This window comes from Monodelphis domestica, chromosome 5 (genome assembly GCF_027887165.1).
Source record: "Monodelphis domestica isolate mMonDom1 chromosome 5, mMonDom1.pri, whole genome shotgun sequence".
NCBI classification, from domain to species: domain Eukaryota; kingdom Metazoa; phylum Chordata; class Mammalia; order Didelphimorphia; family Didelphidae; genus Monodelphis; species Monodelphis domestica.
This window is the reverse complement of record NC_077231.1, coordinates 278,089,231-278,161,319: the sequence shown is the minus strand read 5'-3', so window position 1 is coordinate 278,161,319 and position 72,089 is coordinate 278,089,231. Positions and strand designations below refer to the sequence as shown.

Here is a 72,089-nt window from a genome sequence, read left to right as displayed (position 1 = left end):
TGAGTGTTAAAAGACTGACTGACTGATCCCTTTCTCTTAAGACTCAGGTCTAGGCCATGCTGGCTTAAGGACCTTCATACTTATTTCCTTTTCTCTCTTTCTCTCTTTTTCTTTAATTCCACATTTATATTAATTAAAATCTCTATAAAACCCAGTTGACTTGGGTATTTGAATAATTGGAAATATTCCCCTGGCGACCACCTTATATTTGATTTAAAAACCAAGACACTGTAGTGAAACATATTTTCTGTGGTCAAATTTACTCACCCTCTCTTATATCTATCACAATTTATATCTTCCACCATTTTAATCACTACAGTTTAAGACCTCAACCATTTTAAATCTAACACCATCAAAGCTGACTATATACTTCCAGGGGAAAGTATGGGCATTCAACAAAATGAAAGATTTCCAAGTATTTGTAAAGACCAGAGCTCAGTGGAAAGTTTGATATCCAAACACAAAGAGCAAGAGAAACATGAAAAGGTAAATATGAAAGAAAGGGAAAAGGAGAAAAATGATTTTTTTATTCAAACTCTCTTCTATAAGGACTACAATTAGATCAAATTTTATATATATATATATGTATATATATAGATATATATTAATATGTGGTGGAAACGTTATGTGTAACTCTCAAAAATTGTATGCATTATTAGAATAATTAGAAGAATCACTCATAGGGAAAGATTGGGGCATTAAGATGATATGGAGAAAGGGGGGGAAAGAAAGAAAAAGGGAGGGGGGAATCAATGATGGTACCAAGATATACTTGAAGAAATAGAAATAAATTAAATAGAATAATCTTTGTCACACAAAGATACACATGGGAAGGGAAGAGGAAGAATTCTCTTATAAGAAGGAGAGGAAGAGAGTGCTAATTGGTATTACTTAAACCTTACTCTCAGTGAAATCAACTCTGAGAGGGAAGAGCATCCAGATCCATTGGGATCTTGAATTCTATCTTATCTAAAAGGGTAAGGGAAAAGGGGAAATTAAGGAGAGGTAGGAGGGAGGGAGTACAAAAAAGGAGGGAAGGAGAGAGGGGAGGGAAATTAACAGACCCTAAAAAAACAAGAAGGGAACAAAAATGGAAGGGCTAGAAATGGAAGCATATCAAGGGAGAGGACTAGGGGGACTGATTTAAAGCAAACCACTGGTTTAAAAGGCTATAGCAAAAGAAGAAAGGTCAGAATTAGGGGAGGAGATCAAAATGCCAGGGAATTCACAAGTGACAATCATAATTTTGAACATGAATGAGGTGAACTCAACCATAAAACATAGACAAATAGCAGAGTGGATTAGAATCCAAAACCCTACCATATGTTGTCTTCAAGAAATACACATGAGGTGGGTAGATCAGAGGTCAGAGTTAGAGGTTGGAGTAAGACCTATTGGGCCTCAACAGATAGAAAGAAGGCAGGAGTTGCAATCATGATATCTGACAAAGCCAAAGCAAAAATAGACTTGATTAAAAGGGATAGGGAAGGTAAATACATCCTGATAAAAGGGAGTTTAGACAATGAGGAAATATCACTTATCAACATGTAGGCATCAAATAGTGTAGCACCCAAATTTCTAATGGAGAACCTAGGAGAATTGAAGAAGGAAATAGATAGTAAAACTATATTAGTGGGAGACCTGAACCTACCACTATCAAATTTAGATAAATCAAATTAAAAAAAAATAGGAAAGAGGTAAAAGATGTGAATGAAATCTTAGAAAAATTAGAGTTAATAGCTATATGGAGAAAAATAAATGTGACAAAAAGGAATACACCTTCTTTTCAGAAGCACATGGCACATTCACAAAGATTGACCATACACTAGGTCATAAAAACATGGCATACAAATGCAGAAAAGCAGAAATAATAAATGCAACCTTTTTGGGTCATAAGGCAATAAAAATAGTGATCAGTAAGAGTACATGGAGAGCCAAATTAAAAATCAATTGGAAATCAAATAATATGATACTACAAAATTGGTTAGTTAGAGAACAAATCATAGAAACAATAATTTCATTGAAGAAAATGACAATGGTGAGACATCCTTTCCAACCTTATGGGATGCAGCCAAAGCAACACTCAGAGGAAAATTCATATCCTTGCATGCATACATTAACAAATTAGGGAGGGCAGAGATCAATGAATTGGACATGCAAATCAAAAAACTTGAAAGAGAACAAATTAAACCTCCCCAGAAGAAAACCAAAGTAGAGATCCTAGAAATTAAGGGAGAAATTAATAAAATAGAAAGTGATAGAACCATTGAACTAATAAATAAGAGTAGAAGCTGGTACTTTGAAAAAACAAACAAAATAGACAAAGTACTGGTCAATCTAATTAAAAAAAAGGAAAGAAGAAAAGCAAATTAACATCATCATAGATGAAAAGGGGGACCTTACCTCCAATAAAGAGGAAATTAAGGTAATCATTAAAAACTACTTTGCCCAATTATATGGCAATAAATATGGCAATCTAGGTGATATGGACGAATATTTACAAAAATATGAATTGCCTAGACTAACAAAAGAAGAAATAGATTTCTTAAATAATCCCATATCTGAAAAAGAAGTCCAACAGGCCATCAAAGAACTCCCTAAGAAAAAATCCCCAGGGCCTGATGGAATCACAAGTGAATTCTATCAAACATTCAAAGAACAACTAATCCCAATACTATACAAACTATTTGACATAAAGCAAAGAGGGAGTTCTACCACATTCCTTTTATGACACAAATATGGTACTGATTCCAAAGCCAGGCAGGTCAAAAATGGAGAAAGAAAACTACAGACTAATCTCCCTAATGAACATAGATGCAAAAATCTTAAACAGGATACTAGCAAAAAGACTCCAGAAAGTGATCAGGAGGGTCATTCACTATGTTCAAGTAGGATTTATACCAGGAATGTAAGGATGGTCCAATATTAGGAAAACCATCCACATAATTGACCACATCAACAAGCAAACCAACAAAAATCACATGATTATCTCAATAGATGCAGAAAAAGCCTTTGATAAAATACAACACCCATTCCTATTAAAAACACAAGAAAGCATAGGAATAGAAGGGTCTTTCCTAAAAATAATAAACAATATATATCTAAAACAATCAGCAAACATCTGCAATGGGTATAAACTAGATGCATTCCCAATAAGATCAGGAGTCAAACAAGGATGCCCATTATCACCTCTATTATTTAACATTGTACTAGAAACACTAGCAGTAACAATTAGAGAAGAAAATGAAATTGAAGGTATTAAAATAGGCAATGAGGAGAACAAGCTGTCACTCTTTGTGGATGATATGATGGTCTACTTAAAGAATCCTAGAGAATCAACAAAAAAGCTAGTGGAAATAATCAACAACTTTAGCAAAGTTGCAGGATACAAAATAAACCCACATAAGTCATCAGCATTTCTATATATCTCCAATACATCTCAGCAGCAAGAATTAGAAAGAGAAATTCCATTCAAAATCACCTTAGACAATATAAAATACTTAGGAATGTATCTGCTGAAACAAACACAGGAACTATATGAACACAAAACTACACAACACTCTCCACACAACTAAAACTAGACTTGAGCAATTGGAAAAACATTAACTGCTCATAGGTAGGACAAGCTAATATAATAAAAATGACCATCCTACCCAAACTTATCTATCTATTTAGTGCCATACCCATTGAACTCCCAAAAAACTTTTTTACTGAATTAGAAAAAACTGTAACAAAGTTCATTTGGAAGAACAAAGGATCAAGGATATCCAGGGAAATAATGAAAAAAAAAATATAAAGGAAGGTGGCCTTGCAGTCCCAGATCTCAAACTATATTATAAAGCAGCAGACATCAAAACAATTTGGTACTGGCTAAGAGACAGAAAGGAGGATCAGTGGAGTAGACTTAGGGTGAGTGACCTCAGCAAGACAGTATATGACAAACCCAAAGACCCCAACTTTTTGGACAAAAATCCACTATTTGATAAAAACTGCTGGGAAAATTGGAAGACAGTGTGGGAGAGATTAGGTTTGGATCAATGGGTGAATGACTTGAACATAAAGAAAGAAATTATAAGTAAATAAGGTGAACAAAGAATAATATACATGTCATACCTTTGGGAAGAGAAAGATTTTAAAACCAAGCAAGACTTAAGAAAGAGTCACAAAATGTAAAATAAATAATTTTGATTACATCAAATTAAAAAATTTTTGTAAAAACAAAACCAATGTAACTAAAATCAAAGGGAAGCAACAAATTGGTAAACAATCTTCATAACAAAACCTCTGATAAAGGTTTAATTACTCAAATTTACAAAGAGCTAAATCAATTGTACAAAAAATTAAGCCATTCTCCAATTGATAAATGGGCAAGGGACATGAATAGGCAGTTTTCAGTTAAAGATATCAAAACTATTAATAAGCACATGAAAAAGTATTCTAAATCTCTTATAATCAGAGATATGCAAATCAAAACAACTCTGAGGTATCACCTCACAGATTGGCTAACATGACAGCTATGGAAAGTAATGAATTCTGGATGGGATGTGGCAAAGTTGGGACATTGATTCATTGCTGGTGGAGTTGTGAATTGATCCAATCATTCTGGAGGGCAATTTGGAACTATGCCCAAAGGGCAATAAAAGACTCTCTGCCCTTTGAACCAGCCACATCACTGCTGGGTTTATACCCCAAAGAGATAATAAGGAAAAAGACGTATAAGACTATTCATAGCTGCACTCTTTTTGGTGGCAAAAAATTGGAAAATGAGGGGATGCCCTTCAATTGGGGAATGATTGAACAAATTGTGGTATGGAATACTATTGTGCTCAAAGGAATAATAAAGGGGAGGAATTCCATGGAGACTGAAACAACCTCCAGGAAGTGATGCAGAGCGAAAGGAGCAAAACCAGGAGAACATTGTACACAGAGACTGATACACTGTGGCACAATTGAACATAATGGACTTCTCCATTAGTGTCAATACAATGTCCCTGAACAATCTGCAGGGATCTATGAGAAAAAACTCTATCCACAAAGAGAGGACAAACTGTGGGAGTAAAAACACGGAGGAAAGGCAACTGCTTGACTACAGGGGTTGAGGGCATATGATTGAGGAGAGACTCTAAATGAACACCCTAATGCAAATACCAACAACACGGAAATGGATCAAGGACACACGTGATACCCAGTGGAATTGCATGTCGGCTATGGGAGGGGTGGCAGGAGGGAGTGGGGGAGGAAAAGAAAATGATCCTTTTTTTCCAATGAATACTGTTTGAAAATGACCAAATAAAATAATGTTTAAATGGGGGAAAAGAAGAGCAACATTAAAACAGGTTTTAAAAAACTTCATTTTTACTTGTGTAGTAGAAGCCCTTTCAGTTTTTGAAGTTTATTTTTTATATGCTTTATTGAAATTTCATATTGCTGACAGTTCCATAAAACTTTCCCTTCCACTCCCAACAGAACTCTCTCTTATAACAAAGATATACAGTTGGGTAAAATGAATGGACACATTGACCATGTCTGGTAGTTTACATCGCAATCCTACACCTAGTAGTCTATCACTGCTATAACAACATGATTCATCATCTGTCCACTAGAATCATAATTGGTCATTGGGTAGACCTAAGTCCCTTGGTATTATTTTAATTTACATGATTGTGGTCATTGAATACATTCTTTTCTTGGTTCTGCTTACTTCACTTTTCATGAATTCATACAAGTTACCCCAAATTTCCCAGAAGGCAATTGTATTTCATTCTATTCATATAACACAATTTGTTCATTCATTTTTCAATCTATGAATGCAAACTCTGTAGATTTTTTTTTTGGTTAAAAAATGCTGATGTAAATTTTTGTGGTTCATTTGTTTCAGTTGTGTTTGACTCTTCATGACTCCAACATAAATATTTATATATGTGTATATATATATATATATATATATATGTATGTATCAGATCTTTCCCTCTGTCTTTGACTGTATTCAGCTATATGTCTAGTAGTAGGATAAATGGGTCAAAGAATATCAATAATCCTTTAATTTAGAGTTCCAAAATTATTTTCTGACATGACTGTATACATTCATAGTTTCACTCATGACACATATTAGTGCAGATGTCTTCCCACAAACATTGACTATTGCCATATTTAACAACTTTGCCGATTTTTGGAGCATGAAGTAAAACTTCAGAGTGATTTCTATTTGAATTCCTGTTGGTGATTTAAACATTTTAATGCATGGATTGGTTACCTTTTTGCATTTTCTCTCCTGAAAACTATTCATATTTTTAAAAAATAAATTCTTATTCAAAGGAAGATCCATATTCTCCGGTTCCAATCCTCCCCTACATTGAGAGAAACAAGAAAAAGAAAATCCCTATTGCAAACATGTGGGGCTTAATTTGGGCACTGATCTTCAGTGCTTCAAATCTGTTTCTTTTGAGGGGCATCAAAGAGACAAAACAGACATACACACACATATGCGCGCGCACTACACACACACACACACACAGAGGGAGGAACTTGAGAAAGGATAAGGAACTGCTCCCTTGGTTCATCCTATCAATCTAAAGTACATTTGAAAATCAGGAAATAAGCAAATACTTCTGAGCAACCACAAACTCTTTATATTAAAGTTATGCACTTTACTAACAAAGAAGCACTTGAGGCCTTTCTCTGGAGGACTGATTTACTCTTTACACACAAGTCTAGCAAGCTTAATTATATGGTCTCTGAGCACCATGACAGTTAAGAAACTATAAAGGATGGGGCTAATACAGGTTAGGCACATTCACTTAAACAAACACTAAATATTGCAAGGAACTGTGTGTAATAAGAATACAAAAGATACAAAGAAATAATGATTCACTGATACAAAGCCGAAAGTGAAACAATCCGCACCCAGTAGGATGTTGTGTTTTGCTGAGTAGCACTTTAACAGTGACAAGTGACAGCTGACACACCAAAATGAAAGAAGGAAAAAAAAAATTGAACAGTCTGGGACCATTTGATGAAGGATCAATAGCTTTCACTTCCTGGATCACTATTCCAAATGACAGAGGGGCTTGCATAGCTCAAGAAGAAACCAATATCAAAAAATATCTTGACCCTACCATGTTATATTCCTATCATTGTTGGCAATCAGTGTTGGAAGGAGGTATCAATCTGTATTTCCATATTCCCTGAGATTTGGCACATAGGCAAATCAAAAGTCTGACCTGTGCAAAGTGTCTCATACTTGGGGAAGAAATGAGCTGCCAGGGTCCACCTATTGCTGATAGGAACTAATTAAAATTGGCCTAACTAATGATAAAAGTTTTGTTATAAAAAGTTGAAATACAGGATGATCTCCAGTGATCGGCCCATCAATGTGTTACTACCTTGATATATTTTTAATTTTTTATCCTGAGATTTGTCTTATAGATCAGGGGAGAGAGAGAGTGAGAGAGAGAGAGAAAGAGAGAGAGAAGAGAGAGAGAGAGAGAGAGAGAGAGAGAGAGAGAGAGAGAGAGAGAGAGAGAGGAGAGAGAGAGAGAGAGAGGAGAGAGAGAGTGATGAGAGAGAGAGAGAGAGAGAGAGGAGAGAGAGAGATGAGAGAGAGAGAGAGAGAGATAGAGAGATGAGAGAGAGAGAGAGAGAGGAGAGGAGAGAGAGAGAGAGAGAGAGAGAGAGAGAGAGAGAGAGAATGTTTTCTTTCAACAATTGGCTGAGAAAAGTTAGGAGATTTTATTATATTTTTGATAGGCTTTCACTGGCTATCCAATGAGCTATGTTGTTCAGGGTTACCCAAGTCTGACAAGTGCCAGTGGAGAGTTCTGACAAAAAGTGATCCACTGGAGAAGGAAATGGAAAACTATTAATTAGCATCTTTGCCAAGAAAACCCCATGGACAGTAGTGGAGGAAGAGCTTGGTGTGCTGTTGTCCTCCAGGTGATGAAAGATTGGTCACAACTGAGTAACTGAAGAACAAACAGCTTTACCCACTAAGTGGCCACTCTCCTCCCTAATCACCCATGAAAATAGAGTGCAATGACTGATGTTCATTGTGATGCATCATTCCTCACAGTAGGGAGTGTCTGCCAAGGAAGCACACAAGTCTGTTTACCTGTGCTTGTTCACTAAACCTTTTAGCTTTGTTTCTAGTTATTTACTAATCCTCTTTTTCTACTCTGGGCTGTGTCAGGTTCTGCCTTCCTGAAGCTTTCTGACATCCACACCCCTGGAGGGGAAAAACAAAACCAAACCAGTCATCTGGCTTGTTGTTCACATTTCATTACCGTATTTGAGGTTTTCTTGGCAAAGATACTAGAGGTGTTTGTCATTTCCTTCTCCAGTTCATTTCAAGGATGAAGAACTGAGGCAAACAGGGTTGGGCAACTTGCCCAGGTCACACAGCTAGTAAGTGTCTGATGCCAGATTTGAACTCAGGGACATGAGTCTTCCCAATTCCAGGTTTCATGCTCAATCCACTGCACCACCTAGGCTCCCACCCAAGCTCTTAGTAGGAATAAATAATCATTTATTAAGCACCTAATCATTCCAGGCACTATACTACATATTGGGGATGCAAAGAAAAAGAAATGAAATGATCTTATTTTCAAGAATGCTTCATCTGAGAAGCTTCTGTTTGTCTCTGGGATAAGTTACAAACACTCCTGTGTTTAACTATCATTCTTCACTCTGGACTGCTCTTTTTAGGCTAATTGCATATTGCTTCCCCTCCCATACACTGATGTTCTGGCCAAACTGGGCCATTGGCTCTTCATCATTTCATATCATTCCATCTCCTCCTTAATGTGCCAGTGGCCTAGGTTGTTCCTTAGGATTTGGCATTCTGCCCATCTTCCTTTCCCCTAGCTATTTGGAACTCTATAACTCTCCTCAAGGCTCAGTTCAAGAACCCATCTTATTATAGGCCTTTCTTAATTCCCCCAATAGTTAGTGTCTCCCTCTTGCTCTATTTATCTTGTGCTTATTTGTCCAAAGCTGGATCTATAATCCACTACTCTTGGGTCTTTAGGAGGGCAATAAGGATCTTGCTTTAGTACTTCTGTGCTCCAGTAGGTACTCAAAAAAAGTTTGTTTGGTTGGTAATGATTCTCAGTTTCACTAAGGAAACAGATTAGCCAGGGCACTGAAAGGAGCACCTCCTTTAGGCAGTGGCTAAGAAATGCTCCTCAATTTATTTACATTGAGATTTAGAGTTTAATCCTCTCCTCGATTTATTTACATTTTCTCTTCTTTGGCTCTGTAGGGACCCTAGCTATCCATTTCTTTGTCTCTACATTCCCTCCTCTAAAACTTCTGCAGTCTGGCTTCTGAATCCATCCCTCAAATGAAACTACTATATCCAAGTTTACCAATCATCTCTTAATTACCAAATCTAATGACCTCCTCTTAGTCCTGATCCTTCTTGGCCTCTCTACATCCTATCATGTTGTTGGTCACTTTCTTCTTCTCTGGGTTTTTGTGACATTGTTCTCTTAGTTCTCCTTCTACCTAAAGGACCACTCTTGTTTGTCTTCTTTGCTGGTTAATCATCTATTAGCATGCTCATAACCAAGGTATATTGTAATACCCTGTCCCAAGCCCTTTTTCCTTTTCCCTCTAATCTCTTTTGGTGACTTCATCAGCTCCCATGGGTTGAAATATCCTCTCTGCAGAGGACTCTCAGAGCTATTTCTTTCTCTCTTTTAAGTTTTATTTCCACATCATCAAATGACTATTGGCTATTTCGAAATGGACATCCCTCAGGCATAATAAAATAAATGAAATCCAAAATAGAACATGCTACCTTTTCCTTTAAATTCCATCCTGGGGAAGACCTTCCATCTTATTGAAGGTGCCACCATCCTTACAATTACCCAGGTTCACAACTTCACTGCCCATTCTTGACTTACTGCATGTACCCCATCAATTGCCCAATCTTGTCCTTTCAATCCTTCACAAATGTCCCTTTCTCTTCACTCACACAAACACCACCTCTTTTAGACCTTTTTCACCTATACATCTTGGTCTCCCTGAGGCAATCCTGTCTTCTGTGCAATCCATCCTGCCAAAGTAATTTTCCTAAAATGTATCTCTGATCATGTCTTCAATACTACATAATAAATTCCCATGGTTCCCTATTATGTCTGGGATCAAATGTAAACTCCATCTTTCTTCCTTACTGCCTTCCTTCCATTTCTCTCTTCTATCTACCTTTCAAGCAGATAATTCTCCATGCTATTCCTCATGTACAATATTCTATTGTTTTGCACTGATTGCACACACACTTCTCTGTGTCTTCTGTTCTCCATCTTTATCTCCAATTCTTGTAACATCTGATTTCCCTCAAGACTCAACTCAAGCATCTCTTACACAAGGCTTGTTCTTACAAGAGGAGCTGGTAACCATACCATATATGGTGTGAGTTTAGCTGCTTTGGGAATGAGTCAGAGAAGTGAGAGATCTTCCAAAGCTCTTTTATCTCATGAGAGTTTCTGACAATTATATAATCAAGTGTCTCTTGAGTGCTTATTATCAATTAGAAACCGCACTGGGCAATTGATATGAATTACTTTAAGTAAGTCAATCTAACCTTTCTGGGACTCAGCTTAATCACCAATATAATGAAGAGGATGGACAATATATAGCTTCTACTAAGGTCCAAAAGAGCTCAAGTTCTATGATCTTATCACCCAATGATTATCCCCTGTAAGGATGGGGGCAGAGAGATTTGGAATTCTGAGGTGAGAACTGAGAGAAGCTGAATGGCAGTTGAGGAGCAGAGACTTCTGGGAAGACAAACGTTTCTGAGGGGATGCTGAGGAACCTTTGTGTCTTCTGACCTGGGATCTGAATCTGTCAGGACCAGTTTTGTGGGGCTGAGGTATTACAGAAGCCACCTGATTAGATCCTGCTTCTTCCTCCAAGCTGATAGCTGACCTGCCTCCAGTCATAGATCTACCGCTTCCCTCAACCTGAAGAAAGGCATCTCAGACCCCTAAGGGAGACTGTTGGACTCTCAAAAGAGAGCAGAGCTCCCCTTATCCTTCTCTGCCTCCCTGAACTTATTTCTACATATTTCTCTTAGGACAAACTAATAATTAAATAATAGAAAGGGTTATTTAACTGGGAAGGGACAGGGACATCTGTTGGGCATTATTACAGACCATTATTACATTATTACAGACCATTATTACAGATCACAGACCATGTAGGATCTCAACAAGGCTTCCTAATCCCTCTCCTCTCAACCAGTTCACCCAAGCCCCAATAATAAACCCCTCTTTAACAGTCAGATATTCGTATTGGCCTCTCAGTAATAGTAGGAAGGGTTACTTCAAGAAACTAGGGTCAGGTCTCTCAGAGAGCACCTGAGACCATTCCCTCTTTGGTAGGGCCCCTGACTAAAGCCTGCCACTAAACCCTCTGAGGAAGAGGCATTGGAACCATCCACAAGTAAGGCTGACTGGGGAGAGTGACATCAAATCCTCTCAGCCATTTCCTCCAAGGTGCATTGTGTGATAGCTGACAGCCTGTTATCACAAGGAAAAGGGAAGGAGACAGTTGCATCACTTACTAGCCTGCTCTCTCTCCATCACACTGGTTTCCTGTAACCCTCTTAATACTTCACTGCTATATCACCATATTCAGTGTACAAATCCCCTTTATTATAGCAACAAGAAGATCCATTTTTACACCCCACTTAAAGTATTGGAAGCAAGTAAATGACTTGGCAAGGGCTACCTAGCAAGTTTAGTGGCCAAAACTAGGCAGCTTGGAAGTTGTGACTTTTTTTTTTTTAATATTTTATTTGATCATTTCCAAGCATTATTCATTAAAGACATAGATCATTTTCTTTTCCTCCCCCCCCCCCCACTCCCCATAGCCGACGCGTAAATTCACTGGGCATTACATGTTTTCTTGATTTGAACCCATTGTTATGTTGATAATATTTGCATTAGTGTGTTCATTTAGAGTCTATCCTCTGTCATGTCCCCTCAACCGCTGTATTCAGGCAGTTGCCTTTCCTCGGTGTTTCTACTCCCACAGTTTGTCCTCTGCTTATGAATGGTGTTTTTTTCTCCTAGATCCCTGCAAGTTGTTCAGGGACATTACACCGCCACTAATGAAGAAGTCCATTATGTTCGATTATACCACAGTGTATCAGTCTCTGTGTACAATGTTCTCCTGGTTCTGCTCCTCTCGCTCTGCATCACTTCCTGGAGGTTGTTCCAGTCTCCATGGAACTCCTCCACTTTGTTATTCCTTTGAGCACAATAGTATTCCATCACCAACATATACCACAATTTGCTCAGCCATTCCCCAATTGATGGGCATCCCCTCGTTTTCCAGTTTTTGGCCACCACAAAGAGTGCAGCTATGAATATTTTTGTACAAGTCTTTTTGTCCATTATCTCTTTGGGGTACAGACCCAGCAGTGCTATGGCTGGGTCAAAGGGTAGATATTCTTTTGTCGCCCTTTGGGCATAGCTCCAAATTGCCCTCCAGAATGGTTGGATCAATTCACAACTCCACCAGCAATGAATTAATGTTCCTACTTTGCCACATCCCCTCCAGCATTCATTACTTTCCTTTGCTGTTATGTTAGCCAATCTGCTAGGTGTGAGGTGATACCTCAGAGTTGTTTTGATTTGCATCTCTCTGATTATAAGAGATTTAGAAAATGAAGTTGTGACTTTTTAAAAAATTTCTTAACTCAATTTATAGCTCTGTGAAATATGTACTTGGAGAGTCAAAAACTGGAAGCACTATATACAACCACCACTCAAAGAAATTGGGTCCCATGGATGGGGATCTTTGTGGAATACTGACCCAAAAGACCAGTCCTGAGCATGTGTAATAAACACACTTGGCTGATGTAATGCTCAGATGGAGTGTGGGGCATGTACAGGCATTTTGTAACTGTTTCCTATCTGCTGGCCATGTGATAAAGAGAAGCTTTTTGGTTGACAGTGGAGGTAAGGCTCCAACTGGCTGAAGTAAGCATCTTACTCTGGCTATTGGTCTTTTTCTCTTTGCTGCCATTAAGGAAAGGAATTAATGAATGAATCTTGAGATTCCCCTTTGGACAGGACAGGTCACTTTGATCAGGGCGCTTCCTGATATTTCTTACATTCAATTTTCTCCGTATTGCCAACTTTGAGAGTGTGAACTTCTCAGAGCAACTTTGTGGTTTCAAGAGCTCAGTACTGCTGGTGTTGCTGAAAAAGGGGAAGTCCCCCTTTTGTAGCCAGCTCTCAGAAAGGAGAATTAAAACCTGTGAGTCTAGTTTAATCTAATACCTATTCTTATTCCCTGCAAAGATATATTTCTTACATTAACTTATCTGCTACGAAATGATTAGCTTATCAGTATTCCTAAACATTAAAGTAGATTCAGGGCAACCAGATGGCTCAGTGGTCAGAAAGCCAGGCCTGGAGATAAAAGGTTCTCAATTCAAATTTGGCCTCAAACAGTTCCTAGCTATGTGATCCTGGGCAAGTCATTTAACCCCGTTTGCCTAGCCCTTACTGCTCTTCTGCCTTGGAACCAATTTCAAAGCAGAAGGTTAAAGGGTTTAATAAAATAAATAAAGAAAGTAACATTGATTTGACTCAGCTATTAAACCTATTAAGAGCTGGGACTATCTGTTACTACAAAATTGGCTCAGTAGTTTCAGCTTAATCATTATACATATCAATAATAATTCCTAATTAATAATTAAACTTATTAGTCCCTTGATTTTAGGAATAGACTTTCTCCAACAGGATATGGAAGGAAAAGGTGGTCAGGATTGGTGGTAATCCTTGGCTGACACATTCTGCCTCCTCTCTCTCTTCAGAATGCCATAATAATTGCTTCAGCTAGGCTGGTATGCTACCTGGCCCCCCCAGTATTGTAAGTCTCTGAATGGGAGAAGTCTTAGACCTTGGGGAAAATGGACTCAGACTTAAAGTAATTGTAGATTAATTAAAGTGATTGGATTTAAGTGAGGTAGAGTTGCACTATGTTGTCAGCCTCTCTCTCTCAGAGTCATTGAAGTCCAGTGGCAAGATAAAAGTCAGGATGACTGGTGAAGACCTGGGATGCAATGGATGAGTTTGGTATCTTCAACATCTAACCAAGGTCTAATCACTGCACAGTACCTGATTCAGCCACCTTCAAGATCATTCAAACAAATTGTTCTCATCTGCCAGCTCCATTGGGGGAAGTTTTCACATTCTTGGGGTAGACATCTCCCTAACTCACCAGTGGGTTTGAGGCATGTTGATGGAACAAATCATTGGTTATCAACACCCACAAATATTCCCTAGGAAATGCAAATTCCTTTTAGCTACAGATTCAAGGGCCAGCTTAAATGTTATATTTATAGTGGACTAATTCTCCTCATCCCAATTGTACCAATAACATATTTTTAAAAACTGAGAGGAAGAGTTCTAGTTCAGTAATTCGATCAATAAACATGGGTTAAGCATCTACCATGTGCCAGGCACTATGATAAAAACTGAGGATACAAAAAGAGGCAAAAGACACTCCCTACCCTCAAAGAGCTCACAAAATAAAATTAGATCATTAGATCATTAGATAGATTCTCTTTAACAGAGATTCTTAACCTCCTTTATGTCCTCTAGGAGCCTAGACATGATGTTTTTAAAGACACAACATATATAAGATTGCAAAGGAAATCAATTCTATTAAAATATAGTTTAAAAAATTTTTATTAAAGAAAAGTCACAGACATCAAGTTAAGGATCCCTGATCTGTGGATGATTTATGAGAAGATATGAGAGTAATCATAGGAAGAGAAAACCTGAGTTTCTACTAGTGAGGAGAAAGTCTACCTTGATGAGGTCATAGATTCAGCAAAAGGGGAGAAAGAAGGAAGGAAGGAAGGAAGGAAGGAAGGAAGGAAGGAAGGAAGGAAGGAAGGAAGGAAGGAAGGAAGGAAGGAAGGAAGGAAGGAAGGAAGGAAGGAAGGAAGGAAGGAAGGAAGAAGAGAAAGAAAGGAAGGAAGGAACAAAGGAACAAAGGAACAAAGGAAGAGAAGAGAAGGAAGTTCCCTCCATGTTTACCCACTAATAGTGTGCTACCTCAATCTTTAGAAAGATTTTTTTTCAAGAACAAACATCTCATTCTTAGTTTCCTTTTGAAGAATATTGCAAATTACTACAAATCTGAAATTTTAAAATTTTACCTTTTTAAAGTGAAGCTATGTCTAGATCCTTAGCCTAGCAGCTCAGGAAATAATGGTATGTTCAGACCTGAGCTGATGCCATCAATGAAAAGATAACATACAATTTCAGAAAATTACACATTAAGTCCCAGATCCTATGCTAGCTCAACCCATTGTATTAATAAGTTTACAAATATTGAGTTAAATTTTAGTTTTCTAGTCTCTCCAGAAGAATTATATTCCTTATTAATTCCTCAATAGGAATTACCATTTGTTTCACTGAAAGTTCAGTCAAGCCATTTAGTAAACAACCATCCTCCCACAAAAATATTAGATTCTGATGTAGAGTGAAATAAACAGAATCTGGAAAACATTATACACAGTGACTGAAACCTTGTGGGACAATCAAATGTGATAGACTTTGCTACTAACAGCAATGCAATGATCCAGGGCAGTTCTGAGGGACTGATGAAAAAGAATGCTACCCACATTTGGAAAAAAGAATTGTTGGAGAGGATATGCAGATGAAAATATGATTTATCACTTGTTTATTTGGGTATAGGATTTGGGGTTTTGGTTCTATACAAAAATGAATAATATGTTAATGTGTTTTGTGTGAAAATCCATGTATAATATAGTTGATTTGCTTGTCAACTGGGTAGGGGAAGGGGAGGGAGACTACATGAATCATGTAACTTAAGAAAACTTATGTGTAAATTTGTTATTGGAATAAAATAAAGATAAATTTTAATTGTAAAAATATTAGATTCTCAGATGAAAGTGAAACCTATTCTCTCCTTCCTGAACTTGGGAGGTTACTTCCTGAACAATTAAAAATAACCCAGAACCTTCCCAGATTCAACCTATTCTTCTAGAACCTCAGGAGAAAAAACTACAATTTGCAGATTATTTTATACGGAGATTATCAAATTTCCTTCATCAAAAGGCAATGCTTTTTTTACAAGAGAGAATAAAACATCATTATACCACCCAAGATTCTACTTTCTAAGAAGGAACTCCCAAGACAGCTTCGGTAAGTTCCTGAACCAATCCATGGCTTCATTTACTTTATTAGACTTGATAACAATGATAAGATCTAGGTTTTTGCTTTCCTCCTGGTTTTTAAACAAATATTAGACATACGTATGCATATATGTATGTATATACACACACAGATATATATACATACACGTATCCCAATATGGGCTGTACCAAAGGTCTTGATGCAGTTTTAAATTTATCCAGCCTTAAAGCTGCACCAAGACTTTTGGAATCACCTGTGTTTTTAATATAAGATGTATGATGAGAAGTATCAGTGTCTAAACATAGAAGCAGATATATAGCTGTCAGTCTTGTAGCTCATAGAAGATCCTTAGCCAAAGAAGCTTCCCATGGGGCATGGTGGGGGGAACTCTGTGCATTTATAGGGGGAGGGGTTGTGAGGAGTCGTTGTAGGGGAGGGGCTCACAAGGGATCTCCTCTGAGAACTTCAGATCAGAGATCTGAAATTAGACACTCTACAAAGGGCTGTCAGACCGGTGTAGACTTTCTCTCATCTTTGGGGGAGAAACAACAACAACAACAACAACAACAACAACAACAACAACAACAACAACAACAACAACAACAACTCTATTTGGTAACCGAGGCAGTAAAATGAATGGACTGGTAGGTAGAAATGGAAGACTGGTGACATAAAAATGAAAGAAATCGGCCCTCATATTGCTCGGGAGGGGGGGGGGGGGGGAGGAAGGTTGGGGAGAAGAATGAGGCGGGAGGGGAGGGAGCAAACCAATCAACAGTCAACAGCGTTATAGCACTCTTCCTATAACATGTCAGAATGCAGCCTAGGAAAACGAAACTAAATTATCTAAATCATTCCTCCTACCCCACCCTCACTTTAAGGAAATCTCCCACACTCTGGCTAAGTCTTCAAAAGAACGAGAATGAATGGACTGAGACGGAGGAGATGCTAAAGAAAGGATCAAAGCTGCAGAGAGGCCAGGATACTGACAAGATGTGGAGAGCCAGAGAAAGGTAGGGATGGGAGGAGCTGGCTGGCTTTCTTTTTCCTGCTTTTTTATCCTAGGGTTTTTTGTATTATTAGAAAAAAAATTTTTAATTAGGTTGTGAACTTGTAGAGCAATGTTTAAAACAAAACGTTCATTGCTTTGTTGCAGGCTTAGCTCTCCAAAAGGATTTCTAAACGCTATGTAATAAGAAATTTGAAAATGTATACTATAGATAGTGGGTAGATAGGTAAACACCCCGATGGTAGACAGACAGACAGATAGATAGATAGATAGATAGATAGATAGATAGATAGATAGATAGATAGATAGATAGAGATAGATAGACAGACATACAGACAGACAGACAGATACATAGAAACATAGAAATACAGACAGACAGGCAGACAGATACATATATTCATACATAGATACATAGATAAGACAGATAGAAGATAGATAGATAGATGATAGAAAAGATGGATAGATAGATAGGTGATAGAAGGATGGATGTATAGATTTATGTAGATATATTTATACATAAATATATAAATCTAGTTATAGATTATTAAAATATGTTTTATATATATGCACTACAAGATAATTATAATTCTATTAAAGAACTTAGCAAGGTAGTCCTAAATCCAAGAGATCATTTAAAAGAGATTCTTTAAATCTAATCTAAGACAACATCTCCATCTCCAAGTAGCACTGTCATTTTCATATAGGATTAAAATAGAAACTGTTCAGAAAATTACTAATTCAGCAAATTATTTGAGTCTAAAGTCATATTCAATCAGTGTGGGAATTTCTTTTCTTTTTAAGTTAATTTAATTTCCATTTTAGCTCTTTTTCTAAAAATAAATACTTTTGATATCTACCTAACAGCATAAATAGGAGTCAGAACCCAAAGATTTCAGGACAAAGGTTTGAATTCTGTTCTCTGTGACCTTGGATGAATAATTTTTATCTCCCTTCACCTTAATTTCCTAACTCTTGTGTGTAAATAGGACAATCAGACAGGCTGGGTTTTCAGTTATCCCCTGAGCCAAAGATCCTATTAAATATACTTCCTTCTCCTACCTTCATGTGGGAGGAAATTCCAGAAGTTTACTTCCTTTCAAGAGCATAGCTTTCTCATTTGGAGCAACTCATTCTCCTTTTCACAGTCATGGACTGCTTTCCAAAGGTTAGTGAGGCAAATAGCCAGGAAAATAGAAAAGATACTTCACTTGATCCTAGGCAAAAGGCTGAGAAGCAATGGAAATGAAAGAGAAAGTGAAAAAAGTATTGTACCAACTCCTTCCCTAGCCTATTGTCCTAGGAACTCAGTGAGTTCTCTGGGGGTCATTGATTTCAAATCTATTGCCAGTCTTCTAAGAGTCCAAAATCCATTTTCCACTTTGTCCAACTGTTCAGAAGTGGCTCTATATGCTAGATTAAATTTGAACCAAACATTTTGTCTGTCTAAAATAAGAAAAATGTCCTTTATTCCTCTCACTCTTTATTCTATAAATATTTACTAAGATACAACATGTGGCTTGAATTTTGTGAGGCAGCAACTTTATTACATTTGCTGACTTATGAAACAAGGTAAATATATTTATTTAGTATGATGTAGGTATATAATAGAGTGCAGAGTACTTATTATTTTTAACCCTTACCTTCCATCTTAGAACTAACACTGTTTATTGGCTCCATGGCAGAAGAGCAGTAAGAACTAGGCAATTGGAGTTAAGTGACTTGCCCAGGGTCACATAGCTAGATGTGTCTGAGGCCAAATTAAAACCTAAAACCTCCTGTCTCCAGAACTGGCTCTCAATCCACTGAGCCATCTCATTGCCCCTGTGCAGAGTACTTATAATGAATGTAGAGAGGTGATGAGCCAGCATCTGGGAGAATCCAGTGACATAGAATGGGTTACATGTATAAATGTTCTGTAAATAGGAGTGTGGGTGGGGTTGGAAAGGAAAGAGAAGCGAATAATCATTTATTTAATAATATAATATATTATTAATAACAATAATACTATATTCCCTGCATTATGCTGCTATGCACTTTACAGGTATTATCTAATTTGATTCAATCTTGTCAGGTAAGTGCTATTATTATCCCCATTTTACAATTGAATAAACAGAGGTTAAGGGACTTGCCCAAAGTCCCACAGATAATAAGTGTCTGAGGCAGAATTTGAACTCGTGTATTCCTGATTCTAGGCCTAGGGCTCTATCCACTGTGCCACCTAGATGCCTAGGTATAACCTAATTGATTATAATGCTCTATCCATGTGATTAAGAGAAATCTTTTTTCTCCTCTTCCCTCTATCTGTATAGCTGGAAATGGAGGTCAACTCAAAAAGACCATCATTTGCTCCTTCTTTTGCTCTGGTCTCTTGTCTCTTGTTCTCAGTATGCCCTGAGATATGGGGAAGGAAAGGGAAGATTTATTCTTTTGTTCTTGATCATGTAGCCTTACTTTCCAAGATTCAAGGCTACATCTAGTCTCTCTGAGATTTATGAGATTTTTCTTTTCTAATACTCTTGACTTGAGCCTTCAGGCTAGGAGGGAAAGACACCAATATCATCTAACCATTTAACATCAGCTAGTTTGTACCAAGGGATATTTACTCCAAAGATATAAGTAAGAACAAAGCACAACCATTTCCCTCCAATACTTTGGGGGGACACTTCCCCTTATACCACCTTGGTCTCTAGAGAAATTGTGTTCACTCTCCATATAGCATTGGACCTACCAAGTTCACAGCCAAATGAGTATATTTATCAATAGAATCCATATAGGTGCTAAAGGTCACTCCCAAAGCCTCCTTCTTGCTCCTCTGAGCACTAGGGCTAAACTGGATGAGAAACTGGGTAGCCTGAAAGCTTCTTCATGATCTTCTGTAACTCAAAATTGGAGACTCCAATCCCTTCCCTTCATCAAAAAGAACAAATGTTCAGGCTAACTACTAAGGCCCATTTCTTGGGGCCAAATGGCTTCAGCAGAGTCCTATGGGCTTACAGAATCTCCAGGAGCTAGCAGGAGAAGAGATGCTCTTTAAAACATAACTATGTTTTAAAGTAATTATTCAGTTTAATTCAACTTGACAAGGATTTTTTTTAATTTTTATAAATTGTAATTGATATCTTTTTGTTTCTGTTTCTTTCCATTCACCTCCAGAGAAAGAACTAATAAAGAGAAATAAGCAAGACATAGTTTTATTTTTTCAAATGATGTCATCTCTAGTTCTGGGAAGGAGAAAGGTAGAAAATACCTGGGAATTTCAATGTAATAAACAAATTAATTAAGAAGGAGAAAAAAACCACCAAAGCACACCCAAAGAGAATGAAATAAAAAGACTGGACCAAGTCTAACTTTTAGACGATGTCCTCAATTCTGGCTGTACAGGCATTCCAAAAAGAAAAAAAAAAAGACTTCTAACCTTGGGTACAGCAGATCAGAAACAGTTAAACTCACTAATCTTCCTCTCTCTATGTCAGTCAACAGTACTTTGAGTAGTTTGCCCTTCGGTCAAGTCTGAAATCCTCTTGGAACTTGAACAACTGTGGGAAGTGAACTGTCTACCAGTAGCCAGCCTCATCCCTCTACCTTTGCTTCCTGCCCCAGACTTCCAGTGGTTTCCTACATTTAAAAATAAGGAGGTAAGATTAGAGAATCTTTAAGGTCCCTTCCTTCCAACTCTTAACACCTAGTGCTTTCAGGTCCTTGGTTTCCAAACATTCTGTACTTGGATAGAAATATGAAGTTTCTTCATATTTCCTTGCTGCTCAGAAGTTGTTAAAACTGTTATAAATGCTTTGCTTTGTCTAAGAGCTTCAATCTGTCAACTTTTGGGGGAAGATTTTTAATTGTGTTTTTTCCCAATTGCATACAGAAACAGTTTTTGATATTCATTTTTTAATATTTTGTGATCCAAATTCTCTCTTTCACTCCCTCCCCAAACCCCTTTTCAAGCTCATAAGCAATATCATATGTTATACAGGTGCTGTCATGCAGCATATATTTCCATATTCTTCATGTTGTGAAAGAAGACACGTATTGCTCATTGAAAAAACTCACGAAGGAAATAAAGTGAAAGGTGCTTTAATCTTCACTCAGATTCTATCAGCTCTCTCTATGGCAATGTTTAGCTTTATTCCCTGTGAGTTTTTCAGAGTTGTCTTGGATTTTTGCATTGTTAATAATTAAGTCACTAATAATGCAAGAATGTCATCAGACCAGCAAGAGTCGATGGCAGATTGCAGGATTGTTAAGATATCCTTGATGCGGAGCAGGAATGAAGTAATAGAGGCCCTGCCAGGTAAAAGCAAATTATTCCTGGTCTCCCTCATGGAGGGGAATTGGCATTGGCTAAGTCAATGACCACAGACTAGTTCATTAACCTTCAGTTTAAGGAGACCATATCAGGAACCCCTGGGGCTATAACGCTGCCTTGTTAGATTCTCTGTAATCCACTGCCAGTCTCTGTGTATTGCTGGCCTTTTTAATTAGCCACATAAGACATTAAGCATCCTATAGTCAAAGGTTATATAATGGGGAAGGCATTCCCATACCCACTTCTGTTTTGTATTTGATATTAATTTTTTCCCCAAAAGTTGATATTAACTTATGTTTTCAAAAGTTCTAAAACAAAAGTTTTTAAGGGCTAGAAATTGAGATTGAGTGACTTGCCCAGGATTACATAACTAGGAAGTGTCTGAGGTCAAATTTGAACTCAAAACCTGGCTCTCTATCCACAGAGCCACCTACCTGCCTTGATCCCCAGGGTTCTTATTCAGCCAGAGGAAGATTGAATATCTCTAAAGTACCCTAACTGCCTCCTTTATTGTCCACCATCTCACAGATGGGAGGCAGGGGATTCCCCCTTGTGAAGTGTGTAGCTCTCACACATTTTCATAATAGGCACTTATTAAATATTTATTGATCTTCTGGCCATCCCAGGCTATGTCTGACCAGTCTTCTCCATTCAAGTGATAACCAGTTGCTTTAGAAAGGAAGAAGTCAATAACCCTCCTGAAAAGGACATAAACTCCTTTGTCATTCCCTCTCCTCCACCCCCTCTACTGACTACCCAGATCATCCTTATGCATATGTCTCTGGTTTATGTTATCCAGGTCCCTTCACTCTCTCTTCCTGCCTGCTATGTGACCTTAACAGTCTTGTTTGAGGAGGTCAGAAGCAGACACTGGAGCAAGTGCTTTGCATCTTTGGGGGTGGCTTTATTTCCTACCTTAACTAGTGAGCAAAATCACAAGGGGTCCCAAGGATCCCTGGGAGACCAACCCCAGGAGCCCTGCCACTTCTTCCCCAGGGAAACCCTGGGGAAGCCAGAGGGGTTGTGAAAGAAATTACTTTAAAACTGCAGAATAATAAGATATTTATTAGGAGTGTTCCACAGGAGGGGAGTGGGCTTACATCCAGAAGGAGAACATTGCATGTTGAGTGGGGGAGAGATTTATATGAGGTTCCAGTTACTAAGGAAAATACGTAGGTTCATCAGCAAGTCTAATAATAAGGTAGCAAGAGGAACAAAAAACATATTCAAGGAACAAGGAATGGGGACGTGGTTTTGGAAAAAGCAAGTATGAGGAAGAGGAGATTTGCAAAAGTGCATGCCATATGCTAAGTCTTTTATATTTTGCAAATGTTGCCTTAGTACACTCAGGGGTTAGCAATAAAGGATCAGGGTTGCTCAGGCAAAATAGCATAGTCTCCAAGTCTGCAAAACTAGACAGTTAGACTAGATGATCATATCTCTCAAGTCTTTCCAGCTCTAAGGCTATGACCTCATCGTCCTGAATGCCATTCCAGGAGTAGTAAACAAAAAAGTCAGAATGGAGGAAATCTAGGAAGGGCCTAACATGAAATGAAAGACCTATTCCTGGGAAGCACCTTAAGAAGCTAAGGTATAAATGACAAAGGGGGAAATATAGACCAAGCCAGGATGGGAGAATAAAGGAATATGGGGTGATAGACTTGAGTTTATCTATCTATCTATCTATCTATCTATCTATCTATCTATCTATCTATCTATCTATCTATCTATCTTTCTATCTGTCTGTCTCTCTGTCTCTATCTATCTGTCTATCAATCTAACTGTCTATTTTCTAGCTACTTATTTATGTCTGTGTCTTTCTCTAACTCTTTCTGTCTGTTTGTTCCTCTCCCTCCCTCCTCCCTATCTATCTACTCATTTATATTTGTTAATTTGTTCATTACTGTTCATTTTAAATGTTATTTTCCCCAATTAAGTGTAAAAAGCACATTTTAACCTTTTAAAACATTTTTGAGTCCCCAATTCCCTTACTCCCTCATTCTCCTCCCCTTCTCTAAAAGGGTAAGAAATCTGATATAGACTTTACATGTGCAATTATGTAAACATTTTTTTCATTATTAGTTTATTATTGCTTATTTTTAAAGGCTAGGTCTCCCTATTTTGTCCAGGTTAGAAGTGCCCAGTTTCTCAACTGATTGGTACAGGAACTTTGACTTGTTCTATTTCCAATCTAGTGGGTCCCCCTCTCAGAGGCTTACCAAATCAATTTAATAACAAGCATTAAAAATTTTTAAAATAAGTTCTTATCTGTAATTTTTTTACTATCAAGATTTCTCCCAGTATTCCTCTTCCTTCTCCTTTAACAGAAAGCCAACCCATTTAATAATGTTTTTAAATTTAAAAATGAGCAGATTAATACATTGTGAAAATCTGAACATCAGTGTTATGTACCACAACATGGATCTCTGACCTCCTTAAAGAAGTCATGTTAGTGACCCTGGGAAAGTCACTTAACCTCCATTGCCTTATTCTTACCACTCTTCTGACTTGAAACTAATATTTAATATTGATTCTAAGACAGAATGTAAGTGTTTAGAAAAAGTCATGCCAGGCTGTCTTCTTTTGTTCCTTTTTCTTTGCAGCCATAGTTCTTCATATTTTTTTAACATTCACTTTTGATTGATCGATGAATGTTTATTCCATTTACATTGTTGTAGTCATTGTGAATAGCTTAACCCTGCTTACTTCATTCTGTAACAGATCATCTAAGTTGCTTGATGCTTCTCTATATGGAATATAATAATCATTTCTTATAGTACAATAAGATTTCATTACATCCACATATCATGATTTGTTTTGATATTCACCAATCGATGAGTTTAAAAGGGCTACTAAAAATATTTTGAGAGACTTGGATTTTCTTGTTGTCAGTGACCTCATTTGGGGTCAAAACCTCATGAGTCAAGGGGTCTGGACTTTTTTGTCACTTTATTTGCATAATACCAAAATGCAGCAAGCACTTATTATTAAAGGAACAACAATGTTAGAAAGATATTGGATTCTATGGGTATATGTTCAAAAATGAAGTAGTCCCTGAACTCAAGAAGCTTACAACCTATTTGGAGAAGAAAGTATGCATAAAGATGTAAATAAGAAGCACTTTCTGGGGGATAAAGAGAAATGTCAAAGATATGGAGTATTAAGAAAAGCTTTCCGTGGAAAAGTCAGTGGAGCAAAGCCTTGCAGATAAGGAGCAAAGTGATTTATTGTAAAATGTTTTCAATTTAATTTTAGAGATATATTTGAAAATGGAATGAAGGTTTTTTTATTTTTTTCTAACCAAAGCCAAGTGATTAGAGCTGAAATGATTGGAAAATGTACCTTTTCCATTTCAATATTAAATATTCCCAGAACACCTTTCTTTCATGGCCTATAGCTATGGTAGGCTTAATTGCATTCAACCAGAATCTTCAAACTACACCTCAAATTTATGGATTACCAGAGAACTCACTGTCTAACACAGATTTTCAAAATATACATGTTAGAAATAAAGGATATCCACCACCATAGAAAGAATAGAAGGAATCTGAATGCAAATTGAAATGTTTTCTTTATTTTATTCCCTCCACAAATTTTTCTCTAATCAAAGAAATATGTCCTCTTTCACAACACAACCAACATGGAAATATACATTATATGATAATATATGTCTAACTTAGGTTACCTGCCCTCTTATGTAAGGGGAAGAAGGAGAGAGAGTAAGAATATGGATTGCAAAATATCAGAAAACAAATATTGAAAAATTATATTGACATATAATCTGAAAAATATTATAATAAAAATACATGGAGAAGCATGAACAGAGAATGGAGTAGGAATATAAGAGAATGGCAGGATCCTAAAAGAATAGTATCAGGAACTCTAACTATCAGAATGAGCTACATTTGATGATGAGTACTACAAATACAACATTTTCTTTTTGCCCCTAGCTGCAAGGCTAAACAAGGACAAATTGGATGAAAGTGATGGAAAGGCAGATTTTGTAGGGAAAATTTCATAAAAGTTAACAAAAGTATTGAAAAATGAGTTTCTGGTCACTGGAGACCTTCAAAGGAAGACAAGTTGATGACTATAATCAAGGATATTCCAAAAGGAATGTTTGTTTAGCTTTAGCATGGACTAGATGCTCTCCGAGGTTCCTTCGAACTGTGATTTTGTGATTCAATGAACAATTAAGTACATTGTACACTATGCCAAATATATGCTACAAAATTAATTTTATTGTTCCTTTAAAGGAAGGAGTGAAACATCTTTGAAGATACATCTTTGAAATGGCTGATCCAATCCCAAAGGTTGATGACTGGACCAAAGAATATGTGAAACAATGGGTAACAGAAGAACTTCGGATTGATGAAAGATATGGAGAAATCCTACTTTCTCAAGAAGTGACAGGCTTAGTATTAAACATTTTAACTGAGAAGGATCTTATAGATATGGGCATACCAAATGGTCCAGCTCTTTTGATAATGCGCACTTATAAAAAGTTGAGGAACATTTCACCAGAAAAACCCGTTCAGGCATCTGGAACACAAGAGAGATTGAAAACCCCTGGAAAGGGAAAGGGAACAAAAGTAAAACTTGAAACAGAAAATACAGATGAGGTTATTTCAATCATTAATTCTCAAGAATCAAAGCTCAGTAGAAAAAATATGTTAGATGATGCAGAAGGCACAAAGAAAAAAACAAACCCCAAGGTAGAACCAAAAAGATTGTTTTGCATGCCATATCCTTTTGACAGCTTTCATGACAGCTGTCGTTATATACAGCATTATATTTTACAGCCAGAAACAGGACCACTAAATCTCATTGATCCAGTCCATGAGTTCAAGGCATTGATTAATACTGAGACAGCAACTGAGGAAGACATCAAAATGAAATTTAGCAATGAAGTCTTTAGATTTGCTTCAGCCTGCATGAATTCCCGTACCAATGGCACTATCCATTTTGGTGTCAAAGACAAACCACATGGAGAAATTATTGGTATGAGAATTACCAACAAAGATGCTTTTGTTGACCATTTTAATAAGATGCTCAGACACTATTTTGATGATAATCACGTCAATAAAGCACGCAAATGTATTAGAGAACCCAGGTTTGTAGAAGTCTTATTGCAGGACAATACTTCATCTGATAGATGTGTTATTGAAGTTGATGTCATCCCTCTGTATTCCATATGTAAAGAATTTTATTTCTCCATCAAGCAGCAAGTGTTGAAAGATGGAAAGTGGAAACTAAATGATGAGTATGGACTTTTTGTGAGGGAAGGAGCCAGCACTAAAGATATCCTTGCTAACGTCAGGCAAAATGATGCAAAATATAAAATGTTTTTACTTGAATTGCAAACACTGGCAAGTTCCAGAAAATCTGCTGAAGAAGAACATGTAACAAAAAGGAAGATGAAGGAAATTGAAGGACCAAAGCTGGTGAAATTGCTCACAGGAGACCAAGACTTGTTGGACAATTCCTACTATGGCTGGTACATTCTGGTGGCCAGCAAGTGCCATCCAAATCAAACAAAGCACCTGGACTTTCTAAAAGAAATTAAATGGTTTGCTGTGTTGGATTTTGATCCTGAGTCTGCAGACAATGGATTGGCAAAGTCTTACCGGGAGACCCGAGCTGCAAACCTTCACTTTCCACACCAGTATGATGACAAAACTATCCAAACTCCTGATAAGTTGAATCTTTATCAACAGCCCAGCTGGATCTTTTGCAATGGTAGAACAGACCTGGAAAGTCCGGAAGACAAACCTTTAGAATCATGTTTATGGCAAAGAGAAAGAGCTTCTGGAGTCAGAAAACTCATTTCGTTTCTTACACATGAAAATGTAATGCCGAAAGGGAAGTTCTTGGTGATATTTCTGTTACTCTCTCCAGTGGAAGATCCAAGAGATCCCCTCATTGAAACTTTCTGTGCCTTCTACCAAGATCTGAAGGGAATGGAAAACATATTATGTATTTGCATCAGTTCACAGATATGCCAGCGATGGAAAAGTCTTCTACAAGCCAGACTGACAGTGGGCGATGAACTCTCAAACCAATGTATTTCTACCTTAAGCCTTGAAAAAATAAATGGTACAATTCTTAAATTAAAATCAAGGATTCGTTCTTCACAAAGGTTTTTGCCATCAACTGGTTCATCTACTGTTCTTCTGAAAAGGGAAGAAGATTTCATGAGTGCTCTAGAAATCCTCTGTGAAAATGAATGTAAAGACACAGAATTAGAAAAGAATAAAGACAAGTTCTGTGAATTCATGAAGTCTCAAGAGAAAGATTTTTATCGAGGTGGTAAAGTTTCTTGGTGGAACTTCTACTTTTCCTCTGAAAATTATTCTTCGGCTTTTATCAAAAGGGATTGTTATGGGAAACTTAAAGAGATGATTCTGCACTGGGCAGATGCCCCTAAACAAATATGTGCCAAAATTATTAATCTTTATCACCATCCAGGCTGTGGGGGGACTACACTGGCCATGCATGTTCTCTGGGAACTAAAGAAAACATTCCGGTGTGCTGTGTTGAAAAATAAAGCAGCTGAATTTCCAGAAATTGGAGAACAGGTAACCAGCTTAATCACATATGGTTCAAATGGCCATCAGGATTATTTACCTGTCCTGCTTCTTGTGGATGATTTTGAGGAACAAGAAAATGTCTATGTGCTACAGAATTCTATACAGGCAGCTGTAGCAGAAAAGGGTATTCAATATGAAAAACCTCTAGTGATCATCCTAAACTGTATGAGGTCTCAGAATCCCCAAAAAAGTGCAAAACACCCAGACAGTATTTCTCTGATACATCAACTTTCTCTCAAAGAGCAAAGAGCTTTTGAGATCAAGCTGAAAGAAATTGAAAAGCAATACCAGAACTTCGAAGACTTTTATTCTTTCATGATCATGAAAAGTAATTTTGATGAAAAATACATAGAAAATGTTGTCAGGAACATCCTGAAAGGGCTTAAAATACCTAGCAGGGAAGCACAACTCATTTCCTTTCTGGCTTTACTGAACTCTTATGTTACTAATTCCATCATCTCAGTATCCCAATGTGAGGAATTCTTGGGAATTTCAAGCAAAAGGGCTTACTGGGGAACTGAATGTCTCGAAGACAAGATGCAAACCTGTTCCATGATTCTGATTCAAACAGAAGTGGAGGACAGAGGGAGATACAAAGGCGTAAGGATTATCCATCCTCTGATCGCCAATCACTGTTTAGTAGAATTGAAAACCACTTATCGTTTGACTAAAAGTCACATCACAATGCAACTGTTACAAACGAGTTTGTTTTATGATGTTGGACTAGGAAGAGATAAACTTTCCCAAGATGTGGAAACCTTGTTGCTTACCAGGCAGCGCAGGGAGCATGGGGATGAGACAGATACTTTGTTTTCCCCATTGATTGAAGCAATACAACAGGAAGAGGGGAACCGGGAAGTTGAAACTGTCTTGAAGGAAGGAACTATCCGGTTCCCCCAGAATGCATTCATTTGTCAAGCCCTAGCAAGACATTTCTACATTAAGGAGAAGAACTTTCCTAATGCTCTGAAGTGGGCAGAGAAGGCAAAAACATTTGCACCCGACAATTCCTATATCTCAGATACAATAGGCCAAGTCTACAAAAGTAAGATAAAATGGTGGTTGGAAGAAAATGAAAGAAAGAAAATCATTACTGCTCCTGATCTAAGAAGTCTCTTGGAAACTGCTAAAGGAGCCTCCGAAGCCTTCAAATTGTCTCAGGAGCAAACTAAAGCAAAAGACAATTATAGAGAGGATTTGGAAAGTCAAAGAACGAAAAGGAGATATGATTCATACAATACAGCAGGCTATCGAGGAGAGATTGAAGTATGTCTTTACACAATCCAGATTTTACAGCTCATTTCTTTTTTCAGCAAAGAAGATAAAATGTGTAGCAAATATATGGCACAATTTTTATCTGGGAGCAGTGGTATTCCTGGGGATCCAAATGATGAATATCACTCAGTCCTCAAGGAGTTCATTCCTTATCTGAGTAACTTGCAATTAGCGTTGAAACAAGCCTTTGACTTTTTTGATGACTACTTTGTCCTTCTGAAATCCAAGACCATCATTAAAGAAAAGGAAGAGCTAAAACTTTGGAGAAAGATGGCTCAATATTTCAATAAGTATGCAGAAGTATTTGGTCCCGTAGATCTGCAGCAATCTCAGGACAAAAAATCCAAATCAAAATTTGTTTTGCCAATTCAGATAGAGAACTGTAGGAGAAGCCTGGAGATTTTAAAAGCAGACAAGTTCTCTGGATTACTAGAATATCTTCTAACCAATCATGAAAGTGCTGCCAACAAAATGGAAGAAATCATAAATAAATATACTTATCTCCTTGAACAGTTGACCAGCAAAGTCTATTTGAGAGAAAAACAGAATTTCATTCTGGCCAACATTGTTCTCAGTTGTATAAAACCAGCTTGTAGACTGGTGCAGCCCCTTCCCAAATTGAAGGAACAGCTCCGAGAAGTCCTGCAGCAAGTAGGTTTGGATCACAAATTCTTAGAACCTTACTTCCTTGCCTCACTTTTGTTCTGGCCAGAAAACCAACAACTTGATTCAGATTCAAGACAAATGGAAAAGTATGTCTTATCTCTAAACAGATGCTTCAGGTACCAGTACAAATACATGTGTCAGTTCAAGCAGCCAATTGCACATTTTTACCTTGGAAAAAGGAATGGCCTCAACAGACTGGTGCGCAAAGTCACAATCGAGCAGTGTTTTGGAAAGGGGGTGTCGGACATGAATGTTCTGTGGCAGAGTGGAGATGTATGGAAGGAAGAAAAAGTAGAGAAACTTTTACAACGATTAAAGGGTCGAACTGATGGTGAACTCATCTATGTAGACTATGGAAAAGATGAAAAGATCAAGATCCCAGTGAGACCTGTTTTCTTAGGTCAGCTACGGAGTGGCAGAAGTATAGAAAGAGTATCTTTCTACCTGGGATTTTCCATTAGAGGTCCACTTGCATATGACATAGAGATCATTTAAGATCTTAAAGGATTCCCATTGATTGGGGAATGGCTGAACAAATTGTGGTATATGTTGGTGATGGAATGCTATTGTGCTAAAAGGAATAATGATCTCAAGGATTTCTATGTGAACTGTAATGACCTCCAGGAATTGAAGCAGAGTGAAAGGAGCAGAACCAGGAGACATTGTACACAGAGACTGATACACTATGGTACAATCAAATGTAATGGATTCCTCTCCTAGCAACAAAACAATGACCCAGGACAATTCTGAGGGACTTATAAGAAAGAATGCTATCCACATCCAGAGAAAGAACTGTGGGACCCAAAATGCAAAAGAAAAATATATGATTGATCACATGGTTCGATGGGGATAGGATTGGGGTTTTGGCATTAAAAGATCACTCTATTGCAAATATGAATGACAGGGAATTAGGTTTTGAACAATGATACATGTATAACCCAGTGGAATTGTTTGTCAGCTCCAGGAGTGGGGAGGAAATGAACATGAATCGTGTAATCATGGGAAAATATTTTAAATAAATAAATTTTAAAAAATTAAAAAATCTTAAAACTATTCTCTTCTTGTTTTCTGAGGCTTCTCCTCTCAGTTTTCAGTCTGAAATCAGAATTGTATAATGCTTGCTTTTCCTCATACTTTATTACATAAGACACTATTGAAAATTTACTTTACTTCTTTGCTACCATTAAGACCTGAATTATTTCCAAATGTCTCTTATTTCTAAAATCTGGTGGACTATTAAAGAAAAAGGAAGCTTTGTTACTGTTATTCTCTTCATTCCCCACCCCTACACACACACACACACACACACACACACACACACACACACCTATAAAGGATCCTTTCCATCTTAGGGTCTACTTCACACAGTGTTATGAAATGGATTAATCAATGATTTTTTTTTAAGTCCTGATTCTGACAGATTCTAGACTCCTGATCATCCATTGGCCAATTCTGGGAGCAATGACAAGTCACTGAGCCTGCTTGTGCTTTAGATTCCTCTAATATAAAATGAGAGTCATAATAATTATCCTTCCTATCTCACAGGGTTGGTGTGAGGGTAAATATTTGCCGCTGGCCTATCCACAGAGAGAGCCGAAAGCACCCGGCTTGGAGGAAGTAGAGAGGTAGCTTTCCTTTGTAGCTCCCGAGTAACATCATTATGACAAGAATACTAAGTATGTACCGGTGGATGAAAGGGTTGTGAGAGAACAAGTTGAGCTTTGCAAGCATTCACTCTGTGCCTCCAATTAAAGTTAGCACACTTGCAGAACATAAGATTTAATGTGAGCTGGAGGGGCAGCTAGATGGTTCAGTGCATGGAGTAACCAGGTCTGGAGTCTGGAAGACCTGGGTTCAAATTTGGCCTCACATATTGCCTTAGCTGTGTGACCCTGGGCAATTCACTTAATCCTGAAAGCCTAGCCCTTGCTGCTCTTCTATTTTAGGACTGATACTAAGACTGAAGGTTTTTTTAAAAATAGATCAGAGTCTGTGACTTCTTCTCAGTGAAACTATGGGATGAGGACACGTTCAGAGGAGGGAGGATTAAGACCAGAAACGATTCGCAGAATATCTGAGGACCAGACCTAATTTATAAGTAAACAGGCGATTGGATTCTTAATGCCAAGACCAGAAAAGGGGTGCTAGAAGGACATTCCAGATGAAAGAACTTTCCAGTAACCTCTGCACAGGACTGTCAAAAAGCTTACTTGGATATTTAGCTGCGGAATTTAAACTCTTTCCATCCCACCCTCACCTTCGTGCCGCTACTGACCCACCTCCATCCCTCCCCTCCCCCAACCCCTCATCCCCGTGTCGGACTAGGGATCTGGGGACCGGAAAGCAAAATGTCTCTTCAAGGTTATTTTCCCTACAAGCCAACAGTAAACAGACACTTGAGCTACATTCCAAATTAAAGTTACAAAAAAGGAGGAGGGAGGAGGGGGGAGGAGTAAAAGACTTTAGTTTAGTGAGCAACTATCGCCATCTTCCGGTGATTATTTGAATTGCAATTTCATTGCCCTACCCTCCCACCTCCTTGGTTTGTTTTTCACATTCACTTCAAGGTATACAAATCACAGATATTTTGAAAAAAAAAAAAATTCAAACATCGCTCCCCTCTCCACCACCTAATTTTCAGTTTCTCTTTTAAAACAAAAGGTCTGAATAAGATCATATGTTAAAGTTTTGGTGTGGCATTCTTCTAATTTAAGGGAGCCACTGGTTAATTTTCAAATTTGGGCTTCCAAAGTCCCCCATTAAAAGAATCTATTGCTCTTCTCATAGCCTGCCCTGGATTTTATTCCCATATTCCAGGTTGGCAGGTGTACCTTTTGGCCTTTTCTCCTTCTGCCTTTTTCACCAACCACACTCCTATTCTGGGAGAGGGGGAAGGTGTTGTGGGGGTGGGGAAATAGCATGATATTTTTGGCTTCGGTGTCTGAGATTCCTTTCGCCTGCACCCCTCAAACTACTTGCCTCTATTTGTATTTCCTATAGAAAATCTTCTCTTATTTTTTTTAAAACCCCTACCTTCTGTCTTGGAATCAATACTGGGTATTGGTTCCAAGGCAGAAGAGTGGTAGGGACTAGGCAATGGGGGTTAAGTGACTTGCCCAGGATCACACAGCTGGGAAGTGTCTGATGCCAGATTTGAACCCAGGACCTCCCATCTCTGGGTCTGACTCTCAATCCACTGAGCCACCTAGCTGGCCCCTTTCCCTTATTTTAGTGAGATAGTAACTTATAAAAAAAAAATTCCCTCTAAGCCCTACCCTGAATGGTCTGTTATTGTCTGCCTTAAACTCTTCCCTTAACCTAATCCTCTTCCCAAGTGACAGTGGGACTAAGATACCAAAAGTTCATGCTGCAAAATCTTTCCTCACTCCCAAACACAAAATACCATTTACAGAGAGAGGTGTATTTTTTTGTTATAGAATATAAATAAGCTTCTCGAGGGCAGGGATAATGTTTTTCTGTATGTTCTATTGTACCCAGTACACTGTAAATACTCAATAAGTATTGATGATGGGGGGAAAAGTTATGGAACTTAAGTTTCTATGGGTGATAATCTCATCCTGTTGATACCTGACTGTCTTCAGCTCTCTGACTTCTCTCTCTCCCCACCTCTTTACCTCCCAACCTTTACCCCCCCTTCTCCCCACCAGGCTATAGTACTTTCCCATCCTCACTGACTTCCTTCTAGACTCAGCTCAGATCCTACCTTCTTCAAAAGACCTTTATTCATGGCCACCCCATCCTTTACCTTTGAAATTACCTTCCTTTTACATTGTACATATCTCACATGTACATAATTTATCTATATTGTTAAATTGTCTCCTCCATTACAATATATTTTTTTTTGCCTTTTTTTGTAACCAGAGAGCTTGGCACAATGCCTGGCACAGAGCCAGTGCTTTAATAAAAGTTTATTGATTGACTAACAGTACCTGATCTCATGGACTTTTCATTCGATCAGAGAAGACACTATATCCATATATGTCTGTGCAAAATATGTGGGGGGAAAAGATATATCCAGGAAGGGTTGGACACTTGCATGTGGGAGATCAGGAAAGAACCTCAAGATTTGAACTAAATGAATCTTTTTTTTTTTCATTTACAATTTGGGGAAGTCATTCACCTACTTCAGGTGGCATCTAAGTATTTTTTAAAATCCTCTATTAATGAAAACTTGTGAATTGGACATTGGAACCAGAGTTAAATCTAAAATCCTACTGGTGTGTCATTGAATAAAGTCATAATCTTTTGGGATCTAGGTTTCTTCTTCTGCAAAATAAAAGAGTTGGGCTAAGGTCCCTTTAAGTTCTAAATCTTTTTTAATATTTAAGAACAGAGATGCTTATTACAGAGAATGAAGGCTTTGTCACATTCTCGATTTCCATTTTCTCCCAATCTTTGAACTCTGGTTGGTTTGGCTGGGACACTTTTAATTTCCATCTCACTAAGCTTTGACAAGATCTAAGAAATGGAGGGGGAAAAACACTCAACAGTTTCTAGATTCCTGCCTCTGCCTCTGCCTTCCTCTGTAATTTCTGACAAGTTGTTTAGCCTGGGTTATGCTTCAGCTGTAAAATGAACATCATAATTGTATCATAGGATCACTGAATTCATAGCCAATAGTGAACTAAGAAACCACCTTTTTATGGGGCAGCAGTGAACAAAGAGTCAGACCTGGAATCAGGAGAACTTGGGTGCAAATTTGACCTCAGATGCTATATGACCCTGGGCAAGTCACTTAACTCCAATTGCTTTGTCCTTACTGCTCTTCTGCCTTGGAACCAATACTTACTAATACTTACTAATATGGATTCTAAGACAGAAGATAAGGGTTAAAAATGAAAATGAAAAGAGAAATAAAGAAGAAAGCTAGTTCAATGTTCTCATTACACAGATAAGGGAACTGAAATCCAGAGAGTTCACAGAACTTATCGGAGGTAACTAATGTCCAGAGCCTAACACAGTGTGTGACATATAGTAGATGCTTACTTAATGTTTGTTGAATTTCCATTTCTCAACAATCACACTGCTCTTTAGCTTCTTTGTACTTCTACATCATGACTCTGAGCTTGGTACTGTTCCCCCCATCATTCCCACTCTGTACACCCCCACTTTTTAGCTTCCTTTTATGTGCTGTCTTCCCCCATTAGAATGTAAGCTCCTTGGGGACAAAGGTTTTTTTTTTTAACTTTTATTTGTGTCCCCAGCACTTAGCACAGTGTCCAGCACATAGTAGGCACTTAATACCTATTTTATTGACTGACTGACTATCAGAGACTCTTACATGTCCAAATATTTCTTCCTTTTCTGGTTCATTGTCCCCACCCAGAGTCTTGGGATGTAAACTTTCTGACACCACTCAGGGTGTTGTTGCTAAATATCCTTGTGTAACATGATTCCCAACCTAATAATGAACCAATTTATTATTTACAGGTAAATAAGTAGGATTCAAAGAGAAATTATTCATTACCCCCTTAGGAGCACTCACACACAGAGAGACACTTTTCTTCATGACTTGGAAGTACTTTTAGCAATTATGACTTTAATGTAGAATTTCAAAGGCTTTAAACTTTTTTATATATTTATTATATGAATATACTCAGTTGACTCCCTCCCTCTCTCTCCTCTTTCCCATTAGAGATAGCATCATTTGACAAAAAAGATATATGTATATATAAAATTGTGTCCTACTCATTTCTGTTTATCAGTTCTTTTTCTGCACATGGATATGCCCAATTCATTTTCCAAATACTATTTCTATTGCTATATACACACATATATACACATATATATATTGGTTCTGCTTATTTCATTCTTCATAAGCCTTTTAAACAAACATTATCTTCCATCTTAGAATTGATACAAATATTGGTTCCAAGGCAGAAGAATGGTAAGGGCTAGGCAATGGGGATAAAGTGATAGTATCTGAGGTTACATTTGAACCCAGGTCTTCCAGACTCCAAGCCTGGCACTCTATCCACTAACCTATCTAGCTACCCCTTCATAAGCTTTTTTTTTTTAAACCTTTACCTCTGTTTTAGAATCAATACTGTGCACTGGTTCCAAGGCAGAAGAGTGGTAAGGGCTAGATAATAGGACTTACATGACTTGCTCATGGTCACACAGCTAGGAAGTGTCTGAGGTCAGATTTGAATCCAGGACCTCCCTCCCATCTCTGGGCCTGGTTCTCAATCCATTGAACCACCCAGCTGCCCCACTCCTTTCATAAACTTTTAATGTGTCATAGATCCTTTGGGCAATATAGTGAAGTCTATGGACCACTTCTCAGAGTATTGTTTTAAAATGCATACAATATACATAATTATTAAAAGAAAACAATTGTATTGAGATGCAATTAACAAATCTATTTTTAAAAATCAAATTCACAGATCTCAAGTTAAGAACTCCTGCTCTAGTGTGTCTTCTTAATATTTTCTTCTTTCAAGACAATTGTGGTTGCATTTGAACTTATTCCCCTCCATGGCTCATTTGGTTGTCCATATGGCATCACTCCTCACTCAGCCTGAAGGTCCCTGCTTCATAGCAGATGGCCAAGGTCATTGCTTTCCAACATCCTACTTATTAGATTCCTCCAAGGTGCTAGGCAGGTTTGTTCCACTTATACTTCTCCAATAAACGGTATAAATTCTCCTGTAGTTCTCTGTTGATGGTGTCCCAGGGAAAGTCCAATCCTGTAGCTTTGGAGGGTATTCCAGAGCTCCATGCCTTGACCATGACCTGAATTCAAATCTTGCTCTGGCTTTCTTTTAGTTCCACCTAAGTAAGATCCTGTCTTTTACTGGAAGGGTTCCCCAACCTCCTTAATTCTAGTGCCTTCCCTCAGTCGATTATTTTCTCCTTGTCCTCATTTGGCATGCTTTGGGTATATTTGTTGACATCTTAGATTGCAAACTCATTAAGGGTAATGACTTTCTTTTGTCTTTTTGTATTCCCAGCACTTAGCCTGGTACCTGGAACCTAGTAGACATTTAATAAATGTTTCTCGAATTATTGCGTTTCTCCCTTGTCCCACACTTCTACCACATATGTCCAATGTTCGGGAACATAACCTGCCCCTCACACTTCTAAGCAGGTCTAAGTCCCCAGTAGAAGAATGAATCGGTTGATTCCAGAGACTGCTACCTCAGTGGCTGGGCAGCATGGATTCCACCTGTGCCGGCTTTTTTCAGAAGTCCAAAGGTCCTGTTTTCCTCCCACACACAATGATTCTTTGGGGTCTCTGAGCCTAAATGGTTGGGATTTAAACTTCCTGGGTATACAGAGAGGTGTAGAGAATCATAGGTAAGAGAAATGCAAAGAGGAGAGCATTGATTGGAGGATCTGTGGATCCATGAGTTCGTTCCAGAGAACCACAGCCCCAGAGAGGGCTGGGACAGTCATCAGCAGAACAGAATGATGGAGTTGGTAGAGAAAAGGAGGAATTCCTAAACCCAGAGGAGTTGCTTCTGGGCCAGGTAAGAGCAAGCACTGAGAAAAAACAAGGGGCAGTGAAAGTCATGGCATGGGAAGGTGAACCTACAGGTGGTCTGATGAGGGTGGAGGATGCTAGAGATCTCTAGAAAATGGAACAAGAGTTGTTTTGCCCATTTTAAGGGCTCAGGTATAAGGTCTCCCCCCCCCTTTTTTTAAACAGTCGACAAGTATTTATAAGTGTTTGCTGTGTCCTAAACACTGTGCCAAGTCCTGAGGGCACAAAGAAAGACAAACCATTCCCTACCCTCAAGGAATTTACAGTCTAATAGAGGAGACCCTATGACAATAACTACATTCATACAAGATATATGCAGTGAAAACATTTCAGAGGGAAGGCAATGGCAAGGGGAGGGACAAGGGGAAGCAAAGGCTTCTTTTAGAAGATAAGATTTGAGCTGAATCTTGAAGGAAGCTGGAAAAGCCAGGAAGCAGAGCCTTTTAAGCATGGAGGCAGAGTTTGGTGTAGAAGGAGGAGGGAAGGAGTGTAGAGGAAGAAGGGAGAAGGGGAGGGAGGGAGGAGAAGAGAAGAGGGAATGAAAAGATGGAGGAGAGAGAGGAAAGAGAAACAGAGAGCTCTAGACAAAGGCAGAGGAAAGACAGACAGAGAAGGAAGAGAAAAAGAATGACGAAAGGAGAAATAAAGACAAAATTTTTGAGCTGTGCCTTTAAAGAATGCAAAAACATTCCAGAAGTGGGATGGACTTGAATTCATCAGTGCACTAGTTTGAGAAACGAAACTGAAACATTTCAGCAAAAAACAAGGAAGTGTTTTCTCCCCTCTAAGACAGTTCCTTACTCTAAAGTCCAATCATTTATTGGGTTTAGCCAGAGAGCAATTCATTTTTAAGACGGGAAACATGACATCTTTTCCTTTAAGACCCCAGGAGAGAAGCCAACACACCCGTTCTGAGCTCTCTGGAACCAAACAAAATGACTTTTTTACATTTTCATTTTTTTTAGGTTTGTGAGGCAGATGATAACAGAAGTCCAGGTAAGTCTGTTCCTTCTTGCCTGTTATTCCCGGGGAAAAGTCTTACTAATGTTTCTGAAAAATCAAATATATTTTTATATCTTTATGTATCCACCCCTTCCCTATAACCCTGTTAACAATCATCTTGTAAACTTGAATCATCTTGGAATGCTATTTTTAATTCTCGGAGTTCCGTATTATGTAGCTGAGAAAGGTATTTTCTTTTAAAGTAGCCTTCCATAAAAACCCAAGGACGAAGGAGTTAATGTGTGTGTGCACGGGTGTGTGCCAAGCATCCACTGGACTTCTGGGCAGATTCTAGGCTAACCCATCTCCATGGTTGCCTCAAGGATCACCCTGAAGAATCACTGGTGGGGACTATCAAGTCTGCACAGCTCTTCCTGGTTCTCTACATTCAAGAGCCCCTATTTGAGCCTGGGAGAATGGGTCTGGGAACCCCATTCCTCAGGACGAGGAAGGGGAAGGGAAAGTGCTTTTCTCTTCTCTGCTACCAAGGGCGTCACCCTCTCTCACCCCAGAAAGCCAATGGAGGAACTGAGATGGGTATGGGTGAAGGTGAACCCTCTCTAAGGTGGAGGGAAGGCTGGTGCTCTCAGCAACCATCAGGGGCTGGGCAAGGGAGCAGGGTTGCTGGTGACTTCAAAGTTGCAGGATCAGGGGCAGAGCAAAGCAGGTTGAAGTTTGGGTGAGTGGGCAGGAGCAGCAAGATTGGCAGAGCTGTGGCCTTTGGTGGGCAGAGAACGCAAGAGATTCCCATTGGTTCAGGGATCCCCCCCCCTTATTGCTATGGGATGGAAAGGCATTAGAGTAGGGGGGAGGTAGCTATTTCATGCTTGGGTGTCTCCCTGCCCCTGCCATCTCATCCACTAAAATTCTATCTTTCCAGACTTTTTCATTAGGAATTTGAAACCTTTTCCCTCTTATTTTTCTCTACTTGAGCCAGAGTCCAGGGATTGATATAAAAGACAGTCAGAAAGGATAAAGAATGCGAGGAATGTGAGGTTGGTTGGGGGAAGTGACTGGCAGAAATAAGGGTCCCTTACTTGTCTGGAAGAAGTCCTTGAGAAGATGAAAAAGAGTAGGAGACTTCTTTAAAGCTCCTCTTCTTCCATCAGAAAAGACTTACTAGTTGTGTGACATTGGACAAGTTGCTTGCCCTTATTTGCTTCATTTTCCCCATCTGAAAAAAAAAAAAAAGAGCTGGAGAGGGGCCAGTTAGGTGGCTCAGTAGATTGAGAGCCAGACCTAGAGATGAGAGGTCTTAGGTTCAAATCTAGCCTCAGACACTTTCCAAACTGTGTGATCCTGCGCAAATCCTAGCCCTTACCTTTCTTCTCCTTGGAACCAGTAAAAAGTATAAATTCTAAAATGAAAGTTAAGGGTTTATAAACAAACAGAAAACATTGGGGTCTTTTTGTTGTTTTTTAAATTCATTTTAAAGTTTTTTTCAATGGTTACATGATTCATGTTCTTTCCCTCCCCTCCTCCCACCCCCCTCTCTGAACCGATAAGCAATTCCACTGGGTTATATATACATTATCTTTTGTTTGTTGGTTGTCTCTCGAACCGAGGATGACGATTGTCTTTGTGCGTTTTTGTGCACAAAGACACCTGTGCATGAAGATTTAAGTGGAAAAGTCAATGCACAGAGACAATCCCACTCTCTCGGCGTTGGAAGCCTGGGTTCATTGGCACGAAAAGTCGTTACACCTGGAGACTTCCTCAGCTGCACTGGATGGTCAGGTTGTCTTTTGTGCTCTATCATGCCCTAAGCACTCCACAGTGCCTTGCTGCATCGCCATCTCAGCTGTTGAACCTTCTTGTTGGTTTCTTCCTCCTGTTCCGTCGAAGCAGTCTTCACATGCTGGGTGAGCAAAGCCCTAGTTCACCAGGGGTCAACGTCCACCCGATGGCTACCCTCACAAGGTTTAGCCGGCTTGTCGAAGCCATTGCCCAGGGTGTGGCCACTGCCGCATGCTAGCAGCTACTGGGAGCCACAAGTGAGAGCTGGGTGTCAGGTGAGGATCAGTGGCTGGAGAGCTGCCCTAGAAGGGCACAACAAGCCCTCCATACCAGAGATACTACCCCTCCCTGAACACCCCGTACACCCCATGTATTATCACTCAATACCTATTTCCATATTAATCATTTTAGTACTAATATTTTAAAAACAAAAACCCTACATCCTATATCCATATAAACGAGTGAAAAATCAAATGTTTTCCTTCTGTGTTTCTACTCCCACAGTTCTTTCTCTTGATGTGGATAGCCTTCCTTCTCATAAGTCTCTCCAGATTGTCCTGGATCATTGCATTGCTATCAGTAGCAAAGTCGATTATATATGATCATCCCACAATGTTTCAGACTGTGTGTACAATGTTCTCTTGGTTCTGCAAAATGATTGCTCCATATCAGTCCCTGGAGCTCTTTCCTGTTCATATAGAAATAAAGCAGTTTACCATTCTTTATTGCACAATAGTAGTCCATTACCACCAGATACCACAATTTGTTCAGCCATTCCCTAATTAATGGACACCCCTTCATTTTTCATTTTTTTTGCCACCACAAAGAGTGTGGCTACGAATATTTTTGTACAAACATTTTTCATCATTATCTCTTTGGGGTACAAACACAGTAGTGGTATTGCTGGATCATAGAGTATGCATTCTTTTAAAACCTTTTGGGTATAATTCCAAATTGCCTTCCAGAATGGTTAGATCAATTCATAACTACACCAGCAATGCATTAGTGTTCCAATTTTGCCACATCCCCTCCAAACGCTTATTATTTTACTTTGCTATCATATTGGTCAATCTACTGGGTATGAAGTGATACCTCAGAGTTGTTTTTGTTGTTTTGTATTTTTCTTGATTTGTTGTTGATTTTTGTTGTTGTATTTTGTTTTGTATTTTTCTAATCAGGATTTAGAACACTTTTTTGTGTGTGATTATTGATAGTTTTGATTTCTTTATCTGAAAACTGCCTATTACATATCCCTTGATCATTTTTCATTAGTTCCCTTGATATTATTCATATTTTGTTCTTCCAAATGAACTTTGTTATAATTAATGTTTTTCCAGTTGTTTAGATCTAGTTTTATTTGTGTGAAAAGTGTTTTGTAGTTGTATTCATAAAATTCCCAAGTTTGCCTTGGCAGATAGATTCCCAAATATTTTATATTGTCTAGAGTGATTTTAAATGGAATTTTTCTTTCTAACTCTTGCTGCTGAGCTTTGTTGGAAGTGTATGGAAATGTTGATGACTTATGTGAGTTTATTTTGTATCCTACAACTTTGCTAATATTATTAATTATTTCTTCTAGCTTTTTTAGTTGATTTCCTAAGATTCTTTAAGAAGAGCATCATATCATCTGCAAAGAGTGATAGTTTAGTGTCTTCGTTGCCTACTTTAATCCCTTCAATTTCTTTTTCTTCTCTAATTGCTACTGCAAGCATTTCTAGTACAATATTAAATAATAGAGGTAATAATGGGCATTCTCACTTCACTTCTGATCTTACTGGGAAGGCTTTGAACTTGTCCCTATTGCAGAGGATACTTGCTTATGGTTTAAAAAATACTGTTTATTATTTTGAGGAAAGGCCCTTTACTTTCTAGTGTTTTCAATAGAATTGGGTGTTATATTTTGTCAAAGGCTTTTTCTGCATCTATTAAGATAATTATGTGATTTTTGTTAATTTGGTTATTGATCTGGTCAATTATCCTAATGTTAAACCAGCCATGCATTCCTGGTATAAATTCCAACTGGTTATAGTAAATAATCCTTGTGATCACTTGCTATAGTCTCTTTGCTAGTGTTTTATTTAAGTTTTTGCATCTATGTTCATTAAATAGATTGGTCTGTAGTTTTATTTCTCTGTTTTCTCTCTTCCTCGCTTGGAAATTAATACCATATTGGTGTCATAAAAAGAATTTGGTAAGACTCCTTTGTTTATTTTGTCAAGTAGTTTGTGTAGTATTGGTATTAGTTGTTCTTTAAGTGATTGATAGAATTCACTTGTGAATCCATCTGGCCCTGGGGATTTTTTTCCTTAGGAATTCTTTGATGGCTTGTTCAATTTCTTTTTTCTGAGATGGAATTATTTAAATATTCTCTTTCCTCTTTTGTTAATCTAGGCAATTTATATTTTTGTAAATATTTGCCCATTTTACTTAGATTGCTATGTTTATTGCCATATAATTGAGCAAAATATCTCTTAATAATTGCTCTAATCTGCTCTTTATTGGACGTGAGAGTGCCCTTTTCATTTTTGATACTGTCAATTTGATTCTCTTCTTTCTTTTTTATTAGATTTACCAGTACATTATTTATTTTATTTGTTTTTTTAAAGTATCAGCTCTTAGTCCTATTTATTAGTTCAATAGTTCTTTTACTTTCAACTTTATTAATTTCTCCTTTGATTTTTTTTATGATTTCCAATTTAAATTTTATCTGGGGATTTTTAATTTGTTCTCTTTCAAATTTTTAAAGTTGTAAGCCCAATTCATTGATCTCCTCCCTCTCTATTTTGTTGATATAGGCACTCAGGGATAGAAAATATCCCCTGACTACTGCTTTGGCAGTTTCCCATAAATTTTGACATGCTGTTTCTTCATAGTTATTCTCTTAAATGAAATCAGTAACTGTTTCTATGATGTGTTTTTTGACCCACCAGTTTTGAAGAATTTGATTATTTAGTTTCTAATTAATTATAAATTTGCCTCTCTATGGACCCTTGTTCATTATAATTTTTATCACATTATGATCTGAAAAAGTTGCATTTATTATTTCTGCTTTTCTGCATTTGTTTGCAATGTTTTTATGCTCAAATACATGTTTGATCTTTGTATATGTACCATATGCTGCTAATAATGAAAAGAAGGTATATTTCTTTTTATCCCTATTCAATTTTCTACAGATATCTATTAACTCTAATTTTTCTAACATTTCATTCACTTCCCTTACTTTTTAATTTCTTATTTATTTTTTGGTTCTATTTATCTAGTTCTGATAGGGGAGGGTTGAAGTCCCCCACTAGTATGTTTTTACTTATTTTTTTTACTCTATTTCCTTTTTAAAATCTTTTAATTTCCCTTTAAAAATCTGAATGCTATACCACTTGCTGCATAAATATTTAATGATAATACTGCTTCATTGTTTATAATACCTTTTAGCAACATGTCATTTCCTTCCTTATCTCTTTTAATCAGATCAATTTTTACTTTAGCTTTGTCTGACATCATGATTGCTACTCCTGCCTTTTTACTTTAGATGATGCATAATAAATTCTGCTCTAGTCTTTTATCTGTGTGCTGCCTTGCTTCAGATGTGTTTCTTGTAAACAACATATAGTAGGATTCTGTTTTTTAATCCGCTCTGCCATCCACTTCTGTTTTATGGGTAAGTTCATCCCAATCACATTCACAGTTATGATTACTATGTATTGCCCTCCATCTTATTTTCCTCTTTATATTCTGCTCTATTCCCTTTCATTCTGTTCACCAGTGTTTTGCTTTTTTTTTTTTAAGTTTTAAAAACATTATTTTATTTGGTCATTTTCATACATTATTCATTGGAAACAGGGATAATTTTCTTTTCCTCCCCCCCCCACCCCTCCCCTAGCCAATGCACGATTCCACTGGGTATCACATGTGTCCTTGCTCCAAACCCATTTCCTTGTTGTTGGTATTTGCATTAGGGTGATCATTTAGTGTCTCTCCTAGATCATGTCCCCTTAACCTCTGTAGTCAAGCAGTTGCCTTTCCTCGGTGGTTTTACTCTCACAGTTTGTCCTCTGCTTGAGGATAGTGTTTTTTCTCATAGATCCCTGCAGATTATTCAGGGACATTGTATTGCCTTTGATGGAGAAGTCCGTTACGTTCGATTGTACCACAGTGTATCAGTCTCTGTGTACAATCTTCTCCTGGTTCTGCTCCTCTCACTCTGCATCATTTCCTGGAGGTTGTTCCAGTCTCCATGGAATTCCTCCACTTTATTATTCCTTTGAGCACAATAGTAGTCCATCACCAACATATACCACAATTTGTTCAGCCATTCCCCAATTGAAGGGCATCCCCTCATTTTCCAATTTTTGACCACCACAAAGAGTGTAGCTATGAATATTCTTGTACAAGCCTTTTTCCTTATTATCTCTTTGGGGGTATAAAGCCAGCAGTGCTATGGCTGGATCAAAGGGCAGACAGTCTTTTATCACCCTTTGGGCATAGTTCCAAATTGCCCTCCAGAATGGTTGGACCAATTCACAACTCCACTAGCAATGAATTAATGTCACAACTTTGCCACATTCCCTCCAGTATTCATTACTTTCCTTTGCTGTCATGTTGGCCAATATGCTAGGTATGAGGTGATACCTCAGAGTTGTTTTGATTTGCATCTCTCTGATTATAAGAGATTTACAATACTTTTTCATGTGCTTATTAATAGTTTTGATTTCTTTAACTGAAAATTGCCTATTCATATCCCTTGCCCATTTTTCAATTGCAGAATGGCTTGATTTTTTGTACAACCGGATGAGCTCTATATAAATTTGAGTAATTAGACCTTTGTCAGAGGTTTTTGTTATGAAGATTGTTTCCCAATTTGTTGCTTCCCTTCTAATTTTAGTTACATTGTTATTGTTTGTACAAAAACTTTTTAATTTGATGTAGTTAAAATTATTTATTTTACATTTTGTGACTCTTCCTAAGTCTTGCTTGATTTTAAAATCTTTCCCTTCCCAAAGGTCTGACATGTATACTATTCTGTGTTCATCTAATTTACTTATAGTTTCCTTCTTTATATTCAAGTCATTCACCCATTCTGAGTTTATCTTGGTGTAGAGTGTGAGGTGTTGATCCAAACCTAATCTCTCCCACACTGTCTTCCAATTTTCCCAGCAGTTTTTATCAAATAGTGGATTTTTGTCCCAAAAGCTGTGGTCTTTGGGTTTGTCATAGACTGTCTTGCTGAGGTCATTTACCCCAAGTCTATTCCACTGATCCTCCTTCCTGTCTCTTAGCCATTATCAAATTGTTTTGATGATCACTGCTTTGTAATATAGTTTGAGATCTGGGACTGCAAGGCCACCTTCCTTTATATTTTTTTTCATTATTTCCCTGGATATCCTTGATCCTTTGTTCTTCCAAATGAACTTTGTTATGGTTTTCTCTAATTTGGTAAAAAAGTTTTTTGGTAGTTCAATGGGTATGGCACTAAATAGATAGATAAGTTTGGGTAGGATGGTCATTTTTATTATGTTAGCTTGACCCACCCATGAGCAATCAATGTTTTTCCACTTGTTTAGATCTAGTTTTAATTATGTGGAGAGTGTTTTGTAGTTGTGTTCATATAGTTCCTGTGTTTGTCTCAGCAGATAGATTCTTAAGTATTTTATATTGTCTCGGATGACTTTAAATGGAATTTCTCTTTCTAATTCTTGCTGCTGAACTGGGTTGAAGATATATAGAAATGCTGATGACTTATGTGGGTTTATTTTGTATCCTGCAACTTTGCTAAAGTTGTTGATTATTTTGACTAGCTTTTTGGTTGATTCCCTGGGATTCTTTAAGTAAATAATCATATCATTCACAAAGAGTGACAGCTTGTTCTCCTCATTGCCAATTTTAATACCTTCAATTTCTTTTTCTTCTCTAATTGCTACTGCTAGTGTTTCTAGTACAATATTAACTAATAGAGGTGATAATGGGCATCCTTGTTTGACTCCTGATCTTATTGGGAATGCATCTAGTTTATCCCCATTGCAGATGATGTTGGCTGATGGTTTTAGATAGATACTGTTTATTATTTTTAGGAATGACCCTTCTATTTCTATGCTTTCTAGTGTTTTCAGAAGGAATGGGTGTTGTATTTTATCAAAAGCTTTTTCTGCATCTATTGAGATAATCATGTGACTTTTGTCGGTTTGCTTGTTAATATGGTCAATTATGTGGAGGGTTTTCCTAATATTGAACCATCCTTGCATTCCTGGTATGAATCCTACCTGATCATAGTGGATAATCCTTGTGATGACTTGCTGGAGTCTTTTTGCTAGTATCCTATTATAAAGATTAAAATTTAGGGGAGACTGAGGCAGGTAGAAATTAGTTTCTCTCTACAAGGAGTATTATATTTTTTAGAGGTTTATTAAAAGTTAAGGATTAAAGAAAATACAGGATAAGAAAAATGCGCCTAGGCCAGAGAGGCCTAGACAAGATAATCTCACATTATGGAAGAGACGCGTCTGCTCCAAAACAGAAGTCCAAAAGAGAGAGAGCCCAAAAGCTTTTGCAATCAGGTTAAATACCTTCTCGATCTCGGCCCAGGTGAGATTACAAAGCATTCTGGGGAAGTGGAGCAAGGAATTGTGGGGATTGAAGTCCTGGATTCCAGTCCATTTTTACATTCCCCCCATTTGATTGTTTGAAAAAAATTATTTTTTTTCCAAAGGATCATGAAAACATAATCAATTTAAAGATTACAATAATTTGAGGATAAGAGAAAAAAAAGAATAAAACCAATAATTGCTGAATGCATTGACAAAAAGCCAGTTAGGGGGCAGTCCCCTTTGGCATAAAAGTATACATACAAATAAATGTTCAATCAACCACACCCAAAGTTCAATTTTGTGCAACTTGTGGTCTGGAGGCTTCTTCATGGTGACTTCTCCACAGTTCAGTTCTGGATTCAGAGAGGTAGCATCTTCTTTACCTAAAATTCTTCTCAAAAGGAATTTAAACTTTTCAATTTAAATAATGATATTTTTTACATTCCCCCCCCCCCCGTTTAGAGGGTGATTGACAAATACAGAATCACTTAGGGATGCATGGCTGAGGTATGAGGTTTATGAATCAATTGGCAAGAGATATTAAAAAGATATCAGAAAAATCCAAAAGAAAAGCAAAAATTTCTGGATGAAAATATAGACTTTCAAAGTCTTATGTGTAAAAATTCCCAAGTAAAAAGAAAAATAAATCTATAACAGGTCCTTGAATCAGGGCCCAATCAAAATGATCTAAGCAATGATGCATTTACCTGTTCAGTAGCCAGGACTACAGAAAGGTACCACACTATGAGAGGCAGAAAAGGGGACCAGATTATAGGAGCCAAGGTTTCGGGGATACTCGTCTGTGAGTATTTTCAGAGTGAGTGTGGACACAAGGAAAGCCTATGTCTAGCAATGATAAACACAGTAACCTCGAGTCTTCACACTAGGTTCAAGACCTTTGTATTGGCCTAGAAGTGCATCAATCCATCCTGGATTGGCTTTTCTTTGGCTCTGTGCAATGGCTCTTGTGTGTATATCTTGTCATTAAGCAAAGTCCCATAATTTATTTAAATAATTAGTGGCATCGTTTTTATAGTCACAAGCTTTTGGGGGTATGCCTTGGCAAATGTATCTTAAACTTATAGTACTGAAAAATCATCAAAAAGTTAAAGAAAATCTAAATGCTGGTGACATGTGCTTGAAATATAAAAAGGAGAGAAAAATATATTAAAAAACTGAAAAGGTATATTGCACATGCAAGAAAAATATAATAATAAAAGAGCTTTAAAATTCAAAAATGTAGCTTATAATCATTGACACTGTGTCAGCTAAGAAAATATAGAATACAAGGCTTTCTCACCAAAAATGAGATCCATTTCCTCTTAATGTCTGGCCATGATCTACTGTGAGTGAAGGCAAATGAATTGAACAAGGTAACAATTTTTCATTTTTAAAGAATAGTAGTACAAATATGTAGATATCAACCCCAAAATTCTCAATAGCCCAATTAATTACAATAGCAAACAAACACACTATCATATTTCATATAAGTTGCTGTATGGTATTTTTAAAACCTATGAATTGATGGATATTTGTCACAAGTTTTTACAATCATAACAATTATTTCAACCTTGGTATTTAAACATATTTTTAAACAAAGTAAAACTCATCTTGGGTTAAGAATATAATCAAGAAATCTATATATCATTCTGGTGCAAGTAAAGTAATGAGCTGAAGAGTTATAAATGAGAGATGCTCCTTTTTTTGGAGGCTTTTTAGGGATACAAATGCCCTGAGATTAACTGCCCAACTTCCATTCACATGTGGGAAGGTTGGGGTTTATAATTGTATTTCACTTCAGCTATGGGCCTTACCTTGTGGTAGGGGCAGGCAAAAATAACCAGAGATTGTTAAAAAAATTACAAAAATCATATTTTAAAAACCCTTAAAATCAGTTGAGATATTTAGCACATTAAATTTTCCAAAGGTTGTTATACAATTGTAACCAGTTCTGAAGTCCATCTATCCTCTATTTGAGAATTTACAAAGTCAAAATAGAAAGGCTGTTTTTTTTTTCCATATGGGCTTAATTACAATAATATTTGTTCAGCACAGTTACAGGGGAAAAGCAACCGAATTTTAAAACTCAGTACATTCAAAATAAATTCAATCAACCTTCAGGGTAACAGAATAATATTGAATCCAGTAATATATGAACTTAAAATCACAAAGGTAAACCTTAAACAAAATGCAATAGAATACAGAGATTTGTATAAACCATTGGAGTCTGAAATGCCTCAAAATTTATAACCTCCAGTCTTTAAAGTTCTTTGGTTTTTGTTTGTTTGTTTGTTTTTAATTATCCATTTAAGTGTCTATTGTCCAAAGGCAGAGTGGTAAGGGCTAGGCAATGGGGGTTAAAGGACCCATCCAGCACCCCACAGCTGGGGAATATCTGAGGCCAGATTTTAACCCAGGACCACATGTCTGTAGGCCTGGCTCTCAGTTCGCTGAGCCACCCATTTGCCCCTTCAAAGTTGAATCTTTGGGCTGAATCTTTCTTCTGGCACACAGGTGAAATCAGTGAAATTACCAGAACAGTCAAAAGGTATCCTTTTAAATAGCCCATTGCTTAAAAGTCTCTGTTTGAAAAGTCTGTTTCTTCTCTCTCCCTTTTTCTCTCTCCCCTGCTCTGATACCTCCTCCTGCCCCAGTCCACATGGAGCCCAGGCCGCCCACGTGGAGCCAGTACCCCCCCCCCCCTTGGAGGCTTAGCCTAAGGGAAAATTACCCGGTCTCCTTTCCCTCTTTTCTCTCCCCTCTGCCCACGTGGCCAATACTGTTACCAGCTGGTCGAAATGAGTCCTGAGCGATCTGCTCCAAGGATCTGGGTGATGAGCCGGCTAGGGTCGCGCTCCTGGGTCTGGGGCGCAAAAACAGGCAGGCAGGGCCGGGAGATCGGGCATCAGGTGAGAGGCCAGGAGCAGGAGCCAGAGCCCGAGTGGGCTGCCAAGGTAGGCAGGGCCGGGACCAGGTGAGGATGGAGAGAGGTCAGTAGCAGCAGCAGGAAAAAAACAGTCAGGCAGAACAAAGCAGCCGGTAACCAGGTGAGAGGCAAATGGCAAACAGGCAGGCAGGGCCAGGAGCTAATGACTGGAACGAGCAGCAGCAGCTTTGCGAGGGTAAAAAAAAAACCTTGGCCAGAGAAATGTGGCTCGAAAAAAAACATTTCTAGGCACTAGATATTAAAAGCTGAACTAAAGATCAGAAAAGAAATGAGAAGATTGAGATATTTCGTTTTCCCGAAGTGGTTACGCCAACTGTAAAGATTAAAATTTAGGGGAGACTGAGGCAGGTAGAAATTAGTTTCTCTCTACAAGGAGTATTATATTTTTAGAAGTTTATTAAAAGTTAAGGATTAAAGAAAATACAGGATAAGAAAAATGTGCCTAGGCCAGAGAGGCCATAATCTCACATTATGGAAGAGATGCTTCTGCTCCAAAACAGAAATCCAAAAGAGAGAGCAAAAGCCTAAAAGCTTTTGCAATCAGGTTAAATACCTTCTCAATCTCGGCCCAGGTGAGATTACAAAGCATTCTGGGGAAGTGGAGCAAAGGCTTGTGGGAATTGAAGTCCTAGATTCCGGTCCATTTTTACACTATTTAAGATTTTTGCATCTATATTCATTAGGGAGATTGTCCTATAGTTTTCTTTCTCTGTTTTTAACCTGCCTGGCTTTGGGATCAGTACCATGTTTGTGTCATAAAAACAATTTGGTATAACCCCTTCTTGGCTTATTCTGTCGAATAGTTTGTATAATATTGGGATTAGTTGTTCTTTGAATGTTTGATACAATTCATTTGTGAATCCGTCTGGACCTGGGGATTTTTTCTTAGGGAGTTCTTTGATGGCTTGTTCAATTTATTTTTCTGATATGGGGTTGTTTAGGTAATTTATTTCTTCTTCTTTTAGTCTAGGCAATTTATATTTTTGTAAGTATTCATCCATATCACTTAGATTGCCATATTTGTTGCCATAGTAGTTTTTAATGATTGCCTTGATTTCCTCTTCATTAGAGGTGAGGTCTCCCTGTTCATCTTGGATACTGTCAATTTGCTTTTTTCTTTCTTTTTTTAATTAGACTGACTAGTACTTTGTCTATTTTATTTGTTTTTTTCAAAATCAATAGTTCTTTGACTTTCAATTTTATTAATTTCTCCTTTGATTTTTAGGATCTCTAATTTAGTCTTCATCTGAGGATTTTTAATTAGTTCACTTTCTAGTTTTTTAATTTGCATGCCCAATTCATTGACCTCTGCCCTTCTTAATTTGTTTATATATGAACTCAAGAATATAAATTTCACCCTGAGTACTGCTTTGGCTGCATCCCATCGGTTTTGAAAGGATGTCTCATCATTGTCATTTTCTTCAATGAAGTTATTAATTGTTTCTACGATTTGTTCTTTAACTAACTGGTTTTGGAGAATCATATTGTTTAATTTCCAATTAAGTTTTTATTTTTCTCTCCATGTTCCCTTACTAATTATTATTTTTTATTGCATTGTGGTCTGAGAAGGTTGCATTTATTATTTCTGCCCTTTTGCACTTGTTTGCAATGATTTTGTGCCCTAATACATGGTCAATTTTTGTGAATGTACCATGTGCTGCTGAAAAGAAGGTGTATTCCTTTTTGTCCCTATTTATTTTTCTCCATATGTCTACTAACTCTAATTTTTCTAAGATTTCATTCGCTTCTCTCACCTCTTTCTTATTTATTTTTTGGTTTGATTTATCTAGTTTGGATAGAGGAAGGTTCAGATCTCCCACTAGTATAGTTTTTCTATCTATTTCATCCTTGAGCTCCTCTAGTTTCTCCTTTAGAAATTTGGATGCTCTGCCATTTGGTGCATACATATTGAGTACAGATGTTTCCTCATTGTCTATACTGCCTTTTATCAGGATGTAATTACCTTCCCTATCTCTTTTAACTAGATTTATTTTTACTTTGGCTTTGTCAGATATCATGATTGCTACTCCTGCCATCTTTTTATCAGTTGATGCCCAATAGATTTGGCTCCATCCTTTTACTTTCACCCTATGTGTATCTACCTTCCTCATGTGTGTTTCTTGCAGACAGCATATGGTAGGGTTTTGGATTCTAATCCACTCTGCTATTTGTTTGCGTTTTGTGGGTGAGTTCATTCCATTCACATTCAGAGTTTTGATTGCTAGCTGTGTATTTCTCAGCATTTTGATTTCTAAGCCTGGTCCTGCCTTTTCTTCTTTCACTATTTCCTTCTACACCAATGTTTGTTTATAGTCAGTGCCCCTAGTTCCCCCCCTTATTTTACTTCCCTTTCTACCCCTCCCTTCTTATTCCCTCCCTTATTTTCCCCTGTAGTCTTTTTTAAATCACCCCCTCTCCCTTCCTTGTACTGCTTTCTTCCCCACCAGTCCATTTTTTACCCTTCTACTCCCCTATAGGGCACAGATCTATTCTCTTCCCTAATGGATTGGATTGTTCTTCCCTCTTTGGGTCAGTTTCAAAGCATGTAAGAGTTGAGTATTTCCTATCTTCAACCTCTTTATCCTTCTAGTGTATCGATGTTCTCCCCTCTCCCGCCATGAGCTTCTTTGTGACATATAAATTTACCCCCATTTGTTTCTTTTCCCATTTCTTTTAGTATTAACCTCTTTTTTTAGCTCTAGCTGTATACACACACATGTATATGTATTTATGCATGCATATATCTATATACCTATTTATGTCTTGTCCTTTCATCCTATACAGTTTGTCACTGTTCCCTCTAAGTGTAATTCTTCTAGCTGCCCAGGTGATAACAACAGTTTTTAAGAGTTACCAATGACCTCTTTTCTTATAGGGATACATATCATTTTAACTTATTGAGTCTCTTAAAAAAATTTGTTGTTTTGTTTTGTTTTTCTTTTTCTCCTCTTTTTAAATTACCTTTTGATGATTCTCTTGAGTTCTGTGCTTGGACATCAAATTTTCTGTTCAGGTCTGGTCTTTTGTTTACAAATGCTTGGAATTCTTCTATTGTGTTGAATGACCATACTTTCCCCTATAAGGATATAGTCAGTTTTGATGGGTATTTTATTCTTGATTGTAGACCTAGTTTCCTTGCTGTCCAGAATATCATATTCCATGCCTTTCGGTACTTCAGTGTGGATGCAGCCAGATCATGTGTTATCCTCACTGTGTTTCCATAATATCTGAATGGCTTCTTCTTGGCAGCTTGTAATATCTTTTCTTTGGTCTGATAGTTTTTGAACTTGGCTATAACATTTCTGGGTGTTGTCAGTTGGGGATTAAATACAGGAAGTGATCTGTGGATTCTTTCAATCTCCACTTTCCTCTCTTGTTCTAGGATATTGGGACAGTTTTCCTGAATAATTTCCTCTATTATTATGTCCAGGCTTTTTCTTTTGTCATAGTCTTCTGGTAGTCCAATGATTCTTACATTGTCTCTTCTCAAACGATTTTCTAAATTGTCTATTTTCACATTTTCCTCAATTTTTTCATTCTTTTTGTTTTGTTTTATAGTGTCCTGCTACCTTGTGAGGCCACTTAATTCCAGTTGTATTCTGGTTCTTAAAGATTGGATTTCATCTCTGGCTTTTTGGTCATCATTTTCTTTCTGGTTTGATTTTCTTTGAAGATCGTCTTTCATCCTCTTTGCCTCATCTTTCATCTCCTTTGACTCATTTTCCAGATGGTTGATTTTGGTTTTCAAGACACTATTTTCTCATTTTAGTTCAAGTGCCTCTGTTTCCAGATGACTTATCTTAATTTTTAAGTTCTTTTCCCAATTGTCTTCAGCCTCTCTTAGTTGTGTTTTGAGTTCTTCCACAGCCTGTATTCAATTCACTGGGATTTCTAATTTATCATTTGCTGATCTCTCCCCCTCTGTTCCATTTGCTGAGTAGAAGCTGTCTATTGTAGTTTCTTTCTTCTTTTTCTATTGTTTGCTCAAATTCACCCCTACTTTACTCTCTGTATTTGTCTGTGCTCTTGCTCCTCTCATTTTTTTGTTTTTTTGGGGTCTTCTATCAGTCTCCCCTCTTGGAGCTTTAACAGAAGATCTCTTGGTGTAGTCTCTCGGGGAGGGTTGTTGGGGGTTTGAGCTTCTTTGTCCTCTGGAGGCTTTTGATTGTCTTAAGCTACAACAGTCAATGAGGATGGGTGTGGAGCCTGGGCTTCCCTGAGTTCTGGAGACTTTTGATGGGATTAAGTTCAGCTTAGTTGGGCTGTGTGTGCTCTGAGTCCTAAACTTCCTGGAAGGCTGGAGCAAATATGGAGGATCTCCAAAGCTCTGGCCAGGCTGCCAGGTCTATGCTCCCTCTCTAGCTCCTTCCCTGCCATCTGTGTTGGATGTTCTGAACTTGGCATAGTCCTGCTCTCAAACTTTGCCCTTCAGAGCAGCACCTTTGCCCGCCCAGAAGTTCCCACTGCTGCTGGAATGTCAGTGCTCTGGGTGGGAGGGGGGATGGGTCCTGGGACCTTCCTTCTGTCTTCCCCTTAAGCCCGAGTGTTCTCAGATTCTGACTTTTGGGGGGGGTACCTTTTGAATTAAGTCCATCAGGAGGGTTCCTTGGCTCTGTCTTGTTGTTAAGTTTCGTTTTCAGTCCCCTAGGAGCATTCAGTTTGTGATTGGTAAGGAAGGGTTTTCAGAGGTCTGAATTTCTGCTCCTTCTAGGCCGCCATCTTCTGTGTCATCCAGTGTTTTGCTTTTTGTCAACACCCCCCATACTTCCCCCTCCATCCAATTACCTTCCCTTTCCCTTATCTTATTCCCCTTCTGCTTCTCTGTAGTAATATAGAATTCTATTCCCTGATAAATATATTTGCTTTTCCCTCTCTGAGCCAGTTACAATGAGAGTAAAGTTTAAGCATTGTCTGTCACCGCCCTTATCCTCTCCTCCCCATAATGATTTTTCATTCCTCTATATGTTATATAATTTACCCCATTTTATCTCTCCCTTCCCTTTTCTCTCAGTGCAATACTCTTTTGTATCCCTTGGTTTTTTTACATATCATATCATCATAATCAGCATACTTCCCCACCTTCTTTCTAAGTATATTCCTTCTATCTGCTCTCCTACTAAGAGTAATGTTTAAGAATAACAGATATCCTCTTTCCATGTAGAAATACAAATATTTTCACTTAAATAAGTCCCTTAAATTTTCTCTTTTTTATTGACCATTTTAGGTTTCTCTTTTTTTTTTTTTATCATGCCTTTCAGGTAAACTAATAATTTTTAAATTGTCTCTCCTGGATCTATTTTTTCAGGTGAGTTGTTTTTTTTCAATGAGATACTTCATGTTTTCTTCTGTTTTTATTCATTCTTTTAATTTTTGTTTTGTTTTTTTATTTCTCATGAAGTCATTAGTTTCCAATTTCTCAATTCTGATTTTTAAGACCTGATTTTCTTCTCTAAGCTTCTGGGTCTCATTTTTCATTTGGCCCATTTCTTTTTACATTGCTTTAATTTCTCTTCTTCACTTTTCCTCTGCTTCTCTTAATTGTTTTTTAAGTATTTTTGAGCTCTTCCAGAAACTGTATCCAATCCATGTTTTTCTTTTGGACTTTGCTTCTATTTTCTATGTTTTCCCTGTCCCCTTCTGTGTTTGTACCTTGCTCTTTGTCTCCATAAAAATTCTTTAGAGTTAGATGCTTTTTTGATTTTTTGATTATCTGCTCATTTCCCCTACCTTTTTATAGGTAAGTTCTGTTCTCTTGGAGGTTAGGGTACCTTCTTAAACTTCAATCCTTTCTTGACTCTACCCTTAGCTTTAGTTCTGGGTTTCTGACAGTTTCAGTTTTTCCAATAAGGTATAATGGCCTGAGCACTGAGAGCTCTTATAGCCACCTCCCAACCACCTGCTGATTTAGTTAGCCCTTGAGATGCTGATAGCTTAAAGACTTGCCTCATGCTTGAGCATAAGCTTTTGGTCACACTCTGAGCTTGATCAGGTCAGGAACTGCTCAAATTCTGGACTCAAGGTTAAGTGTAAACTTTTGGTTTCACTATGTACTTGATCTTATCAGGCACACAATAGATTGGCCTGTCCTAGGGCTCTGCCCTGAACTTTTGGAAAAAAAAGATCTGTACCTGCTTTGGGTCTACCAACTACCCCAAAACTGGGATATATGTCCTGGCCATAGGCCCAGACTAGAACTCCTGGCTTCACTCTGGGACCATACAGATCTGCCCACTTCAGCACAGATTTCCCTGGACTGGGATTCTCGACTTCACCACAGGTTTGGAATTTCAAGAGGGGTGGGTTTATTGAACCTCTATTTGCCCAGGCAGGATCTCAGGATCTGAATGTTGGTTTGGGATTAGATTTTGAACCTGGAACAGCAGATTTGGGTCAGGGAGGTGGGAAGGCTTGCTCTTGGCTTGCTTTTTACTCCTTGCTATCTATAGCTTCCTTGACTGTGCTCCCCTTTCACCCCAGTACCCCAGATGTTCTCTACCTAACTTTTGGGTTTTTCTCTTCTTGAAAGTTGTTTCACTCTGTCTCCTTGTTGGTTCTTTAACTCCTGTATTTGTTTTGTGGTATTGTTTTAATATTGGTTGGAGGGGATTTTCATGGTGACTTGGACCTTTTCTGTTCTATTCTGACATCTTGACTCCACCTCCAGAACATAAAACATTGTTTTGAAAAATGCTAGAGAGGGAAATGGTAAATCACATCAGATGTAACAGTGGATAGAGTGTCAGGTCTTGTGTCAAGAACACTCATCTTCCTGAATTTAAATCTGACCTCAGATATTTACTCACTGTAATCCTGCACAAGCCACTTAACTCTATTTGCCTCAGTTTCCCCATATGTAAAATGAGCTGGAAAAGGAAGTGACAAAGTACTCTAGGACCTTTGTCAAGAAAACCCTATATGGATGTGATTAGGGTTTTGATGTTAAAGAATCACTCTACTACAAATATGAATAACATGGAAATAGGTTTTGAACAATGATACATGTATAATCCAGTGGAATTGCTTGTTGTATTTGGGAGAGGGAGAGAGCAGGGGGCAGATGATGTAACCACGGAAAAATATTCTAAATTTAAAAAAAAGAAAACTCCATATGGGGTCTCACAAAGAGTCAAATAGGACTGAACAACAAAATTCTTAGTGATCAATAGAAATTAGTTCATCCCAGGCTTCTTATAGCTCCTTTTATTCTTGTGACTCAGAAGAAGAAGGAATAAGGTAGTAGTCTCCAACATTTTGTGATCAGGAGCTCCTGAGCCTTTCATGATTGGGGGTGGGGGATCACAATGCTTACAATGCCAATGAATCTTAGGGAGAGAAAAATTTTTTAAAACATCAAGATACTGCCAGGGACAGGTGTATTGATTAAGCACACATTCCAACTGCCTTTTAGTAACCTGTAGAGTATGAAACAAATTAATAAAGTAACCCTAGACCCAGGGACAGGGTAAGGTTAGCATATGGAAAGAAACTGAAGGGAGAACTAAGGAGGAAAGGGGGCGCTCACAGCCATCTCTAACTAGATTCCTGGGTCAGTTTCCTTATTGGTAAAATGAAGGATTTGGTCTTGATTTTAGAGAAACTTCCAGTGCCAACATTCTTATAAGCTCTGTGCATTGATGCCCTATTCTAATTTATCTTCTCTCCATTCTTGCTTAGGTACAGCATCACCTTTTTCCTTTCTCTCTAGGAAGTATATTTAACTTCATATTTAGTACCATAGCCGAGAAAGAAAAAGTTTTTCCTCCTCACTCTCCCCCCATCATGTTCCCCAGTCACCCACACAAACAAGATTTTTGGTCTTATTAAACTAGGAAGAAGAAATTGTGGTATCTGTTGGTGATAGAATACTATTATGTTCAAAGAAATAATGAACTGGAGGAATTCTGTGTGAAATGGAAAGACCTCCAGGAATTGATTTAGAGTGAAAGGAGCAGAACCAGGAAAACATTATACACAGAGACTGATACACTGTGGCACAATTGAATGTAGTGGACTTCTCTACTAGCAGCAATGCAATGACCCAGGACAATTCTGAGGGACTTATGAGAAAGAACATTATCCACATTCAGAGAGAGAACTATGGTAGTACAAACACAGAAGAAAAACAACTGCTTGATCACATGGGTTGATGAGGATATGATTAGGGATTTAGACTCTAAATGATCACCTTAATGCAATTATCAACGATATGGAAACAGGTCTTGATCAATGATACATGTAAAACCCAGTGGAATTGCGTATTTGCTATGGGGGGGGAACATGAATCATGTAACAATGGAAAAATATTCTAAATTAATTAAATAAAAATTTCCTATTAATGAAAATAAAAGAAGGAGAGGAGATTCTTCTAAGGTGTCTGAGTTTGATGGAAAGAGAAGTCTATTCGGAGTCAGAAGATCTGGGTTGAATTTGAACCCATATTTAACGATTCCTATCAGTGTGAGCTTAGGGAAGTCACTTTTAATATCCATGGGCCTTGATTTCCAACTCTGTAAAATGAAGGAATGGGAAATGGATAGCCTCCTCCTAAACCAAATCTCTGGCCCTATGTCATTTCTGCCAGTTCAATCAGTGTGGATGTTTGCTACAGGCAGCCAACATTTCTGAAATGACAGTGAGAAAAATGGGGAGGAAAGTAAATAAAATAAAAAAACACTTGCCCCTAGACACTAGGTTGGGTCCAGATTTGGTGAACCTTGGTTATTCCATATTGGATTTTCATTTATTCATTAGGAATGGGTTATATTTGTTATATTACATGTACATGAATTGTTCTAGTCACTAAGCACCTACTATGAGCTAGGCACTGTGCAAAGTTCTGGGGATAGAAAAATAAATTACATATTTCCCAAAGGTGCATGGCTCTGGAATGCCATAGGAATCCCAAAATTGTATTAGACATTGGTTACATTTTTATGGTCTAGAAATCCAAAGAGCTCTGTCGTGGATGGGGGGGGGGTTGAGGGGTGGGATAGTGAGACTGTGAGATCACAAGCAGGGAGAAGAGAGGTCTCAGATATATATAACACTCATATCAGGTGGAAGAGCCCTTGGAAACGAAGGTGGAAGAGGACAAAATTATTCTATCCAGTTGCTTAGCTGAAGGAGGGACATCTATCTATAAGACTGAGGAAATGGGAGAGTCACATCTGAGAGTTAGGGTCTTATCTCTTTAAAGGTGATATTTATGGAACTTGAAGTAAGAGGAGCAGCTAGATGGTTCAGGGGGGGAAAAGCCAGGCCTGGAGATAGAAGGTCCTGAGTTCAAATCAGGTCTCAGGCACTTCCAAGTTCTGTGATCCTGGGCAAGCCACTTTATCCTATTTGCCTAACCCTTACCACTTTTTTTTTTGCCTTGGAATAGATAATATCAATAGAAGTTAAGAGATTTTTATCAAAGAAAAAGAAATTCAAGCAAGAGACAATTACTTTGAGTAACTGGGAATGCCAAAGATTTTTTTTTTATTCAGAATGAAACAGGTCAAAGAAGTCCTTTTTTCTGACACAGGAAACATCTTTGCTTACTGATTTATATCTTTGCTGCGTGTGGTCCACATACAGAATATAGCTAGAGAAGGAAATGACAAACCATTCCAATATCTTTGCAAAGAAACCCCATAAAATGGAATCTTGAAGAGTTGGACATCATTGAAACGCCTTAACAACAAAATATATAAAGTAGTCGAATAAATGGGAAAAGGAACAAACGTATTCCATACCTGTTCTGTGTCAGGCACTCTTCCATACTGCCAGAGGCAGTTGGTGGCCCATTAGATGAGTGATCCTGGGAAATTCACTAAACCGTTATCTGGCTCAGTTTCCTCAACTATAAAATGAGGATAATAATAGCACCTATTTGCCAGAGTTGTTGTGAGGTTCAATTGAGATAATTTATATGTATATATAGAAAGCATCTAGCACAGTGCCTAGAAAACAGTAGGTGCTAGATAAATGCTTATCTCGTCCCTTTCTCTCTCACCTCTACTAAGAGCTATAAAATTATGATCTTCACAACAACCCTGGGACACAGGAATTAAAGTTATTCCCATCTTACAGTTGAGGAAACTGAAATAGACAGTGGCTAAATTACTTGCCCAAGGCCACACAGCAACTAAGTTTCCCAGGCTAGATTTTAACTCAGATCCTCCTGATTCTAGGTTCAGTGATCAGCACCAACAGCTAAGATGGAATTTAGGCAAATAATAATAATAGCATTTATAGTGTACCTACTATGTGCCAGCTACTTTGCAAATATTATTTATTATTATTAATATATGATATAAAATAATCTTAATTTATTATATATGCATATAGAATATAGTGGAAATATATTATTTGATCCTCAAAACAAACCCTTGGAAATAAGGTTACTTAATCTCTTTATCTCTAGCTAGGGAAACTGAGGCAGAGAGAGGTTAAGTGGCTTGTCCAGTCACACAGCTAATAAGTTCCTGCAGCCATATTTGAACTAAGGAAGATGAGTGTTCCTGAATCTAGGGTCAGCACTTTATCCATTTTACCACCTCGCTGTCCATATTCTCAGTAACATACTATGTATACAACTTTCAAAAACCAATCAGCCTCGCTTAAGCCGCCAGACTGGCTGCAGGGTGATTAATTTTTTTACCTTCAGAAAATCTTGAAGACTTTCTTCCAAGTCTTGGAGGATCGGGATCTGTGTTGGTGTCTCTCCCTAAACTGTGCCTCCACTCATAATCAATCCATCTTCAAACATTTATCAAGTGCCTCTAGTGTGCCAGGCACTGGGCATTGAAGGACAAGACAACCCTTGCCCTTTAGGAGTGGACATTCTAGTATTTATTAACCAATAAATAAATGTTATATTTTTTGCATGTATAATTAATTCAGAGCACTTGGGGAGGGGAACACTAATATGTGGAAAAATCAGGAAAGATCTCTTAAGAAAGGCTGAGTCTCAAAGAGCCTCGACAAGGCAGAGGTGAAGGGGGAGAAGATTGCATGCACAAGGGAGCAGCCTAGTTCAGATATCTGAGAATGGGAGTTTAATGGCAGAGAGAGAGGGACAAAAAGGCTTTAGGATCCTCTGGGGCACGAGAGACCTACAGAGAGATGCAGTTGGGTAGTTTGGAACTGAGGGAGGGTGACACAAGGACATTGTGTATATGGAAGAACAGGGGAAAGGAGGGGATGGCAATGTCGGAGGGGGATACAGAGTTGAGAGAGCATCTAAAATCAATTGTATATAATTTTGCAATTTTGAATAGGGTCCTGGGAGGATCATTTGTTAGCAGACTACTGGAAATTATCTTGGGCTGTCCTGGGCATGGTACCGCAGGCTGCTGACTGCTGCTAGCATGCTTTGTCTCTGCTAAGCAAGCTATAGAGTAAGTAGAAACAAATATATAAAATATATATACGTAAGTCAATGATGCTTGTCAACTGATTTTTAGATTTTGTTTCCTTCTCCCCCAAACCATGTAGATTTCTTGAAAGCAACAGATGTATTTTTTTTTAATTTGGAGATTATTTTCCTAAAGCACTTAGTAGAGTTTCCCACTCACACATTGAGTGATCAATAACTTATCTAAAATTATCCTTTAACACAGCAATAGTTTGGCTAGTCAATAGAGTACCTAGCTTGAAGAACTAAGTTCAAATCAAGCCTCTGACATTTACCAGCATCCTGATCAAGTTGCTGACCCTCTATACATCTCAGACAACTTCCTAAGATTAGAAAAAAATTAATTTGATCATTTTATTTAAGTACAATTGGTTTTTTTTAATCCAATGTATTTTATTTTCTATATTAAAACTATTATTCTAAAGGGGTAGCTGGGCAGCTCAGTGAGTAGAGAGACAGACTATGAAATGGGAGATCCCGAATTCACATCTGACCTCAGACACTTTCTAACTATATGACTCTGGGCAAGTCATTTAACCCCCATTACCTACCTTTGCCACTCTTCTACCTTGGAAGAAGAAGGCAAGGGTTTTATTTATATATATATAAAATTCTGAGAAGGGACCTATAGGTTCCACCAGTTTGCCAAAAGGTCTATGACACAATGTAAGGACCCTCATTAAAGAGTAAAGCTAGGCACAGTAAAGAATAAAACTCCATCAAAAGTTTTCTTTGTGGAGGTAGTTGGGTGGCTCAGTGGATTGATTGAGAACCAGTCCTAGAGACAGAAGGTCCTAGGTTCAAATTTGTCCTCAGACACTTTCTAGCTGTGTGACCCTGGGCAAGTCACTTAACCCCCATTGCCTAGCTTTTACCGTTCTTCTGCCTTGAAAGCAATACACAATATTGATTCTAAGACAGAAGGTAAGGATTTTTTTTTTTAAGAGTTTTATTTGTGACAACATGCCTTCAATTTTCTCTCATTTGGCCTTAAGGGAAGGGGTGCCTTCTCTTTCAATAGGAAATGCTTCATGGATTTGGATAAGATATAATTTGAGTGCACAAACTCATTCAGGCCTAGATAGAATTATCTATTTTTAAAAATTCATTTTTATTATTATATTTAATTTTTTATTGCCTATGCTATAGTTCCATGATTCTTTTGAACTTTGACTTCTTAAGTTTCAAAATGGGAAGAATGAGAGTAAGGGAAAACAGATGTTACTAAAAATGTGTTTGATTCTGTTTTTAAACATATTGCAAATATTTGAAAGTAGAGGGGGAAAAGATCCATCAATAATCTGGTGAGGTTAGGAAGTGAGGGTTGGGAAGAGATCAATGTATTTTGCATTCTATTTGGAAACAGCAAAACTTTTCTCATAAAATGCCTCATTTTTTTTATTCAAAGAAATAAAAATCCACATATCAAAATGGCTGAACAAACAAATCTGCCTGAAAACCCAGATGACTGGACAGTAGAAGATGTGTGTCAGTGGATAACAGAAAAACTCAAGATTAACTCAAAATACACGGAGATTTTGAAAAAGGAAGAAGTAAATGGAAAGAGTTTAAAAGTCTCTGATAAAAATGATCTTGTGGACATGGGCATAAAACATGGACCTGCTCTTCAAATAATAAATTCCTTTAAGGAATTGAACAAATCTTCTGAATGTCCTAAGCAAACATCTGAAGAACAAAAGGATAAGCAAACTGAAGTCCAATGGGTGACACAAGAGAAAAATAGAAAAAGGAGAAGGCATCACACAGATCCAAAGAATGATACCACCACCCAAGATGAGGAAGTCTATGAGTCACCCAAGACCAACCCCAGTAAAGGAACTGAAAGCAATGCTGAGGAAACAAAGGATAATCTTCCATTTAGAGGGCAAACATGTCAAACGTATCCTTTTGACAAGTTCCATAAAAGCTTTCGTTACAGAGAGCAAACTATTATCCAACCTGAAACAGGGTCATTCAATCTCATTGATCCAATCCACGAGTTTAAGGCATTGACTAACACAGAGAGAGCCACAGAGGAAGATATTCTGATGAAATTTAGCAACGAAGTCTTTCGATTTGCTTCAGCCTGCATGAATTGCCGCACCAATGGCACCATCCATTTTGGAGTAAAGGATAGTCCTCATGGAGAAATTGTAGGGCTGAAACTCACTGAGGAAGATAAAGAAAAATTTGTTGACCACTTCTATAAGAAGATTGAGGTCTATTTTGAGAAAGATGACGTTAGTCAAGCAAAGCAGTGCATTAGGCCACCCAGGTTTGTGGAAGTCTTACTGAAGAACAACATTGTTTCTGATAGATTTGTCATTGAGATAGATATCGTTCCAAAGCACTCCATTTGCGAAAATAAATATTTCCAAGTTAAAATGCAAATTTTTAAAGAGAATAAATGGGGAAAAAATGCTGAATTGTCTCTCTATGTGAGGGATGGCACTAGTTCTAAAAACATCTATGCTAATCCGAAGCAAAAAGATGGAAACATTAAAGCATTTTTAGCAGAATTGGAGAAATGTGTTAAGTTGAGAAAAGAAGCAGAGGACCATCAACCAAAAGAAATAAAAACAGAAAATGAGGGAACAAAGTTGGTTCATCTTCTCACAGGAAACCAAGACTTAGATAACTCTTACTATGACCAATACATCCTCGTTGTAAATAAGAGCCATCCAAGTCAAATTGAGCACCTGGACTTCCTAAAGGAAATTGAATGGTTTGCTGTGCTAGAGTTTGATCCTGAGTCTTTGAACACTGGAGTTGCCAAAGCTTATAGAGAGACCCGAGCAGCCAATCTTCACTTTCCAAATCAATACCAAGACAATAAAACTTCAATTTCTGAAAAAATTGAAAGTTTCAATCTTTTTAAGCAAACCAGCTGGATCTTCTGCAATGGCAGGGCAGATTTCAACACAGAAGAATATCAACCTTTAGAACTTAGTTCATGGATTAAAAAGAGAGCCACTAAAGTCAGGAAATTAATTTCGTTTCTAACATGTGAAGACGTAATGCAACCTGGAAGGTTTTTAGTAGTGTTTCTATTGCTGTCCCCAGTAGAAGATCCCAAAGATCCTTTCATTGAGACATTTTCTACTTTCTACCAAGAACTAGGAGGAATGGAAGACATACTGTCTATCTCAGTGGATCAACAAATAGGTTCGCAATGGAAAGAACTTTTGGAAGGTAAATTCTCCTCTATCGACCTCTGCAACAGATGTATTACTACTTTAAGTCTTGAACAGTTAAATGGTACTATTCTTAAACTAAAACCTCAGACTGAATCTCCTATAAGATTTTTGCCATCAAATGGCTCTTCTATCATTCTTCAGAAGAAAGATGAAGACTCTATGTCAGCCCTGGAAATCCTCTGTGAAAATGAATGTAAGGACACAGCCATTGAGAAAGATGAAAAATTCACTGAATTCCAGATGAACAAAGAGAAGCATTTTTATCTAGGTGGAAAAGTTTCATGGTGGAACTTCTATTTTTACTCTGAAAATCATACTTCAGATTTTATCAGAAGGGATAGTTATGAAATACTTGAAAAGATGATACAATCTTTAGCCAATTCCCCAAGGGAATCGGGTGCAGAAGTGATCAATTTGTATCATCATCCAGGCTGTGGAGGAACCACATTAGCGATGCATATTCTCTGGGAACTGAAGAAAAACTTCCGATGTGCTGTGTTGAAGAGTAAAACATTTGCCTCTGAAGATATTGGAGCACAGGTGAGAACTTTAGTCACATATGGCTCAGAGGACCAACACAGCTACATGCCTGTACTCCTGCTTGTAGATGATTTTGAAGATCAAGAAGCTGTGTCTGATTTGCGCAATCACATTATCTCAGCCCTTGAAGAAGCTTATATTCAATATGAGACTCCTTTAGTTATCATTCTAAATTGCATGAGGTCCCAGAATCCTGAAAAAGATGCTAAAAACCCTGACAGTGTTGCAGTGATAAACAAACTCTCCTCCAAAGAGCAAAGAGCATTTGTTAAAAAATTTAAGGAAATTGAAAAGAAGCACGAGAACTGTAGAGATTTTTATTCCTTTATGATCATGAAAGAAAATTTTAATAGGACATACATTCAGAATGTTGTGAAACATATTCTGAAAGGGTTGAACACTGACAGCAAAGAAGGACAATTAATTTCTTTCCTGTCTTTACTTAATTCTTACATTTCTGATTCTGACTTCTCTGTCCAACAGTGTGAAAAGTTCTTAGAGATTACCAACCAAAGGGCTAATTGGAAGAGAGGGAGCTTAGAAAATAAAATGGGGAATTATTCTACAATTCTCATCTGTACCAAAGCTATAGATTGTAAGAGGTATGACAGGGTTCGTATAGTTCACCCTTTAATTGCCAGTTGCTGTTTAGAAGAATTGAAAATCACTTCTGAAATGAAAAGGAGTGATATTGCAGTGAATCTATTAAAAGAAGATACACTTTATTCACCTGGAATAAGAAGAGACAAATTTGTACGGATTGTGCAAACCCTACTGCTAAAAAGACAGAAAGAATACAGTAAAGAAACACTGATATCTGGGAAAGATATGAATACTCCATTTTCTCCTTTCCTTATGGACATCAAGAAAGATGAGGGGAATGATCAGGTTGAGAGAGTCTTAACTGAAGGAACGATCAGATTCAAGGATCATGCATTGATCTATCAAGCCTTAGCAAGACATTTTTATATTAATGAAAATAATTTTGAAGCTGCCATTTTTTACGCAGAGGAAGCAAAGAAGAGAAGTGTGAGGAATTCCTTTGTCTCCGATACACTTGGCCAAGTTTATAAAAGCCAACTGATCTTCTGTAACAATAAAATTTCACAAGGGAAAAGTATACCTTGTCAGGAACTGGAATATCTCCTAAATATAGCAGAGAAAGCTTCAAATGCTTTCAAAGATTCTCAGCAATACAATGAGAACAAAGATGACAAAACTGGACAATATCATAGATATAAAAGGAGTGACACATATAATACATCATGTTACTTTGGAGAAATAGAGGTTGGTATACAGATAATTCAGCTTCTAGAAAAAGTCTTCCTTTTTGATGAAAGAAATGAATCTCCTAAAGGGCTCATGGGCCAACTTTTGCGTGGAAACAGTGGTGTTCTATTAAATCCTTTAATTCAGCGCAATATGTATTACCCAGTCATTAAAAAGCACATTGATTATTTAAATGCTCTTCAAAAGCGTTTGGAAACAATTTTTAATAATCTTCAGGACTACTTTTCTTTTCTGAAATTAAAAGACAATGAAAAGGAAATTGTAGAAGAAAAAAACCAGATTAAAATGGAAAAGTTATTCAAACAGTATTTATCTATATTCTCCAACTCGGAGATCAGGCCATCAATGGTAACATCTGTTTGCTGGAGAGAACTGGAGATCTCTAATGCAGCTAGGTTTTCTGGACTGCTGAAGTATCTCACTAAAACTCACGAAAACGCTGAAATGGAAATGGAAAGCATAGTAGATAGATACATGCTTCTAGTTCAACAAGCAAGTTCAATGAAGACAAGAGCAAAACAGAATTTCATCTTGGCCAACATAATTCTTAATTGTTTGAAACCTAATTCAAAGATCAGAAAGCCACTTGATGAACTTAAAGCAATGCTTCAAGAAGTCTTGCTACAAGTAGGACTACATTCTTCCTATCCAGATCCTTACTTCCTGGCCACCCTCTTGTTCTGGCCAGAAAACCAGCACCTGAATCAGAATTCCACAGAAATCATAGATTACGTGACAGCACTGAGGAAGACTTTCTGGGATCGGTATGGTCAGATGTGTAGGGGCAAACAGCCATTCACCCATTTCTACCTTGGGAATGACAGAGGTCTCAATCGACTCGTTCACAGAGGAAAAATTGAGCAGTGCTTCCAAGATGCATCAGATGTAAGCATCCTTTGGCAACGTGGAGACGTATGGAGAGAAGAGAAAGTGAAAGATCTCTTGCTTCGCCTCAGTGGCAGAGTTGAAAATGACCTTATCTACATAGACTGTGGAAGTAAAGAAAATGCTGAAATTCCAGTGCGACCTGCTGTCTTAGGTCAGCTAAGACGTGGACAAAGCATGGAAAGAGTTTCTTTCTACCTGGGATTTTCCACTGCAGGCCCAGTAGCTTATGATATAAAAAATATTTAAATTGGACCAATAGGAAAAATTCCAAATGTCCTTACCAGGTAGAGAACCCATTTAGATGAGACATTTTGCACTGCAGATACATTGCTTTGAAGTTTTCTTTAATTGCTTTCTTTGTATATTTTCATTGGATTTAGAGCCAAAGGGAACCATGGAAACCATCTAGTCCAACCTTCTCATTTTACAGATGAGACAAAGGAAAGTCATGACTCATGGGTGGTAAAACCAGTATTTGAATCAAAGCCCATCTTACTCTACACCACATTGCCTCCCCAATCTTGTTCCCCACCTAGAGTATAAGTGCTTCTGACACAGGTACAATTTCTTTAGTTTGTAGTGCAGTTTCTCCATAACCCAGGACCTCATATGGTTTTTGTCCTACATATAGTGGGTTCTTTCCATTCCTATTTAGGATTTCTCATGTGCGAGTTTATGGCATATTCAGGAAACAAAGTCAAAATAACAAGGGATGGAATTTGGTGGAAAGGATGTATGTCATAACTTGAAGGACAGCATCCACTGTAGATCATCCTGGAGCAATAGATATCTTTAATACTTTTGTAAGACTTTTCTATCAATAAATTTGCAATGCAGAAAGAAATACTAAGCCTACAAGTCTCTTTTTTTTTTTTTGGTTCAGAAAATATGATCTCTGAGGTATCAGAGAAAAAGTCTCTACTTGGCCAAATAGTCATGTTTTCCTTATAGGCAGGAGAAGTTTGTGGGACTTGGGGCTGGGAATTCTGGAAATTATCCTACCAAATTATGAGTTCTTCCTTCTTCCTAGTCCTCCTGGAAGGATCTTAACACAGAAGGAGGAAGACACTGAGCCAAAGCAGTTGAGCATGAAGTTTAATTTAGGTTTGGAGAGGAGTAAAAGGATAGCCACAGCATGATAGTGGGTGGTAGTGATGATCAGGAAGTCAGAGAATCTCTAAAGGGTACTTTTTCCCAGTCTTCATATTTCTTGACACCATTGCCACTGTGTTCCCCTATTCTCCTTCATACTCTCATCTCTCTAAGTGACACTCTTCCTACCTGTCTGGCTGTTCCCTCTCAGGCTTCTTTGCTGAATCTTTATCCAGGTCATCCCCATTAACCATGATTGTCCCCCACCCCCAACGTTCTATCCTAGATCCTCTTCTCTTAGCTCTCTCTATTATTTTATTTGGTGATCTCATTGGTGCTCATGTATTGAACTCTCACATCTATTTAGATGATTTTCATATTTACTTGTCTGGTTCTAACCTCTCTCCCAACCTTTAGTCTTAAGACAACAATTGCCTATTAGACATTTCAAACTGGATTTCTTATAAATACCTGCCAATGACATTGAATATTCAAGAAGTAGCAAAGTAAGGATAGAAAAATAGAGAGATTTTTAAGAAGAAAGAACAAGACATAAGTGACTGCAATAAGACAGCTAAGCAGATGATGCCAATTAATGCGGGGGCTGCCCTCACACTCAAAGATCACTCTTAGTTTAGGAGCAGAAAAACAAACAAGCCAAAAGAGAGACTCCAGTGATAACAGTAAGTCGGTGCCCACTTATTGACACTTATTGATGCTTGGGAAGCAAAGGACCTTCCTAGTTCATAAAATGAAATGGCAGTTAGCTTTGACCTCCCCCCAACTCCTACCCCATTTGTTTAGTTTATATGGTACAGAAGGCAGAAGGAAGAACAAGGCAGTAGGAATTGTTATCATGTTTTTTATGCCCAGGATAATAATAAATGTAGGACCTGTCTTATAGAATCATTATGAGAATCAGCTATAAAGCAAATCTTAAAGTAAACCTAAGCTTAAGGAAGAGAAAAATTAGGGAGTTATGACTGGCACTGCAAAATCATTCTTCCAAATTTGTTGCAAGCTTCCTTTAAATAAAGGGTTCTCCTAGTAAATTGGATATATTAAAATTTCTTCATCTCCCATTAGGAAAGAAATGCACAGTAAAAAACTTAGTTGTATATGATTTGATGGAAACTTACATTAAACAAAGTGAACTCTTTCCAGTCTATACATTTAGTCATTCACAGGGCAAGCCAGCCAGCCTAGATGCAGCAGAAGGGTACCCTGAGGGTGAGATGGGACATGTGCCAGGCAAGTCGAATCACCACCACCTTGACCACAATCTCTCTTGAAACCCTGATGGCAAAAGCTCCTGACTCTGAATCTAAGAACCTTGGGAATAACAGACCTTTCTACCTAGCAGTCATCTCAGAGAACAGAAATCTTTGTGCAGAATAGGTTCACCTTCCTCAACACCATCATCAACACATGCTGACCCACTGTCACCAACGGGCAGATAGCCCGAAGAGCCCTGAGCTTGGTAGTGGGAGCACCCCTCGGACAACTGGTCTTGTTCCCAACCCAGCCTTTATAGCCATCATCCAGGAAACCACCTTTTATCAAGAAGGGGCCCAGCATCCCTACCAACTGCCTTAAATCCTGCTCTTTTACCAGTAAAAAAGCGCCACAACATTCTCCACACTTATCCCTAAACCTTGAAACCCTGACCCAGTAGTTGCTAATGCTGGTTCATTCCATAGCAAACTAATCAGAATTCACTTGGTAATTTTCTGTGGTGATCTTTTTGCCTACTTTCGAGGGGAATCTGCCAATGTTAGAGGGGAGCAAAGCGGGGGGGGGGGGGGGGGGAAGATTTTGAAAACTTATACTCTTCTATGCTTGAATTATCCTATAGGCATCTATCCTTTTTTTTTTACTTTAATTAAAAATTTTTCTAATTAATGAGAATATTTTTTTATTATTCAATCCCTTCCTTAAGCTTCCTCCTCCATTGAACAAATGAATCCTCCCTGCCCTCCAGATAAAGCCCTAGATGCATATCTGGGAGGTCTAACAAAGCAAATCTCCTCATTGGTCATGTCCAAAAGGTATATCGCTTTATGCTTTTTACATATTAGAAGGTGAGTGACATGTTTCATCTTCCTTCATTTGGATTCAGGGTTTATTATTTTGATCAGAGCCCTAAAGTCTTCCAAAGTTGTTGTTTTTCTACAGTGTTGTTATCATTGTATACATTGTTCAGCTAGTTCTTACTTCATCCAGCATTAGTTCATAAAAGTTTTCCAAGTTTACTTTGAAATTGTCCATTTCCTCATTTCTCGTGGCACAATAATATTCCATTTTGTCCACATACTACAATTTAATTCACCGTTCCCCAGAAAGGAAGATGTTCCATTACTTTACAATTTTGGGCTGCTGTAAAAAAGAACTGTTATAAATATTTTTGTACCTATAAATCCTTTTCCTCTTTGATTTTGTGGAGGTAGAGGAATTGTAGTGGTGTAGTTGAGTCAAAGAGTGTACACAGTTTGAAAACTGATCTCTACTACTGCTCCCCAGGGGGCTAATGCCTTCCTTTGGAAGGTTTTGGAGCATTTGCTTGTGTTTCCTCTTCTATCTCCTCTGTGTTTTGTATTTTTGCTCCATAAAATGTATCCAAAGTCGCCCCCTTCTTCTTGTTTTTTTTTGGAATTTTGGGTTTTTTGTGCTTCTGTGGAGTTTGCCATCTCTATCTGAGTGGGGAGGATTAGCTTTTCTTATCTCTGTCTGGCATTCAGAGGTTTTGGCCCTAGGCAGATTGTCCATTCTATGGTGGCCCTTGTTTCTGTGCCTCAGGCAGCTGGAAGAGCCAGCACTCTGAGGGGGGAGGGGCCGAGGGCTGGTGATAGGATTAATCTCAGACTGAGTATGCCCTTGGGCAAGGACCTTCAGTGAGACTCAGATGGAAGGATCTGGTCAGGGGGCTACAGGCTCCTCCTGTCTCTCTCTGTTTCCCTGCTGTCTGGGTGCCCCCTCGACTGCGTCAGGTTGTTTTCAGGATTCAGCCTTCAGCTCCGAGGCCCTTTTGCCAGCCCTGAGGGTTACTGTTGTTTCAGATGACCCTGCACTCTGAGGGGGGGAGGTGCCATGTCTTCCTGGAGCTCTGAGGGCTGGTGATAGGATTAACCTCAGACTGAGTATGCCCTCAGGCAGCGACCTTCAGTGAGACCCAGATGGAAGGTTCTGGTCAGGGGGCAACAGCCCCCCCCCCCCATCTCTCTCTGCCTCCCTGCTGTCTGGGTGCTCCCGCGACTGGCTCAGGTCGTTTTCTGGGGGGGGGTGGCCCTCAGAACAGCCGGCTCCTGAGGCCCTCCCTGCCTGCCCTGAGGTTCCTGCTGCTGCCTCAGACTCAGCCCACTGGGTTGGGGGGATGGGTCCTGGGACCTTCCCTCTGCCTTCCCCTTAGATCCGAGTGATCTCCGACTCTTCGTACCTTTTGATCCAGGTCCAGGAGGAGTGTTTCTAGGATCTATTCTGCTGTTTGTTTTGAATTTCGATGCCCTAGGAGCATTCCGTTTGAGATCTGTAAGGAAGGGTTTCTGGAGCTCCGAACTTTAGCTTTCTCTAAGCTGCCATCTTGACCGGAAGTCAGCTAATGCCTTCCTTCCCTAAAATGTTATACAATGATTGTGTATAGACTTATACATATAGATAGAGATAGAGATAGACAGACAGACAGACAGACAGATAGATAGACAGAAAGATAGATAGATAGATAGATAGATAGATAGATAGATAGATAGATAGATAGATAGATAGATAGATAGATGGATAGATGTATAGATGGATAGATAGATGGATAGATGGATAGATAGATGGATAGATAGATGGATAGATGGATAGATGGATGGATGGATAGATAGATGGATAGATG

The 72,089-nt window shown here is 38.1% G+C and overlaps 2 protein-coding genes across 2 annotated transcripts; both read left to right on the top strand.

Moving 5' to 3' along the window:
* Window positions 1–15,997: 15,997 nt before the first annotated feature.
* LOC100028505 (sterile alpha motif domain-containing protein 9-like) lies at window positions 15,998–31,078 on the top strand. Its single transcript, XM_016426413.2, has 4 exons — window positions 15,998–16,196; window positions 17,069–17,200; window positions 20,670–20,831; window positions 25,762–31,078. The coding sequence occupies exon 4, from the start codon at window positions 25,798–25,800 to the stop codon at window positions 30,529–30,531; it is 4,734 nt and encodes a 1,577-aa protein (XP_016281899.2). The 5' UTR covers window positions 15,998–16,196; window positions 17,069–17,200; window positions 20,670–20,831; window positions 25,762–25,797; the 3' UTR covers window positions 30,532–31,078.
* A 7,163-nt stretch (window positions 31,079–38,241) lies between these two features.
* On the top strand, window positions 38,242–67,967 carry LOC100028489 (sterile alpha motif domain-containing protein 9-like). The gene is made up of 3 exons (XM_001378475.4): window positions 38,242–38,539; window positions 61,072–61,191; window positions 62,617–67,967. The coding sequence occupies exon 3, from the start codon at window positions 62,639–62,641 to the stop codon at window positions 67,367–67,369; it is 4,731 nt and encodes a 1,576-aa protein (XP_001378512.2). The 5' UTR covers window positions 38,242–38,539; window positions 61,072–61,191; window positions 62,617–62,638; the 3' UTR covers window positions 67,370–67,967.
* The last annotated feature ends 4,122 nt before the right edge of the window (window positions 67,968–72,089 follow it).

Bases quoted from the DNA above. Each gene is read 5' to 3' on its own strand.
- LOC100028505 (XM_016426413.2), top strand. From the start codon at position 25,798: ATGGCTGATCCAATCCCAAAGGTTGATGACTGGACCAAAGAATATGTG.
- LOC100028489 (XM_001378475.4), top strand. From the start codon at position 62,639: ATGGCTGAACAAACAAATCTGCCTGAAAACCCAGATGACTGGACAGTA.